At 52.9% G+C, this 60948-nt stretch overlaps 2 protein-coding genes across 6 annotated transcripts; both read left to right on the forward strand.

The window, feature by feature from the left end:
- Positions 1-33545: 33545 nt before the first annotated feature.
- On the forward strand, positions 33546-47173 carry PRELP (proline and arginine rich end leucine rich repeat protein). Of its 2 annotated transcripts, none has more exons than XM_058700402.1 (3): positions 33546-33704; positions 41095-42074; positions 44604-47173. In XM_058700402.1, exons 2-3 carry the CDS (start codon positions 41111-41113, stop codon positions 44777-44779), a joined length of 1140 nt encoding a protein of 379 aa, XP_058556385.1. In that variant the 5' UTR covers positions 33546-33704; positions 41095-41110; the 3' UTR covers positions 44780-47173. The 2 variants fall into 2 exon arrangements, with proteins under 2 accessions (XP_058556385.1, XP_058556384.1); XM_058700401.1 differs by having other exon boundaries at positions 33547-33714.
- Positions 47174-50198: 3025 nt separating this feature from the next.
- OPTC (opticin) lies at positions 50199-58206 on the forward strand. Of its 4 annotated transcripts, none has more exons than XM_058700734.1 (7): positions 50199-50335; positions 51763-51994; positions 52724-52862; positions 54373-54540; positions 55420-55622; positions 56790-56885; positions 57334-58003. In XM_058700734.1, the coding sequence occupies exons 2-7, from the start codon at positions 51770-51772 to the stop codon at positions 57502-57504; spliced, it is 1002 nt and encodes a 333-aa protein (XP_058556717.1). In that variant the 5' UTR covers positions 50199-50335; positions 51763-51769; the 3' UTR covers positions 57505-58003. The 4 variants fall into 4 exon arrangements, with proteins under 4 accessions (XP_058556717.1, XP_058556719.1, XP_058556718.1 ...); XM_058700733.1 differs by lacking the exon at positions 50199-50335 and having other exon boundaries at positions 57334-57531; positions 57889-58003; XM_058700736.1 differs by lacking the exon at positions 56790-56885 and having other exon boundaries at positions 57889-58206.
- The last annotated feature ends 2742 nt before the right edge of the window (positions 58207-60948 follow it).

Below are 60948 nucleotides of genomic sequence, written 5' to 3' on the forward strand. Positions count from 1 at the left end.
ACACAAATGCCCACGATCTTTCCACCAGGCTATTTCTTGGGAAAGGCAGCAGGAGGAGGCTGAGTGGCGGTCGAGGGAGAGAGCCTGCGGTCGTGGGGTGACCGCTGGTCCTCGAGGACCAAGGTCAAACGTGTGGATCTGACATGCAAAAAGGTGCCAGATGTCTCGTGACCTTGGAAAAATAATTTCCATCTTCTGGTCTCAGTTTCCAATCCTATAAGGTGAGGGCGTGGGCTAGGTGCTCTCTAAAGCCTTTTCCAACTCTAAGCTTATTCCGTTGGGAACCTGCTTCCCATTGACTGCCATAGTCTTCTCATTCTGACTTCTGGTAGTATGTTCTATTTTGCACATACACTCCAGGTGTGGGTACCCTGCCTGCAAGCCCATTCAAGACTGAGGGCCAAATATGTACCCCAATGCTTAGAGCAGCACTTTCAACAATAGCCAAATTATGGAAAGAGCCTAAATGTCCATCAACTGGTGAATGGATAAAGAAGACGTGGTTTATAGATACAATGGAATACTCCTTGGCGATGAGAAAGAATGAAATCTGGCCATTTACAGCAACATGGTTGGAACTGGAGGGTATTACGCTAAGTGAAATAAGTCAGTCAGAGAAGGACAGATACCATATATTTTCACTCATATGTGGGTCTTGAGATACTTAACAGAAGACCATGGGGGAAGGGAAGGGGGGAAAAAAGTTACAGACAGAGAGGGAGGGAGGCAAACCATGAGAGACTCTTAAATACAGAGAACAAACTGAGAGTTGATGGGGGTTTGGGGGGGAGGGGAAAGTGGGTGATGGGCATGGAGGAGGGCACTTGGGATGAGCACTGGGTGTTGTATGGAAACCAATTTGACAATAAATTATATTTAAAAAAAAAGATTGAGGGCCGAGACTGGACATTACAATGACCCCTTCTTTGAGAGGATGTGATCGGTTAATTAACCAAATAAATACCCAGTTATTTATTAAGTCCACTGTGTGACTGGCGTGGCAGTTAAGGAGCCATACACAGGACAGTGAGCCTTGACCTCCAGCTCCGGGGGGCTTACAGACTAACGGGGAATCCACATCCACAAAGGCAATGTTTGCCAAGCGTGATCAGAAATCGTTACCGCTTTATGGAAAAGCTTTGCAAGCCAAGGCCACTTCAGCTCAGCCTCCGCCACTTAGAGATGAGAAGGAAAGATCCACGTGAGCCGGGTCAAGGATGTTTGGGACACACGATCTCTGTTAGGGCGGCTGCACTTTGGGTCCCTGGATACCAGCTGCCTCAGACATTGGAGTCTGTGTTGCTAGAGTCCTAGTCCCACATCTCTGACCTTGGTTGGCAGTCGCTGGGGGAATATGGCAATGCGATCACGGCTGGGGGACCATGGTAAGTGTGAGCGTGGGGCAAGCAAGGGGCCATGTGGCCACACGAGGAGGCCTGACTGACCTGACTGGGAAGGGAAGACCCTGTGAGGGAGAGACCACCGATGTGGAGGCGGAGGGTGAGAGCCTTCCTGCCAGGGGGCATGAGAACGATTACAGATGAAAACTTGAGTCAGCTGGAAGGGAGAGACAGAGACACCGGTCAGAGACAGAGGTCAGAGACAGTACTAAAGTGCCTCAGGAAGCCAGCAAAAGGGCTTGGGGGAGATGCCACACTTTATCCTGAGAGTAACAGAGGCGACGTTCCTCTTGTCTTTTTCCAGAACCACCCTTCTGTGGACAGTCCCCTTTCCTGCCTTTCTTTACAAGGCCGCCTGGGATAACTGCCCTTCTGCTTGGCCTGGTCCAATCCTGCCCACCCTCGCAGGCACTATTTAGATTCCCTTTCCTCCAAGAAGCCTTCTTGGACCACCTTATTTCATTCATTCATTCACTCACTCATTCATTCGTTCAACCTTGAAATGTGCATTAATCTCCTCCAGTGGGCTCAGCACGGTGCTAGGCACTGGCCGAGACCAAGCAGCTACGGTTCCCACCCTCGTGCAGCCTGTGGCTTACAGAGGTTTAGAAGCTTCAGTGACAGCTCCTGTTTTGATCTCCTTTGAGGTGCCCGGCCAATGAGGCGTTCAAGGTCTCTCCCTCCCATAAGCACAGTGTCCTCCCTCTAGACAGACAGCCCCTCGGGGCAGAGGCCAGACCTCTTCGTGACTTTGTTCCGGGGCCGGTCAGCACTCGGAGGTGCTCAGCGCACATTTTCCAGCTATGTCTGGCTTTCCAACAACGGTCAACAAAGTGTGAAGTTCTAGCAGACACCCGTCCCTTTCCCTACTCTCCCCAATTCCAGCACAGACCCTCTGCAAGGAAGGAAGATGGAAACTCCAAGTGAACCTCCGGCTCCAGGATGCAGAGGGGAAAGCAGAGAAGGGAGGGGCTGGGAGGGAGGAGGCGCCTGGGCGAGACGCCAGCCCCCGGGTGTCTCAGGCCAGGCAGGGGTTCTTGGTCCTCTGCGTTTTGGAATGTGACAAGGGCTTGCCAGGCCGTCTTGGAGCGACTCCTCCCGGAGCCACTCACTCCTCACCCTGGACAGAGCCACGCTGGCAGCTCCTCCTGGGCCCTCCTCACGGTACACTGGTGCCCCACGGTGGACAGAAAGCAGGCCCTGATCTCACTCCCTCCCGAGGCTTTGGGTCCCACTGGTAGAGAGGGCTCCAGAAGCCTGAGTGTCCCTGCTGCCCGCACGCCGTTCCTGCCCTTGCAGGGGGCTCGGCCTGGGGCACGGCCCCTGCGCTCTCTCCGCCATGACCAACAAGCCCTTGCCTGGATTCTCGGGGCTTTGCCGGAGGGCACAGCACACTCATTATGAGGATGGGCTGACCCCAGCCCCGGTGTCATCCTTCAAACCAGACAGAGACCCCCTCCCCGCTGGTGGGCGTATCCCAATGCAATCTCTGAGACAGAAGTGGGCTGTTAGTCTAAATCCCTGCATGGGGGCGGGGGTACCCCGCGTAATCCTCCCACCTTTGGGGTGGGGGAGACGGCAGTGAAACCCAGGCTTCCGCCAGCCTGCAGCTCGCTGTCTCTCTAGGCAGAAGTAGGAGGGCACAGTTGGAGGGGAGGGTGACCGAGAAGCCATTGAGGCCGGGCAGGGGGTGGGGGGTGCGATGCATGGCTGGAGAAGGATGGAGTTGACCCGGGGCTGAGACAGAGCCCTGGAATGCTCTGGAATGCGGGAACATCCGGGTTTTTTCTATTTGATTTGAATTTTATTCCCCGCACTGCCCCCCTCCCCCATGTTAAGCTGTGTTCGGCTGCTAGAAGAAGGTGGGTGTTAACTCTCCAGAAGCCACCAAGTGAACAGCCCCATCCTTAGGGCTCATCTCTGGGTGCGGTGTTGGCCCCTTATATCCCAGGGTCACTGCCATAGGTCTACCAAGGGGGTTAAGCAGAGCTAGTGAGAAAAACGCTGCAGGAAGAGGGGCCAAGGAGGAGTAACTGAGCCTGGAAGATGTCAGGAGGAAACAAGGCCAGAGATAAGGAGGAAAGAGCAGGAAGGCAGCTTGGAGAATTTAAAGTGTAAGGAACGGTCAGATCAGCTGCCAGACGTGGGCAAAGACTGAGCTTATCCACCAAAGGGAAGGGAGAGCTCAGCACCCCTGAGACCCATGTGCTAGAGGCTGTGGCCGGGGGTTTGCAGACCCTTATTTCATTTGCCCCTCATTGCGGCAAAGCCCCGACTTCTTTTACAGGAGCCTGAAACGTATATAACTCTTCAAAGTAACTTGCTTTGGTCCCACGGCTAAAGTGGTGAATGTGGATTTGAACCCATGCCATCAGATTCCCAGTGCGTGCCTCACATCTGAGTGTTCACCTGAGAGAAGAGGCATGGTTGATCAGAGAGAACAAGGGGACTGAAACCCCACTTAACCCTACGGGTCCCTGGGGGGCTCAGTCGGTAGAGCATGCGACTTCAGCTCAGGTCATGATCTCACGAGCAGCGAGTTCGAGCCCCGCGTCGGGCTCCTCGCTGACATCTCGGAGCCTGGAGCCTGCTTCGGATTCTGTGTCTCCCTCTCTCTCTACCCCTCCTTTGCTCACGCTCTGTGTCTGTCTGTCAATAATAAATAAATGTCAAAGAAAAAAAATTTTTTAATAAATAAACATTTAAAAAAAGAAAAAAGAAACTGAACACTAAAATCAGGCCATCAGACAAGCACAGAGCCAGCCAACCCTTGTGCTTTGCTCCTTTCCCCTCCCCCTCCCTCCCCTCCCCCCTCCCCCTTCCTCCCCTCCCTTCCTCCCTCCTTCTACCCTTGTTTACTGAGCAATTACAACCTGTCAGGCATGGTGTTAGTTCTGAGGAACAAACTCAGATAAGAATCAGCCCTTGCTGGGAAAACTCACAGTCTCTTGGGAAATTCCAGAAAACTGAGGCAGCTCTTTACACACACACACACACACACACACACACACACACTGCTCACTCTCAAGACGGTTCTGTCCTCCCTGTCTTTACTTCTGAGCTCCTCACGGGGGCCCAGCAAACCTCACACTTCTCCCTCCAGCCCTGGCTCCCTCAGCTCTGAGCGATGGGGCAGCTCCGGCCAAGCCCGTCCCTCCCAGAGCAGCTCCAGGGGCTACGGCCAGAGTGGTCAGTGACGCCACAAACAGGCCCGTAAAAGCCCTGGGCCTTTGAGCTCTGCGCACACATCTGGACACGGCTGGGCCTGGGGCAGCCCGAATTCTCCAGGTCATAAGTCACGCTGGAACAAATGAACATTTCCTTGGCTTCCAGACTCTTCCCCTCATAGCCACCGACCCAACTGTCTCCGCCGCGAAGAACCGCTCACCACACCCCATTCCTCTCTGCTCTGAAATCTCTGCAGCCCTTGAGCCATCACCCACACGGCCTGCTCTCGTGGTGGTTGCCATCAAATCAGCTCAGTCTGGCAACCGATAAATGTTTCAAAATAACTCAAGCTGTTTGTGCAGATTCTCCAATACTACAAAGAGGACGCGGTGGCTCAGAACAATCTTCTCAAAATCCTGTTTTTCCTCTCCCATTTATTTCTCGGCATACCAGATTGGATCCTGTACCTCTCTTCCAGATTCTTACTTCCCAAAATCCTCTTCCAGCTGAAGCCACACACCCCTTCTCCTCCTTCTTGTCTCCCTTCTCCTGATCCGGCAACACAGAAGCCTACAGTCTGTCTACACGGACACAGACACTGTCTAAATAGTCTGGCAAAGTCGGGGGTGAAACAGATGACTGGGTAAAGCCCCTCTTTCCCAGGCACAAGAGAAGGCCAAAGGCTGGAAACATTCATGCGGTGATCATTTTCTTCCCCCCCTTCGCTGGAGCTGTCACCACAGATAGTCCTTCTAAGACCATGCCAAGTCCCAGCAGGGCAGAACTGTTTCTGGACAAAGTGACCGTACCGACTTGGCTATTCTGGTCAGCCATGATCTAAATATTTTGCTCCCATCCTGAGCTACAATGAGCCACCATTAGTCAATTGTCCCGATGTTGAGGTGGGAAAATATGGTCACCAGATCTCTGACCCACCCTTCCTCTTGGCAACCCTAGAAAACCCTGATGATATGAACTACTTTCAATATTGCTATCGACTGAATGTTTGTGTCCCCCTAAAAGTCATCTGTTGAAATCCTCATCCCCCAATGTGATAACATTTGGATGTGAGGCCTGTGGCAAGTGAACTGATGTCCCATTCTGCCCTCCTGAATGGATCAGGGCCTTTATATAAAAGAAACCCCAGGGAGTTGCTTTGTCCCTCCTGCTATGTGAGGATACAGTCGAGAAGAGGGCTATGAATCAGGAGGTGGTCTCTTAGCTAACACCAAAGCTGCTGGTAACTTGACATTGGACTTCCCAGCCTCCAGAACCATGAGAAGTAAATTTGCATTGTTTATAAGCCACCTAGTCTGTAGTATTCTGTAATAGCGGCCCAAACAAACTAAGACATATACTGCTACTGATTCCGTTAATGTCTGCTTGGTCACCTGGGGACTGTAGGTTCCTTAAAGTCCCGGACTATATTTATTCTTATTCTGCATTAAGCCTCATGAATAGGTCTGTACTAGTTAGCTAATGCTGCATGACAAATCATCTCAAATGTTAATGACTTAAAAAAACAATCATTATTTATTATCTCTTGGTGTTTCCGTGGATCGGGAATCTGAGAGTGGCTTGGCTGGGTAGTTCTGGTTCACCTCTCACATGGTTGTGGTCAAAAGGCCAGTCAAGGCTGCAGGAGCTAAAGTTCTGATTGAGCCTGGAGGATCCACTTCCAAAGGTTACCTATTCACAGGGCTGGCAAGTAAGTGCTGACTTTTGGTGGAAGGCCTTGCTCCCTCTTCCCCTGAACCTGTCCATGTGACCTGGGCTTCCTCAAAGCATGGTTGTTGGGCTCCAAAGACAAACCGTCTTGAAACAGAAGGAGGTAGGCAGAAGCTGAATCCTATTTTCTAACCTAAGCTTTGGAAGTCACATAGCATCACGTCTGTTGTGCTCTATTGGTCAGGGCAATCCCAAGCTCCCACCGATGCAAGGGGATGATTAAACCCCACGTCTCGGTGGGAGATCCAGCCACATTTCAAGAAGGAATGGGATAAAAATACAGGCGTGGCCACCTTTGGAGAAGACAGCCGCAGCATCCTTGTGAGCCCATAACAAATGCTCACTGGGGAACTTAGCATCTACTGGCACCTGGAACTGAAACACCTATATCACAGGGAGCCTGAGATAAAGAGGAAAATCTAGTTCATAGTCCTAATTCTTCACCCCTCCCAGTATCCATACTCTTGCCGTGAAATCTTAGCATGCCTTCCCTACCCCAACCATATGACTTGCCTTGACTGATACCTTGTTAGCAGATGTGGGTCAGGCAGAGGCTTTAAATGCATTTGCACATTTCTTCTGGGGTGCCTGCACTCCTGCCTTTGACCGGAAAATGAGGCGGGCCGGCCCGTTGGAAGGTACGAGAGAGGCGGAAAGGAGCCGATGTGCCTCAGTTGTACCACCTGAAGAGAGCCGACCCACAAATATGTGAACAAGACCAGGGAAGATGAGAAGAGCCACCCATCCCCAGCAGGCTTGTGAGCTATATGGACAGGTAGAGTTTTCAGGCCTTGGGTTTGGGGGTTGGTCAGTTACACTGCATTTTTTTTTTCAACGTTTTTTATTTATTTTTGGGACAGAGAGAGACAGAGCATGAACGGGGGAGGGGCAGAGAGAGAGGGAGACACAGAATCGGAAACAGGCTCCAGGCTCCGAGCCATCAGCCCAGAGCCTGACGCGGGGCTCGAACTCATGGACCGCGAGATCGTGACCTGGCTGAAGTCGGACGCTTAACCGACTGCGCCACCCAGGCGCCCCTACACTGCATTTTTGAAGCAATCCATAACTTATAGAGGCGTCTCCTCATGCTATCATGGAAAGCACCTCATGAGCTGGGAGCCTCTGTTCTAGGTCAGATCCAGTGTCTATAGTAGATGGACTAAAAGCCCCTCAATGTCCACACCCTAATTCCCAGAACCCGTGGATACATTCCTTTATGTGGCAAAAAGGGACCTTACAGATGGGATTATGGATCTTGAGATGGACTGACAAGCACCAGATCGAACAGGCTGTGAAGATGCTCTAGGACATTGATGCGGCCAAGGTCAACAACACCTTGATCAGGCCCGATGGAAAGAAGGTATGTGTCCCACTGGCTCCCGACTATGAGGCTTTGGATGTTGCCAACAAAATTCGGATCACCTAAACTGAGTCCAGCTGGCTAAATCTAAATATAAATTTTTTCACCATAAGAAAAAAAAAAAGGATCTTGAGATGCAGAAACTACCCAGCATTGTTCAGGTGGGTCCAGTCTAATCACAGGGGTCAAAGTCAGAGGGGAGATGTGAGGGCAGAGCAGAGGTTGGAGGATGAAGGGCAGGGCCAAGGAATGCAGGCAGCCTCTAGAAGCTGCCAAAGGCAAGAAGACAAATTCTCCTCTAGGGCCGCCAGAAGAAACACGGTCTGTTGAAACCTTGATTTTCACCTGTAAGACGCATTGCAGACTTCTGACTTCAGAACTATAAGAGAATAAATGTGTTGTTATAAGCCACTAAGTTTATGATAGTTTGTTACAGCAGCAATACAAAACTAACATATCTAAGAACTGTATGACCGAGAAGCAGTCAGGTACCACTATGGGCCTCACTTATTCCTTCTGGCAAATGGGGATGTGTGGTGGATTAAAGATGGCTACTACCCCCCCTTTTGAGATCTGGGTTGGTCTTAGTGGCTTGTTTGACTAAGAGAATGTGGCAGAAGTGATGTTCTGGAATTTTCCAAGCTTGTCATAAGAAAGCTGGCAGGAGCCAACTGGGTGGCTCAGTTTGTTGAGCATCCGACTCCTGACTTCGACTCAGGTCACAATCTCACGGTTTGTGAGATCGAGCCCCGCATCTGGCTCCACACTGACAGGGCACAGCCTGCTTGGGATTCTCTCTCCCTCTCTCTCTGCCCCTCCCCTGCTGGCACACATGCTCTAAATAAATAAATAAGCAAACAAACAAATAAGTAAATAAATAAACTTTATTTTGAAAACGAAAAGGAAGCCTGCAGCTTCCTGCCAGTTCTCTCGACACCCTGTGGAAGCCCAGCAGCCAGCCTCCGTTTTAAGCCAGGCCTGTCTCCCAGACAGCCGGTTACCCCCGCTCAATCTTTCACCAAAAATGTCTACCCCTCAGAGAGCTACTGACCACCCCTCCCACCCTGCCCCAGTCCTTTCAGACTCTTCAGGGAGACCCCAGGGACAAAACTTTGGACAGGTGCCCACAGATCGTCGGGACAGAGAATCCAGCTTCCCACCCAGTGATAGCTTGGCTCTCCTCCTCTCTGTATCATGCCTTCCGTTGGCTTCTGGAAGCAGGGCAGGCTTGGCAGCTTCCCTTGGAGCTGTCATCCCGGGCCATCCCCCCCTGCCATTTCCCTGGAAGCCAGAGGGTTAGGCCCGAAGTTAGGTGGCGTCGGACGGGGTGGGGAGTGTGGTTCCACGGAAGGCCTGGGAGTTAGCGGCCTGGAGTTGAGCGGGGGTGGGGGAGGAGCAAGCTGGGCCTTCACAGATACCCCGCTTTTCCAAAGTTCTCGGAGTGCCCCTCCGCTTTTGCGAAGGACCCACATTGGTACCCGTGTTTGCTAACCGAGAGAAATCCCAAGAGGATTTTCGCTTTCATGAACAAAGACGGCGAGCAAAAACAGGGAGTGGTGTTGGTTTTGCAGGGAGCCTTCGCACGCAGCGCGCCCCCCCCCCCCCCCCGAGAAGCAAGACCGCCCCCCGCCCCCAGCTCCTTCCCCGGAACAACCCTCAGCATCTCAGCGTCCAGCCGCCAGAGCTGTGAACTTCGTCTGTGAGCATCCGGGCTCTATCTCCACTCATTCTGTGTGTCCGATGGCAAGATGTGTCCTGAGGTATCAGAAAAGCCTAAGAGAGGTTATTTCGGGGGTCTGGGAATGCTCACAGTTTTTTTCCACGTAAATTAATGGTAAGTGCTTCTTTATACCATGTTTTCGGTTTTTGTTAGAGAGAGCGCACGCCCAAGAAGGGGAGGGGCAGAAGGAGAGAGAATCTTAAGCAGCCTCCACTCTCAGGGCAGAGCCCGACACGGGGCTCCATGCCCAACCCTGGGATCACGACCTGAGCTGAAATCAAGAGTTGGACGCAGACACTCAACCGACAGAACCACCCAGGCGCCCCGCCCCCTTACAAACGTTTTCACAGGAAGGCCCCACTCTCCAATATTGGGGGGAAACCTGTATTTGGAGGAAGTTGTTAGTGCATTCCAAACCTTCCAGCTCATTTACTCCAACTTCCCTTCTCCATAAGCTTTTAGCAGACACGGTCTCCACTTCTGTATTTGCCAAACAGGGACGGGTGACTGTTTTCAACAACAGAAGTTTCCACGTTGCCTCAAAGACACCGTCTATAGTTTTAAAATAGGCTTTCCACCTCTTCTCTTTTCCTGCACTTGTCTAGTTATCTCTCAGCTTTCTATATGTCACTCACCACTCCACATCCTTTCTAGAAAATGCTACAGCCTAGGAGTTACGATCCTGGGCTCTGGAGTCAGAGCGACCTGAGTTTAAACCCCAACCCACCTCTTAAAGTCCATGCAGCCATAGGTGAGTTACTTCGCCTCTGTGAGACTTGGCTTCCTCTGAAAGCCATTTTTCTATGAAAAATGGAGCCGATGAATGTCCCTACCTCCCAGAGGAATTAAATAGGACAGACTACATCAAGGGCCTGGCATAGAGCAAGTGCTGGAGAAAATGTTTAGACTCTCACTGCTTGGTTACCTCTGAATAACTCATTACACAACTGACTTCATCCCTGGGTCTTTATCTAGAGGACAAGATGCTGGCAAGGGGGGAGACAGGGGTGCATGGCCTTGACCCAAGCAAGGGGTTTCTGTTCTCCATCCCCACAATGGGCAAGGTCAGAGGGGTGGGGTAATGAATTCAGAAATATTCCTAAGTTTGACAAGAGACTCCGGGACAGGGTCAGGGGAGGGAGGGTAGACTGTTATCTTCTCTGTTCTGTCCATTTCTCTGCTCTAGTGACAGACCCACTTCCAGTTTCTGTCTCATTCCTGGAAGGCCCTTTAAAAAATGCAAAACTGAATGATGGCATTAAGTGAGGGAGTCGCCCCCTGTTTCCAGGCATTTTTTTAAAACTTTATTTAGTTTTGAAAGAGAGACAGACAGACAGACAGAGTGCGAGTGGGGGGCGGGGCGGAGAGAGAGGGAGATGCAGAATCCGAAGCAGGCTCCAGGCTCTGAGCTGTCAGCACAGAGTCTGATGCGGGGCTCGACCTCATCAACCGCGAGCTCAAGACCTGAGCCGAAGTCGGACACTTACCGACTGAGCCACCCAGGCGCCCCCTCCAGGCAACCTGACCCAACTCCCACCATCCCGGTTTCCCTGGGGACACGAACCTGTGCTTTTTGGTCCAGCTGATCTGGAAATGCTCCCTGATGTCTAACATGAGTCCCTGCCCCCTGCAGCCCTCCAAAGCCCTTTTCTCCCTCGTTAGGGGTCCCCGTCTTCTTCAACAAGAATATTTTCCAAGTGTGTGTTTGCAGCCCATCCCAGTGGGAAGCCACTGAAGGTTCCATGGCTCCACCTCACAGACTGGAGTGGGGGGGGGGGGGGAGGGAGGGGGCAGGGAGGGTGTGGAGAGTGCAGGACTCTCCAGGGTGCCCTTCACAGGAGTGGGTGAGGCCGCTGTTCCAGACATCAAGGCCGCCGGGACATTAAAGACATAAAGGTCAAAGGAGCCTGTGTCTGGACTCTCCTCCAGGCTCCCCTCACCAGCAGGCACTAAAACACACTGCGTTCATGACCCCATTACACCACCCGAGGTGGCGACAGCTACAAAATTGCAAAACCTTTTCCATCTCTAGCCCCTGTTCTGGTAACTTCACTGTTCATTGCGAATTCTTCCAGTTTTTCCATATTTGCCTAAGATGAATGAATGACTAGATTCAAGAGATTTTTTTTTTCAGTGAAATGTTTGGAAAATGGCTGCTAGCACTACAATGACCCTCTTTCTCCCTCTCTCTCTCTTTTTTTTTTCAAGGGAGAGGGGTTGGAATAATTTTTCCTGCTTCTTTTAAAAGGCACTTAAATAGCTACATTTGTGGTGAGCATAGCATAACCAGTAAAGAAGTTGAATGACTATGTTGTATACCTGAAATTAATGTAACATTGTGTCAGCTACAGTCAAATAAAAAAAAATGTAAGGCACTTACAGTACAGTGGTCACCCATCTTGTATCTTCCCAGAAAGTCCCAGTTTTTTAATTTTTTTATTAAAAAATGTTTTTAATCTTTACTTATTTTTGGGAGAGAGGGAGGGACAGAGTAGAAGCTGGGGAGGAACAGAGAGAGAGGGAGACACAAATCCGAAGCAGGCTCCAGGCTCTGAGCCGTCAGCACAGAGCCCGACGCGGGGCTCGAACTCACGAACCGCGAGTTCATGACCTGAGCCAAAGTCGGACGCTTAACCGACAGAGCCACCCAGGCGCCCAGAAAGTCCCAGTTTTTTTTAAAGGCAATTTGTTAAACCTGTATGTCAATATGATCTAAATTTTATGAATCGTTCACAAAGTCATGTGTGCAAGAGGTGTGACTCTTGTTTTCTTTCATTTCTGTTTTGACTTTTCATTCATGTGGACTGGCAGAATCTTCAAGAACCAACCCTCTTCCCAGAGTTGTGTCTAATGGATAGGGTAGAGTGGGTCCATGTCCCCATTCGCAGAAGCCTCCTTTGGGACCTCCACTATCCCACTGGTCTTGGTCAATGGACGTTTCAGGTTGTGGGTAGATGCCCCTTGTTCCTGCCCCATGATCCCTTCAGATTGATGGCTCTCTGTTAACTTCTCAGCCACTTGGCAGTGACTCCTGGAGCCCCACCTCATATGGAACACAGAGAAAATTCCATAAGACCTTCACCTGCCAAGATAGTCCATACAAGCCTTTTCTTCCCCGAGCTCATTACTACCTGGAACTGTCCCAGGATGTAAGGTCCAGACCCCTCATTCATAGATTCCTTGTAATTCCTGGTAATTCCCCTTCTCTGGGACTCAGCCTGGACACTGAGTGAAGAAATGGGTGTAGGGCCAGCTTCTCCAAAGCTCATCAATGTCTGCGCTCTGTCCCCCTCCTCGAATGCCATACATCTGAATTTTAACAAGTGTCACTCTGGACAAGGGGAGGAAGAGAGTCCTCTCCCAAATCTTTTATCTTATTCCTATCATCTAGTCCAGGAGACAAAGCCAGGCGGAGAGTGATTTTGTTCGGCTGATACAACCCTGTCCTGAGGCGATGAACAGAGAAAGGCCTGATTTTGGACGGAAAGGGCAGAAGAGAAGGAAACAATGTGAGAACATGAGTTACTATTTCCAAAAATTTTCCTGCCCAGCCTAAAGGCTTTTAATATGGTGCCCACATGTTCGCTATTTTCTGTGCTTGCCCCCAGTTTGGTTAATTTTATTCTTTAAAAGGAGACCCTCTGTTGAATCTGTAGCTAAACTTGCTTAAAGTTGCCTCCTTTGGCAGGACTTTTCCTGTAGCTATATTCACGGGTGCAAGTGGGGAGAGGGTGGGAGGACCCTGGGGTCAGCCTCGGTTCCCTCGTGTGTGGGATGCTTTACGGCAAAGCGGGTGCCACCAGTCAGCAAGTCCCTTTGTGCTACCCGGAATGGAATAAGGCATTTCTCAGAAACCCCTCCAGAAAAAAAGGGGGGAGGTCCCTGAATATTTACAGCTCTTGAGGGACCATGAGTGTGATCCCTGGTTCCCCAGCCTGCCAGGGCAGCTACCCCCTCATCCAGAGAACTGGGGCATCCCATCTGCAAGGACCCTACCAACATGACCTCACAAGCTGGTCCCACCTGAACTTGGAGTAGTGACAATGACATCTTTCACTCCCCACTCATTTTGTCCTTGCTCTTGTCCCTTATCTCCAAGGGGAGCATCCCTGACTTTCCTAGTATGTTAGCAGTTGACCGTCAGGGTTTCCTTTGCAGAGCGTGGTGTTCCGTAAAGGCGAGTCTCGTGTGTAGAAGTGACACCTGAGCCCAATTCTTCCCGCATTACTCCCCCCAACCCCCACTCACTGCCTCTGGGTCATCCCAGCTACTCCCAGGACTTCAGCCAGCACCGGGCTGCAAATGACTCTTGGAGTTTCCAGGAAATGCCGTCAATGTGATGTAGCTGGTCCTTCTACCTGAGGGGAGTTGCCCGCCCTCTTTGCCGGCAACCTTCAGGCAGTACCTGCCTGCCCTGGGAAGCCTCCCCTGCCTGTCCCCGGCAGACCTGATCCCCCCGTGCTCAGTGGCCTTCTCCACTTCTACGTGACACCCACCACGCTGTAGGGCAGCCTCTTATACCTGTGCACCTTTAATCAAATACAGATGCTCCGGTTCTGCCTCCTCTCTGGTGAATCGGGGGGTTCTGAGCCTCACCCTGCATGGGGAACTTTCTGCAGGAAAGGAACCCTGCAGGGCCTTTCTTTGTGTTCCTATTGCTTGGATGCACCAGACTATGAGCTCCTTGAGAGCAGGACAGGGCACGCAGAGCAGTGCCCGTACCCAATAGCGTGAGCGAGCACTGCCGCCGTCCTGGAGGCTTTCCATGCACTAGCCCATTCAGTACCTCATAGTTTCCCCGTGAGATACTTTATTAATCCCATTTATAGATGAGGACATAGTTAATGAATGAATGAGTGAATGAGTGAATCATACTTTCTAGAGAGCTGATTGGTTTAGAGAAATCTAAGCCAATGATCCATTGGTTTATTTATAAACCGTATTCATTTTACAAACATGACGTTTTCGGGGACGAGAAGTGTCTCACTCTGTTCTGATCACGTCTAGGGAGGGGAGGAGAGGATCCAGGAACAGACGTGATTATTTTCTGGGAAAGAGAACTACTCGTGTGGTGGCAGACGAGGGCTTCCAGAAACCCACCCGTGAAGCCCCAGGACAGTCCAGCCTGAGCCAGCCTCCCCCCAAAGATGAGAGGGCTCGGCACAGGACAGACCCCGAGAGTGACAGGATCGGAGTGAAGAGCACTCTTGTTTCCCACCTCCTTCTTCTCACGGCCACTAGCCCCGAGACGCAGCCTCTAGATGGCACTTGCTCTCTTGGGCGGAAAGTGACCAGAGGACTAGTTTATATCATCAAGTTATTACAAAGACGCAGGCCACTCACCATGCCCATTCATAGCTCCTGGCAAGCTGAACAAGGTCGTTGAGACTCCAGAATCCTGCCCCTTACCACAGAATGAATCGTGGGACACTCCCCGCCGGAGGTTTGTCAGGAAGGGCAAGAAGGATTCAGAAAACAGTGCAGAAAAGTCAGTGAGCAGGTCCCCAAGTCACGGCACAACCGTGACACCTGCGTGGCCCCCATTGTCACCGGCTTCCCATTTTTCAACGTCCCTATCCTTCAGGGACCACGTCTTCCAGAAGCCTTCCTGGAAATGGCATATGGCTGTCCTCTTGCGCGTTCGCGCGCGACTCCACAGCAGGGATGTTTCTCGTGCCGATCCTTCTTTCTCCCCAGTTGGAGGCTATGGGCCTCCGCGTGCAAACCTCTCCCCGGGGGACTCCTGGGCACGCAAACTTCCCTGCCAGTGCTGCTACCCCACGATGCTCGAGAGACTCGGACAGCCTGTCTGTTCCACTTCCAGACAGACTGAACAACTTGCCTTGCACTTCAGTGTCGACTTTAGGGTCGTCTCAGCACTATTTTCTAGAAAAAAAGGTACAGCAAGAGCTTAAAAGGGTCCTGAACGCTAGACCCCCGACTTCTTGGTTTCCAATCCCGCTCTGCCACTCACTCAACGTAAATTCACAGGCAAGTTCCGTAACCTTGCTGTGCCTCAGGTTCCTCATCCGTGACGTGGGGTCAACGGCACCTACGTCGTGGGGCTCGTGAGTGAGCGTGTGCAAAGTGCTTGCAACGGGGTCTTCCACACAGCAGGAGCTCATAGTGTGATCGTCTCGCCAGTTAAACGGATGTGATTCAACCCGAGTTTCGTGTGATTCTCCCAACTGGAAAGCAGGTAATGATGCGTCCTCTTCGCAGAGGAGGAAACCAGGCACGAAGAAGCTCAATGACTGGCCTCAGGCAGCACAGCTGGTAAGTGACCACACGGTTCCTCAAAGCCAGGATTCTGAGCCCCACAGACGTGGCAGTTGGGAGCCGTGAACTCTGGCGGCGTCCCTACCGTTGCTGCCTCCCCCCTCCTGTGGCATTCCTGTGGCTTCCCGGCATGTTCTTGAAGCCTCCCAGTTAACGGCCTTCCCACCCCAAACCCACCGTAGGCCCGGGGAATGGTGTCCCCCTCACCACATTCCTGCCTTTCTGGTCACGGGCAGGGAGCCCTGCAGGAACCACACTGGGCTCCAGAGGCAGTGCTGGCGGACGCTGTGGGGCAGGCAGCCTCTCCCAGGACCCGGGCTGCGCAGGATCCTATAGATGATCTCCTGGCATCCACCTGTCAGGCGTGGCCGGCCCAGCTGCCCAGGACCTGGTACGGTGGAGCCTTGGGTGGTGGGGACGCCACCGACCCTACGACTCTGCCACCGAGACAGCCTGGCAGAGCAGATGTGCCGGGAAGGGGGCTGAGTAAGGGTCCCGGGACAGGCTGGGGACCTGCTCTGTCGGGAGCCAGATGTCATCGCAGTGGCAGATGATGTTGCGTAGAATATGCGGGTGGGACCCTCGGACGGGACCGGCCTGGACAGCGGCGTGCTGGAAGCCCCTTATGAAGTGCTTACGTGAATTGCTGTGAGGGGGCATGCGGGTCCCTTCGGAATATTCTAGGCTTTGCAACCCCCACAGCCCATTCACAGATGCCGTCTCATAACCGCCTTCTGAGTGGGTATTGACACTATCTCCATTTACAGGTGAGGAACTAACACTCAGGGCCTCTGCCTCCAGTTCAGAGGGCTTATCACGAACCTTACCTTTGGACAGTAGTAAACCTAAGCCGGAGACCAGGCAGGTCCCAGACTCATGAGTGAGCAAAGCGGGCAGGGAGCAGGGTGGGGACAGGATAGTGGGCGCTGCCCGCTGCCTGCTGATTATTGCCAGGTGGGAATGCAGCCTCAGGATTGCGAGATCTTTGGATTTTTCCAGAGAAGCTGAAAATCTGGATTTTTTAAATGTGAAATTTCCCCAGTTTTTCATGTCGGAAACTGATTTAATTTATCTTAGAATGTCTAGTGGGCTAAACAAAACACATTCTTGAGCTGGACTTGACTCAAGGCTGCCAGTTTGCCGACTTGGGCCCACACATTCGCCTCCAAGATGCCAGCAAAGCTGGGATTAGCCCCCACCCTCCCCATCTGAATTCAAACATTCAAGTGCCCCGGCAGCAGCGGGGGAGGGGGTCGTCACACATGAACGTCAGATTTCGTTTTGGAGGTTATGGATATAACTTGACAAAAACACTCATGTGAAGCTTATATTATTCTAATTTTTTTAACGTTTATTTATTTTTGAGAGACAGAGAGAGACAAAGCAAGAGCGGGGGAGGGGCAGAGAGAGAGGGAGACACAGAATCCAAAGCAGGTTCCAGGCTCCGAGCTGTCACCACAGAGCCCGACGCAGGGCTCGAACTCGCTCACGGACCTCGAGGTCATGACCTGAGCCAAAGTTGGGCACTTAACCAACTGGGCCACCCAGGAACCCCGAAGCTTATACTATTCTAAGTGGAGAAACATAACGTGAAGATAAATTTGTAAAAAGTTTTAATGTGTTAATAACCACTAAGGAGAAAGTTAGCAGGAAAGTTTTCTGCAGGAATTTCAGTTACAGATAAGGTGGCCAGAGATAGCCTCACTGAGGAGAGGAAAAGTGATAAAGACCTGAATGAGAGGAGAAGGGGGGATAGTGCACTCATCTGCAGGAGGAACATCCAGAAAGAAGAAACAGCAAGTACAAAGGTCCTGAGGCCCAAGGAGAGTACTGGAGTGGCAAAAAGGAAGGGGCAAGAGGGGCGGGAAAGGGGGGTATATGGTAGAGTTAGAGGTCAGAGAGGTAAGAAGGTAAGGGAGGAGGAAGCCAAAGTACGTGGGGCCTTGGGTTTTACTCTGAAGGAGATTGGAAACCATTGGGGGAACGGGATCATTCTTGTGGCTGTGTTGAGACTAGAATGAAGAGAAGCAAAGAATGAAGCCAAAAGAGCCTTCACGAGGCCATTGTGATAATCCGGGGGGAGGAAATGATGGTGGCTGGGGCCAGGGTGGCGACTGTGAAGGTTGGCGAGGAGTGACCCAATTCTGGACATACCTGGTAGACAAATGCAATGGTGTGGCAGTAAAGGCTTACCAACCAGGTCTTTGGGGACGCAGCTAGTTCCCGTGGTGTAAATATTCCTGACATGGCTGGTTTCGAGCTACCCACAGGATGTCAACTGGCTCACAGGATTCCTAACAATTTTGCAATTGGCCCTTGCAAGCCAATACAGGCAGGGTCCACACACCACTGGGCAGAACTAACAGCACTTGCCGGTGGATTGGGCGGGAGGGGTAAGAGAAGGAGACACAGAGAACTCTAAAATTCAGGCAATTGATAAAATGGAGTTGCCACTTGTTTAGATGGGGAGGAATTTGATGGGATCAGGCTTGGGGGAAACGTCAGAGGTCTCAGTTGGGACATTACAAGTCTGAGAAACCCATTATATCTTCTCGTTTGAAACCTCACAAGACATTATTGTTACCGTTTCACATAGTGAACGTCCATTTAGATTTACCCACATATTTGCCACTTTATTTGCCTTCATTCTTTCTCGCCTCTCAGACCTTCCATTCGGGCTCATTTTCCTTCTGCCTAAAGATCAGGATTTCCCATAGTGAGAATCAGCTCAGAGCAAATGCCCTGTTTTGTTTTTTACTTTCTCATCTGAAAGCATCTGTATTTCACCCTCATTCTTGAAATGTATTTGAAATGAAATTCTTGAAATGAAAAAAAATAATTTTAGTGGGGCAGCTATTTTATTTCAGGATACCAAAACAATTTTTTTTTTCAAATGGGTATTAATTTTTGAAGGAGAGAGAGAGAGTGTGAGTGGAGGAGGGACAGAGAGAGAGAGGGAGACACAGAATCAGAAGCAGGCTCCAGGCTCCGAGCTGTCAGCAGAGAGCCCAATGCAGGGCTCGAACTCATGAACCGTGAGATTATGACCGAGCTGAAGTCAGAAGCTTAACCAACTGAGCCACCCAGGCACCCCTGAAGCAAATTTTTAAGATAATATGTGTTTCATGTTTTTCTTTGTGTTTTGATCTACTAAAGTTCCATGATGATATGTCTGGTTGTGGATATCTGTTTGTCATGCTGGAGATTCATTTGCTTTCTTGAATTTGTGATTTGTTGTTGTGTTTCATCAATTCTGGAGCATTGTCCGCTCTTATTCATTTACCTTACTGTCTTTGAGACAACTTCTCTCTCTTTTGTTTCTGGGACTCCGATTACACGTATGTTGGTTCCTCTCCCTCCGTCCCTCTACAGATCTTAACTTTTCCTGAATAGTCTCCATCTTTTTATTCCTCTGGGTTAAATTTTGGTTAATTTTTCTATCTTCTAGTTTATTAGTTCTCTCCAATTGCATCCTTTGGGCTTTCATTCATAATAATGAATAATAATAAATTCATTATTTATATAAATTCATTTTATTTATATTCATTATATTTATATTCATTATAATATTCATTATATGTATATATTTATATTCATATAAATTCACTATAAATTCATTATTGTGAATTTATTATTTCTGGAAGTTTGATTTGGTCTTTTCCCAGATAGAAGTTGTTGTAGTTTCTTATTAACTACAAGTACACTCAAGCACATCTTTTATTTATCTAAACGTTGTAATCATACTTGTTCTATAATCTGTGTCTGATAAATATAAAATCTGACATTTTTGCCATTTGGTTTCTCTTGTCTGTTGTATCTGTCCTTTCTTCTTTATGGTGCCCATTCTCTGGTATATTTGATTATTTTGTGTTTGCTGTTCATAATACTTGAAAAATGATTTGTTGAGATAGATGGAGGGGATAAGAGTGCCTTCCTCCAGAAAAGCGTTATTGTTTCGTTTTGGTTTTTGCTTTGGGCAGGCACTTGTGGGTGTTTTTGAGGTTCTCTGAACCAGACATTGATAGGAACTCTGTGAAATTTTTGCCAAGCTAGTTTAACCTTGGTTTATCTTCCCCCTCAGGGTGTGGTCCTTTGGGGTCCTTGCTTATGGAGAAGAATATCTTCCTGGCTTCTTCAAGACCCACGCTGTGATTTGCATCCCCCTGGCCCTTGCAGGTATCAAGACAAAAGTTCAAATGTACTGGGATCAGCAACACCCTCGGGCCAAACCTTTACTTTCTGTCTCTGGCTTTTCCATTTTTCCTCTTCAGTTTGGCCTGGTTGTGCATTCTCCATTACTTACTTTCTTGTCCGCTCTTGTTTTTTAGGGGGAAAAATTTAATATCTGGCTTATCAGTTTTGCTTTTTTTCAGTGGTAGAGTTGCTTCAAATAATTTAGCCCACCATCACTGGAGATTGGAAATCCCACTGGATGATTGGGGCGTAGTGGTGACACGATGGAGTTTTTCAGGGTAACGGAAACATTTTACATCCGTTGGGGTGAAGGTTACCCCAATGAGTATGTACATTTGCCAAAGGTCATCCAACGGCACGCTTAAACTGGGTACATTTTACTCTATGCAAACCGTAACTTAAAAAAGAAAGTTGGTTTAAAAGTAAGAAAAAATACCTCTTGTTCTTGATGAAGAATGGATTACAGAGTAGTAAGAGGCCCTGTACAGGACCCTTAAGAGAGAGTAAAGACTAGGCACCATTCACTGTCCTAGCCATCTGTGAGTCTAGAGTCTGATTATAGGTGGAGAGTGAAATTCCCCCATTTATAAATGCAGTGCTAATGAGCGTGTATGGCTGTTAAGATGGGTCAGTAGGTAACACATGGGGTTGGGCTATTTACCAAAATAAATCCAGAGCTGAGTGGGAATGGGTCTGGAGGAACTGAGGAGCTTGAGATGGGCAGGATGAACCCAGAGATGCCTCTTGGAGAAGGCAGCCTTGTCTTACAAGAAGAGAAGGGCCCAGAACGCCTTATCCCTACCTCCCTTATGGGCAGACCTTCGCGGAAGGGAGGGTAGGTAGAGAGACATAGAAGCAAAGACGGTGGAGTGTTCTGGGACATGAGTGTCAAGGCCTGGAGAACACGGTGGGCCTTCCTGTGCTTCTGACAGTGCTTCCTCAGGTGCAGAGAGGTGTGTGAAGGCACCGAGGCAGGAGACCTCCAAGTAGTAGATCCAGCAGGAGCCTGGGACAGAGCTATCCTTCCAGGTCTGTCCGTCCCCATCTGCTTGGTTTCCCAGCAAGTTTTGGGGAATCCTGGGGGCCCCTGCCCATGGGGTGATGAAGAAATGTAAGACACAGATCTACAGGTGCTAGCTGTGTGGCTTTTGACAAGTTATTTAATCCGAGCCTCGGTTTGCCTATGTTTGAAATGGGGATAAAAATTTAGATGAGGCAATATATCAAGGTTCTCAACATTCGCCTGGCACAGAGTAGCCATTTAACACATGAAAATTATGATGATTATGATTAATGAGACAAGACTAACACAAGGCAAACAAATGAGAGACTAATTTAGGATGCGATATAATTAAGGATATTTTTAAGCGGTATAGACCAGACAGCCTTCAGGCTTGGAAGCAAGTAGGGGCAAGAAATAGGTTTAAAGAAATTGTAGTTAATTCATCATTCATGCCTATGTATTGGGCAGCTCCTATGTATCCTTTCTCTCCAGAGCACTACCTATGACATGGTGATTTGAGATATTTTTACGTTTATTTTTTGGTTCTGTCGACATAGGACTGAAAATAATTGTACAGATTTAGGTTTTACACTGTGATCCTTTTTTGTTTTTTTTAAGTAGGCTCCACGCCCAACATGGGGCTTGAACTCGTGGCCCAGAGGTCAAGACTGGCATGCTCTGTAGGCCATGCCAGCCAGGCACCCCTATGCTGTGATCATTCTAAAGGTGTTTTATTTTCTGTTTCTCCCACTAGACTAGCCCTGCAGGAGGGCAGGGGACAAGTCTGCTTTGGCATCTTCAGAGCCTAACGTGGTGCCAGGCACCCAGTAGGTGCCCAGTAAGCCTCCGTGAACGGATGCCAGGCCCGTGCGGGGCACCGGGCCACACTGTGAGCCTCACACAGCTGTGAGTCGAAAGGGGAAGCCTGACTGATTTCACTTAAATAATCCCTCTGAAGGCAGCGTCAAGATCTTTCTGAGAGCGGAAGGTATCAGGCGAGAAGCCTCAGGCGGTGAGATGACAGGGCTGGCACCGGAGCCCTGACAGGGAGGCAGCAGGGGGACCAGATGATGGGCTTGGGACTCACGGCAATGGCGGGCTAGGTGGCCAGAGAAAAAAGGCCCAGCGCTGGGCTTAGAAGACCGCGTGGCACCCGAAGGGTGGGGGAAGACCCCAGGAGGGATGCTGAGAAGTGAGCAGCTAAGCTTGGAGGCCCCTGGCCCTCATTGCTGGGGGTGGGGGAAGGGACCTGGCTCTGGCGTGGCCCAGGGCCTGGGGGGCAGTGGGCACGGGAGCTGAGCTGAAGCCGGGCAGTCCTGGCGGGCCTGCAGGGTGCGGAGGCTGTTGGGCCCGATGGGAGGGGAGGAGAGCACTGCTGGAGAGCCGCGGCCCATGACTTAATCCCGCGGCAATGTGGCCGCTAATGAATTTCATACCCCTCCCGAGCTCTCCCCGAGTGGGAAGAGAGAGGAGGAGGCCAGGAGCAAAGCAGCAGCAGCAGCGGAGGAGGAGGAGAGGAGGCCGGAAGCACAGGTGAAGGGGGCCAAGGGGGCAGAGAAGGCAGGAGACGGTCGGGAGGAAAAGGGTCTCCAGGCCCCGGAGTCAGAGTGTGACAGCCTCATGGGCCAGCTCGCCCACATCACACCCGCCCCGCCTCAGCCCTGCCACCAGCGAGATCCTGGAGGTGGCCGGCTCCCCTCTGCCTGGCCTCCCGCACCCCCGTCTCCAGAACAGACAGGAGGGAGCAGTGGCCGCCTGCCGGAGAGCTACTGAGTTCAGAAGGGCCTAAGGATGAGTAACACTAATGCTAGAGCAGGGCCAATGACAACGCCGCCGGTTACCCGGCACCTGTCTCCAAGGAGCCCGAAGCTCCGCAAATCCAAGTTCCGCTTTAGGCAGGAGGGGGCCTCCCTGTTTCCCAATAAGGTTCTACATACAAGAAAGGAGCCTGAAATCCAGCAGGAGAGAGGCAAGGTCGGCGAGAGGAAGAATTTCCCGACAAGAACATTTCAGGCTGAAGTGCCAGGCCACCGAAGACTGGGGGAAGGAAGCGCGGTGGGGTGAACGGCCTTCCTTCCTGGGGGTCTCTAGGGAAAGCAGAGCCACCACTGTCCTGCTGTCTTCCCCAGCCCCCACAGCACTTTGCCAAGCCCACAGCCTCTCGTCGAGCCCTGGCCCACGGAGCAGACAGATGGGGCTGCCAACCACCTTCCAAAACATGTTTTGCCTTTTTGCCTTCGTTCTGTGGCTTGGCTCAGTGGGGCCCGAAAATTCCCCACACCTGAGGTGGGCCAAGATGGGCCGCTCCATGGCTAACATCACTGTTTCCAGCCCGAAAGCCCTGCTCTGTCCTTAGAACCGCCTTATGGGATGGGACAGCGGGTCTGAGGCCCTCAGATTAGCAAAGAGCAACTTCCAGGGCCGTGTGACGGGGGGCGAGGCATGGGTGGGGGGGCATCACAGGAGGCCACGACTCGGAGCCTGGGTTGGGGGTGGGGGTTCTTGCTGCACAATCCCTTGTCCCATTCCCAGAATGCCTCCCAAAAAAGGGCATCCAGGATGGTTGTCTAAGACCTGGCCAGAGTGGCCACATGAGCTCACTACAGAGGTGACTGGATCGATGGGGCAACAGCTGTGCCCAGTAAATGACTTCCCAGCTCCCGGCCTTCAGGCTGGAGCTCCCTTGGCTAAATCCTCTGTTGATGGATGCCAAGGCCAGCGTAAACACACGAAGGAAACACAGTGTCTCTTGGCGAAGACACTTCATAACAATGCTCTGGATCCTTCCATAATACTGTTTTCTGAGCCACGGCCATAAAAAAGTATCCTTTACTGTGTATCTTTGGGGTCAGACAGCCGTTATGGGTCTTGATGTACCTTGGTATCCTGTCTGTCTATGTGTGTATTGCCCGTTTTAGACTGTGAGTCAGCTCTCAGAGTAGAAGAGAGCAAGTCTCCTCGCTTGCCCCATGGAGCCCTTTGAATGGACCCCAAGGTCCCCTGCCACCCTCGCAGGGTACCGACTGCGGGGAGGGAGAACAAGGAGGTAGCCAAGCATGGCTGCTCTTAGCTCTTTCCCACGCCATCACCCGAGAAAATCCCTTCTCACACTGCTTTCGGAAGTGCCAGTCTGATGGGGGAGACGCGGCCTCTGTCTGGGGACACGGTCAAGCTGATAGCCTAAGGGCCGAGCAATGCCACAGGAAGAGTGGACATAGGAGACCCAAGAACAAACCACAGGCAGATGAATGTGGGTGGAAGGCAGGGTGAGTGTAGGAGCAGAGGGCCTGCTCAGGGGGCCCCTTTCCTTGGCGAAGGGATGCTGCTTACTTGCACACAAGCTGGGTGGTGGCTTCACTCTCTGGAGAATCAAGCCAGGGCACAGGCAAGACAGCTACACAGGGGCAGGGCTCCCCCTCCTTTCTGCTTCAGCCTACTGCTGTGTGTCACCAGCCCCAGGAGGCTACAGAAGCCCCGGGGCAGTGGGTGGGATTTCATTTGCACATGGCTTGAGACATCCTCCGGAGCACTTCTGACCCAGCAGGCTGAGAAAGCAGGAAGCTGGGGGCCGGAGAACATTCTGGCCTCCATCTTTGCCTCTGGCTGGGTCCTTTCCCTTCACACGGCCCGGGCCCGGAGTCAGGAGGCTCAGGGACTCAGAAGGGAGCCCGGGTTGGGCAGCCTTGTGGCTCAGCCCCTGAATAAGGCTGTGATTTGCCTCTGAATAAGGCCAGGGCTGTGCATCAAAGGTGGAAGGAGGGGGCCCAGGGGGCCAGGGGGGAGATGGGACATGCTCCTCGAGCCGCAGGCCAACCAGTCATTTTTCTCAGACTTTGCAAAACAGAATAAAGGAGACATAAGAAGAAAGAAGGCTGAGGCTTGTGCGGCAATGGAAGAGGTGGGCGAGCGTCCGTGTCACCTGCTAGAGAAGAGATGGGAGTTCTGTTATTTCAGTAAAAACCACAGACCAGGCCTCCAGAGACCAGGGCTCCAACCTAGTTTGACACCAGGAATGGCGTGGGCAGAAACTGAGTCATATCATGTTTTATTAACTAATACCACCCCCCCCACCACACACACACACATACACACACACACACACACACACACACACACACTGCGGATTACCATTCATTCTGTGAGTACTGTCAGTATAGTGTAGACAGCAAGGACCTTGGAGCCAGGCTGCCTGGGTTCAAATCCTGGCTTCAACATTTAGTGACTGTATAATCTTCTGTAAAGGGATGATAGTACCCATTCCTGGGGTGGTTATGTGGATTTCACAAGCCAATGCAAAGTGCATGCCTGGTGCATAGCAAGCTCTTGGTAAGCGTTAGCTGTTCTGATCCTTATATATCTGTCAGGTCCTTTGCCAGGATCTGGTTTTCTTTTCTTTTCTTTTTTTTTTTTTAATTTTTTTTTTATGTTTATTTTTGACAGAGACAGACAGAATGCAGGTGGGTTAGAGGCAGAGAGAGAGGGACGCACAGACTCCGAAGCGGGCTCCAGGCTCCGAGCCGTCAGCACAGAGCCCGACGCGGGGCTCGAACTCACGAGCCGTGAGATCACGACCTGAGCCGAAGTCGGATGCTCAACCGACTGAGCCACCCAGGCGCCCCATCAGGATCTAGTTTTCTGCCTTGGAGACCCTCAGTCCCACAGAGGGGGTAGACAGGGAAGTGAGCGGTAACTGCAGGAACAGAGTAAGCACAGTACCAGAGCTGTGGCTTGGGGGAGCACTGGTGGGAGCATTCTGCCTGTAGGGATCAGGGAGAGTGCCATATAGAAGGCAGTATATGATCTGGGCCTTGCAGGGTGAATAGGAGTTCCCCAAATGGAGAATAAGGGAAGAAGGACAGCTGAAGCCAGGCTGAGCAAAGGCCTAGAGACTCAACCAGGAAAACCTGATCTCACCAATCTGGTTCTCAGGTGCTAGAAGAACTATGGAAGGAAATGAAAATGGCAAGAAAGCGGGATCAGATGACGGGGGCCCCAAGTGTCATGCTAAAACGTTTGAATTCCATCCTGTAAACAGGCGACAGACACTGCAGACACCTAAGCAAGGGAATTGCATGATCAGGTCTGTGTTTTGGGAAATAACACGCCTCGTGGGTCCCGGAAAATAGATTAGGAAGTCAGAAGGCTGCAGAAACACGCAGGAGGGCTTTGCAATGACTCAGCAAACACAGAGGAGGAGAAAGTATTCTTAGTGCTTCCAGGCGCACTGCCGGATCACACTGGGGCCAGGGCACAGGACACTGGAGACCTGCCGTGTGTCAGAACGCTACCAGGTCCTGGGGCTCCAAGAAGGGATCCGGTCAGGCACAGGTGCCTGGGGAGCTGGTAAACCAGGCAGAGAGGAGAAGAGAGGAGGCCGGGGAAGTGGTGCAGGTCCTGGGAAGGACACATACTAGGGGACAGCTGCAGCACATGGACAGAGTGGTCATCCCTACACACGGTGGGAGAGGAAAGCACTGTCAGGAGAGGATTCTAGAAGGTGGAACACCTGGGGAAAGGGGTGGTTCCTAGACAGAAGGAGCGGTGAGCAAGGAGGTGTAGGTATGAAATAGCTTGGCGTATTCCGGGCGCTGTGACACAGCCTCAGAGTTTGAGAAATGGGGCTGGGGAAGTAAGCAGAGGTCAGAGCATGGAGACGGGGCTGCATCCTGTGTGCCTGTAACTGTCAGCCAAGGGCGTGGGCCTCGATCACTCATGGTGACAGCCTTTAAAAATACAGATCAGCCTGAATCAGAGGCTGGGGCCTTTAGGCATTTTTAAGAGCCCTCAGGTGACTCTGACATGCACTATGGGGGTCCGAACCGTGGCTGTGGAGACAGGGAGCCACTGAAGGGTGACCTGGTGAGATCTGTGCTTAGCAGGAGCCAGGAGGGAGGGGCAAGACAGGGAGACCCGGAAGGAAACTCCAATAGTGGTCCAGGCACATGGCAGGAAAAGTGGGGGTGGGGGGGTGGGGGGTGGGCGTAAAAGCTATTAAAGAGGGGCACCTGGGGGGCTCAGTCGGTTAAGCATTTGACTCCTGATTTTTTTTTTTTTTAATTTTTTTTTTTCAACGTTTTTAATTTATTTTTGGGACAGAGAGAGACAGAGCATGAACGGGGGAGGGGCAGAGAGAGAGGGAGACACAGAATCGGAAACAGGCTCCAGGCTCCGAGCCATCGGCCCAGAGCCTGACGCGGGGCTCGAACTCACGGACCGCGAGATCGTGACCTGGCTGAAGTCGGACGCTTAACCGACTGCGCCACCCAGGCGCCCCTGACTCTTGATTTCAAGAGGTCTCATGGTTGGTGGGACTGAGCCCCCCATCGGGCTCTGCTCTGAGAACGTGGAGCCTGCATGGGATTCTCTCTCTCTTTCTCTCTCTCCCTCTCTCTTTCTCTGCCTCTCCCCTGCTCGCACACACTCTCTCCCTCTCAAAATAAATAAACTTTAAAAACAAAAGCCATTAAGGAAATAGACTTGATCTTGGGGAGCCCATATGGAGGGTAAGAAAGACAGGAATTGAGACTGTTTTAGAAATGAGAAACTGAGTCCTAGATCAGTGGCTCTCAACAGTTTCAAGTGTGAGGATTTCTTTTCAACATCAAAAACAAAAACAAAAATATCTGAGGATAGTTAAACTTCTATGAATAGAAAACACTTAATGACACCAAGCTGCATAGATCTGGAGATGATTTTTTTTTTAATTTTTTTTATATTTATTTATTTTTGAGAGACAGAGACAGAGCACAAGTGGGGGAGGGTCAGAGAGAGAGGGAGACACAGAATCCAAAGCAGGCTCCAGGCTCCGAGCTGTCAGCACAGAGCCTGACGCGGGGCTCGAACTCATGAACCGTGAGATCATGACCTGAGCCGAAGTCGGACATTTAACTGACTGAGCCACCCAGGTGCCCCGGATCTGGGGATGATTTGAAAGGATTTGCATTTTTATCTTTCACAACAGCACAAATGTACACAAACAAGAACGTTGGAGGCAGAACAACCTGGGTTCAAATCCTTCCTCTGTCATTACTAGATGTGTGACCTTGGGCACTGTAGCGCCTCAGTCTCTCACCTGTAAAATGGGCAAGACAGCAGTACCTGACTCATGGAGCCGAATGAGGACCAGAGTTGTACGTATAAAAGGACGCCCGGCACCTGTAAGCCTCCACAAGCTTTAGATATTACTTTCACTATTATTCAGTTTATTTTTTAATGTTTATTTATTTTTGAGAGAGAGAGAGTGCCAGCAGGGGAGGGGCAGAAAGAGAGGGAGAGAGAGGATCCAAAGCAGGCTCCGTGCCATTTCAGAGAGCCCGATGTGGGGCTAGAACCCACAAACCACAAGATCAAGCTGGTCGCTTAACCAACGGAGCCACCCAGGTGCCCCGCTGTTATTCAGTTTAAAGATGATGTTTGGTGCCCACGTGGATGTGAGGACCCCCGAGGTCATGTAGGGTGGCTGCCTTGCTCCTGCCCTCCTAGATCTCGTGACACGAGGCATAACTGACCATGCAGGTCCGTAGGCTGGTCATTGTCACATGGCTGCAGCACGGCCGTGCCCCCGCGAGGCAGTGTCATTAACAGTCTGTGACATGGAGCAGGGTTGCACTAGCAACTTCTCAGATTATACCCGGAAGCTGAAAGTCAGATCCAGGTGCTGCAACTTGTGAAACGCAATGTTTACAACATAAAATTAAGTTAGACCAGAGCTCCAGGATGGTGCGATCGCAGGACAAAAGAGGCATCCCGGAATCTGGGCGACGTCACCTTGGAAGGCAGAACGCGATCACCACTCCCTTGAGCCTGGCTCCTCCAGCACCCGAGGGGCTCCAGAAGCAATGCTGACCGAGCGTCCCCAGGTCAGCGCGTGCTGTCACACCAGCTGACGGTGTACCGGGACTGCTCAGCTGGCCCACAAGCCGACACCCATGGACAGGATCGTGGACATCGAGTGGAAAGGGATTTCAGGGTCCACCTGTCTCAGTACGCTCACCACGTGGCCGACAGACAATCCGTTTCTTCCTTCCCTGCCTTTGCACCCCACCCCCCCTTCCCTCTGGTTAAAACAAGGAGACCAGCTCTGTGCTCCCTGCCTCAGGGCACCCAGGAGACAGAAGCAGCCTACAAGGGTCACTGGCTTCATTTTCCACAAGCCTGCGCCCTTGGGGTTTTCTGAGCATAGATATAGTGTCTTGCCTAGAAGTAAGGGGGACAAGGAAGCTTCCTCCCCCAGAGAAGAAATGGCCCCCGGTCGGGGCCAGGTGGGGGGAGAATGTGGGGCTCTGTGGAGTGTAAGGCCCTGGTAGAGAGCCAGGCAGCCAGCACGTCTCCAGGAGGAAATGGCAGTCCCAGAGAAGGTTTCTGTCCTCTCTGTACACAGCCTCAGAAGGTGGCAGAGGGCTGCCTGCCCGGGGGCCTCGGTGATGAAGAACGTGCATCCCGGGTGGAACGTCAGCAGGGAACCGTGGGCACGCCCCACCCGGACACCCTCCCACCCAGGCCCTGGCGCCCCACAAACTCACCCCAGCTACTGTATATTCCCAGGGGGAGGGCCACGACAAAGGACCGAGAGTTTTCCACCGGGCCACTGAAATGAGCGCTCAGATTCAGAAGTAAAGTCCAATTGTAGAAGGAAGTTAAATTACAGGATCGTTTCGCTGCTGAGTCGATGTACTGCCATGGATACCTGTCCCAGAGAAGCCGAGAACAGGGAGGCTTGGAGAGGACCAACGAGTAGCTCCAGGCCACCCAGGCCACATGGAGAGGAGGCAGAGCCAGGAGGGGACCCAAGCTTGTAAGGCTCCAGGCTCAGCACTGCCTACCTTACACATGAGGCAGGAGGACCCAACAGCTATCAGGAAGGACTGGTCAGAAAGATACGGGCCAGAGAGAAAGAGAGAGAGAGCCGTGTGCCCCACTATGGAGTGATCATCAAAATACACCACTAAGGAAAAATAAAATGCACGCTTGCTTGTACTTTCTGCCTGTGTGCGCGTTAAATAAACCCGGCAAGACCCAAGAAACTGGTACGCTGATTGTCTCTTGGAGGAGACTGGATGATGGGGAGACAGGCAGGGGAAGAAGCCTGGTCCTTGTTCACCCTCGTGTATCTTTTGGATTTCGAATCAAGAGACTGTATTACCCATTCATGTTCAAAAACAAACTTTTTTTTTTTTTTAAGTGAGTGACAGAGAATCTCCTTGTTCAACCCTCTTAAATGTGATGAGACAGACTCCTACTGAGCACCCGGCGTGGGCCAAGCCCCTGGTGGGGGCTGTGGGTTTATGCCGTGATACACGGGATGCTGCCTCCAACCGCCAGGAGCCCACTTACCCCAGGCAACCCCGGCCCCCCAGGCTGGAGGGGGGGGTGGGGTAAGTGGCCACAGGATGCCCACAGCTTCTCCCTGTGGCTCACTTGCCCAGACCCCCAGCCACCCTACGCTGTGAGCCGCGGCTGGCGAGGCGTGAGGGTCCGTCCCAGGGCCAGCCTCTGTGCGCCTGGTGACCACGGGGCAGTCTGAGCCAAAGCTCCTCCAGGCCACACTGCTCCTTCCCAGCAGGGGTTGGGGCAGGGCAGTGGGGAGGTGGGGAGCCTGAGCGGCCTCCCTTCTGTATTTCTATGGAAAGGATCATACACAGTCATGCCCTTTCTCCCTGGGCTGCAAGCGTTCCCTGTGTGGGTCAAATAAGCAGTGAGCCTCCGAGATAGAGTTTCAACCCGGGTGGGAAGAGCGAGAGGGACCTGGTGTAGTCCACCACATGGGAGAGCTGCCTCCCTCCCCTGCCTCTCCCCCCGCATTTTCTGCCCCACATCATCCCCCAGCCCCATCCTAGGAGGAAGCAAGCGGGAGCCAGCATCTCCGGACTTTCCACCGCTCTCCCCAGCATTGACCTCACGTTGTCCTTAACACACCGGGGAGAAGCTGAACCAACCGGGGTTCCCCAGGACTCCGGGATAGGAAGCTCTTTCTGGAGGAGCCACATCTTTCTAGAGGAGTCTCAAGGTCTGGCCGTACGAAGCCAGTGAACCACAACATGCTCTCCCAGCTGATGTTTCCAATGAGCCCCGAGTTATCCCGGGTGTGGCCTGGGCAGGACGTGGGTTATTGCCTTAGACGAAGATATGTTCAAGACCTGCTCTCCAAGTAGCTAGAGTAGCGGAACTGAGATGTTAGCCCAGGGTCCTGACCCCAGATCTCAGGCTCTCTTCACACTCGCTGGAGGAGAACGCTTAGCACAACCTTAGTACAACCTCACATTTCCAAAGGATGAACTGAGGCCAGAGAGGGAGAGAGACATCTCTAAGGTCACACAGCGAATGAGAGGCAAAGCCTGTTCTCGAGAACCTAGCCCCCTGTCTGCCGCTGTGGAGGCGGATATGTCCTCCATCAAGGGGATGAGAAAGGCAGGTTGGTTGAGGTGACCTTCTCCCTTATAGCATCCCTGATTTGTCCCAACTCACCTCATTTCTCAGTCGCTGCCCCTAGACCACTGCTTGTGGACGAAAAGGTCTTGGAGAGCAGGCAGGTAAGGAACTGAACGGGGCCATCGAGCCCATCCAGTCTAAGACGAGATGGCACAAAGGGTGCTGATTATGTTGCACGGGGAAGTGCTTTCTCTCCCTAAAAGCTTCAAATCCAGTTTTAAAAAAATATTACTGCTTAAAAGCCTTCCAGTGAGGGGGGCACGTGGGTGGTTCAGTCAGTTCAGTATCAGACTGCAGCTCAGGTCACGATCTCTCAGTTTATGGGTTCGGGCCTCGCGTCGGGCTCTGTGCTGACAGCTCAGAGCCTGGAGCCTGCTTCCGATTCTGTGTCTCTCTTTCTCTCTCTGCCCCTCCCCTGCTCACACTCTGTCTGTCTGTCTGTCTCACAAAAATAAACTTTTTTAAAAAATTTAAAAAATCATATTCCAGTGGGGTTTGGGGGAGAGGGGAACACGGAGGGAACAAGGTGGGCTGCGAGTTGGTGAGTGTTGAAGCTGGGTGCTGGACCTATCGGGTTATTAATACTATACTGCATAAATGTGTATAGTTTTAACTTTGCCACGAGAAACAGGTTTTTGCCAAGAGAAACGCAAAAAACACGTTGGGTCCTCAAGCCACGTTAGATCCATGGGCCACCCGTGAGCAAACTCTAGACGCTCCTGAATATCCTCCTGGCCGCCTGTATGCTTCACCCCAATTCTCTCTGCTGAGCCCAGGGTAAGGCAGACGAAGGAGGGAGCGGGGGAGACGCACGGGCTTGTCATGGCTTGGGGTTGGTCACCATCAGGGAGCAAAGACTCTGGGATTGGATGGACCCCCATGAAAAATGGATACAAGTCACAACCCTGCCCCATATCCTGTCTAAGCCCTCCTCCCACCCCCCTGCCCATCCTTCCTGTGCCTCATGTGTCTTGCTCGTCTTTCTGGGACTCGACGTACCACCCGCCACAAGCAAGGGAAACGAGCAAGTCTAGGGTCTGCTGCGCTCAGCCTGCAGGAGGGGACATACGCCACCTGGGTGAAAAATAAAAAGGCACACGTGGCCTGGCACGTCCAGGGTTAAGGTGAACCTAGAGTTCTGCTGGCTTCCAGCAACACCTCCCCAGCAGGGCGTGGAAGGCACAAGGTTTAGGGTGGAAAGGGGGTGGGGAAAGAAGGAGTGGGTTTCATTTCCCTCCTCCACGGCTTAGGCTGACCACCAGGCATCGTAATCTCGCTCCTAAACGCGAACATCTTCCCAGTTTATCAAGTGCCCTCACATCCGTGATTTCATTTAATCCTCCCAACCCCATGAGGCAGGTATTGTCCCCACTGCACAGATGAGGAAACTGAGGCTCCACGTGAAACTGAGGGACTTGCCCGCCATAGCACAGCTCGCGAGTGGCAGAGCCCAGGGCTGCTGATCCTAATGTCAGCGTTCCTCCCTCTACCCCCCGATGGGAGGTGGGTGGAGGGAGTTCCTTGTCACTAGGCGCCACGGCTCTCTCTACTGTGATAGAAAAAGTAAACCAGGAGCAAGGGACCGTGACTTTAGGTCTTACATCAAATCTTACTTCTGCCCGCCTTTGCTGTGTGACCCCAGGCCGGACTTTGCCCTCTCTGGTCCTCAGAGCATCCCTCCAGCAGGCAAACCGAGGCCATCTTCCTGCCAGCTCACTGTATGGCAAGACCCCACTCCCTTCGCAACCCTCCTAGAGAAGGTGGGAAAGGGCAGGATGACCGCTGCTCGCGCTGCTCGCTGCTGCTCGGAGGAAACACCCCACGCCCCTCACTGGTTCGGGAATTTAACACCGGGGAAGCAACGGGCAGCAGAGGCAGGGCGATTGTTCAGAGGAGGCATGAAACAGGCTGGGGCTGGACCCAGCTATGCAGCTGTGGCCTGCACAGAGGTTGCTTTTCATGCCTGTTTCCCCTGTTCATTTGGCTTGTTTTCCAAACATGGGTCAAACAATCTCCCCCCCAGAAGCAGCAGCAACAGAAGGAAATGTTATTAAAAACGAGTCCGTTAGTGGGCATGGTGTGTGGATGAAGTCTTTGGGAGTTTTGGCTGCCAAATAAAGACTTTATTGTTGTCATTCCTCCTTTCCCAAGCTCCCTCCCTCCCTCCCTCCTTCCTCCTCCCTCCCTCCCCTCCCTCCTCCTTCTCCTCCCTCCCTGCAATCTGCCCATCCCTCCCCCTAACCTAACCTCCCCACCCCACTAGGATCCGGTAGAAGCAAAGTCAGGCAAACACAAGCGGGCAGGCACCACCGGGAGATCAGAACTTCTAGCTGGCTCTCAGCTGCCACAGCTCCACCGAAGGGTGGGGGAGGAAGAGGGGGAGCCTTGCCTGGGGAATAAACCCACAGCTCAGAGGAGAGGCAGGTGTGTGCAGGTAAGCCCAGTGGGGAGATGCGGGGGGGAAAGACCCCTTCCTCCAGCAGGTTTCTTCCTGCTCTGTCCAGCTGATGTTACTGATCTGGTCTCTACGTCCTCCTTGCCTCCTTCCTTCCTCCCACCTTTTTGCCTTTCAAATGAGCTCCAGTTAGCCTTCCCCATTTCTTCTGCGCCCTCCTCCACTACCTTCTCTCCCTCATTCCGTGCCTACGTATTTGCCTGATGCAAAAGTCACACCTTCTGGGCGCCGATGTTTGCCGTCGCACAGGGAGTTAGGCTGCACACAGTGTTCCTACACCTCAGGTGTTTCTATGGAAACCCGACTCTAGAACCCATTTCTTTGCACCTTTCGCATGCTGTCACAGGCCATCACAGGCGCACACACGTCCCAGGGAGACCGCACTTTCCCTGCACACTCACGTAAATACACACACAATATGAAGGTGTCCTGTCTGTCCCCTCTCTGACTGCATCCGACGTGCAGAGCTAAACCACATAGTGACTGGCTGCCAGCGCGCACACACACACACACACACACACACACACTCAGTCTCTGTCTCTCTCGGTCTCTCCGTCTTGTCTCTCACCCTCTCACATGCCTCCCCAGCTGTACGAGCAAAGAGAAAGTGGGTCTCCCACTGAGATAGCAGAGCCAAAAGAAAATCATGTGTCCTGAGTGAGGCCGAGCAGGGAGGAGATGAACCAGGGCAGGCGCTGGAAGGGTTTCTTCGTTCTTTAGAAATTAATTGGGTAGGAGGGAGAAAAAAAAGTGCCTTTCCAACTTGCACAGTGTCTTCCCAGTAGCTCTGAATTTCCCTCTCTGGTCCAAACCACTTGGCTTTTGGAAAGAAAGGGAAGAAAGCAACCCAGCTTCTAAGCCTTGGAGGTCCTACTTCCCAGCTCTGGGGACAGTTCATTGATTTTTTTCCCCCACTGTGGGCAGCCAAAGAAGATTTCTCTTTAAAGCAATTTCAAAATCATCCCAGGTTGGCGAGGGGTCCTTGTGGCAGAGGGCAAAAAGACGGTAATTCCTCCATCAGTCAGGGAGGGGGAGGCTGAAGTGGATAATTCAATGGGTCTCATTTCCTAGTAGGCTGGACCCCCTCCTCCACAACCTCCCCCCCCCCCCCCACCTTATGCCTCTACAAAAGCAGAGAGAGTGCTGTCCCAGGACAGGTAGCGGTGGGCAGATCAGGGTTGCCAAATGTGGTCGGTCTTCAAAATTACCTGTGGGGGAGGGGGAGCCTACTAAAAATATAGACCTATGGGATGGAACCCAGGAATCTACTGTTGTTTAATACTCGAGGGGATCCTGATGGTCAGCTAGGGTTTGAGCACCTGAATGAGGGGCCTGAGAGAGACCCATGCCTGGGCAGTGTTAGCTGGGCAGAAGGGCTGTGTGGTTTCCTGGATAAGGACCACCGGTGGAGGACTCCAGGGTGTCCTGAATGGGCCACCCTCTTCCGGGGAGTGGGAACATGCACCTGAAGGGACAGGGAAGATCTTCTGTGGGCCTCTTCCTTGCAAGCACCGGCAACCATATCATAGGGAACTTTCCAGAAAGAGCGTTCCCCCCCAAAATAGCTCCAAAGAGCTTATGTGTCCTCTCACTTACTAATCTGCTTGAGCACTGCACTGGGCCCTTCCCCATCCCTTCTAGATCCCCTCTCCTCCTGCCCAACAGCTGTCTGTTCCGATGTGCTCAGAGGATGGGCTGAACACCAAGCTCTGCACTCCTCCTTCACCTCCCCGGTGGGCAGCCCCACTTATGGGGCATGTGAAGGAAGCACATCCAGGCTGGAAGAGGCCAAAAAAAGCCAGGTGCAAGAGGTTGGGAGGGGAAGTCATGGATCACAGGGGGCTCCAGGGCCTGCTGAAGAAGTGAGCCTGTGCCTTACCTGGCCAGCATCCCTTCACCTGCTCTAGAAAGACTTCAGGTGGGGTTAGTGAATTGGAAAGACAAAGTGAACCTTCCCCCGGGCGGCTGGGGAGCTTCTACGGTCTCCAAATAGTTGATTCTAAGGCCCAAGTGTGGTCTCACAGGCCCCAAGGGAGGAGGTTGCTGGGTGTATAAGAGCTGGGGGAAAGCCACCAGCCAGTACCCACCTGGGAGAATCCCTACCTTTGGGTAGAGGGCAGGGTTGCCCTCTGGCCAAGTTAAAGAGACCCCATTGCTTTGAAAAAATGTCAACAACAGCTTAACATTCACTGAGCACTCACTTTAAACACATTTACTTATTTAACCCTCAAAGCAATCTGCTAAGAAGGAGTTAATGTGCCCACGTTACAGATGAGGACACTGAAGCTTAGTAGAGGTGGGAGGTTTGCCCACAGTAACCAGCTGAGCAACCGAAGAGTTGCAGGGTTGAGACCCAGATCTAGATAGAAGTGCTGAAGGCATCAGACAGATTCTTCTAGGCTTTCTTCAGGGGGTGGAGATACCGGGAGAGGGAGGCAGAACGAAGGATACGGGGAGGCGACAGGCTGTCAGAGGAGGACCGTCATCCCGTCCCATTTTGTCCTTAGTCCCTTGGAATGGAAAACTTGCTCTTCTGGACTAGTGGCCTCAGACCAAAACAACTTCATTCTGTTTACACTTTGCCTTGTGGTAGACGCTGGGGAGACAGATGGTCTCTCCATAATAGTGTTATATTTATTTTTAGTATTTGTTGATCTGTGGTTCATTTTAAAGTCGCTTATCACACTTGTTTCTGACAATAGCTGAGTGAGGAATAGAGGGTTAGGGAAGACTTGTTATCCCCATTTTATAGATAGGGAAACTGAGGCTGAGGACAGGGCCGCGTAACTAAGTAGCAGAAGATGGGCTGAGAATTCACAAATCTCCCTCCCCAGCGCCCCAGCCAGGCTCCCCTGTATTCTGATTCACCCCCAGCTGCATCAATAGTGTGTTGAATTCATCATGCCTCCACAGCCCTTTCCTTACCTGACGACCACACAAGTCCATACAGCCCTACTTGGAGGCCTTAAAAGGGGTACAGGCAACCTGAGGCTCTCTCACTCGTCTGTTCACAAATGATCACCTGATTCTCTTGACTTCGTCCTTCTGGGCTTCGGAAAGAGAAAAGGGGAGCAGGATAGCTTTCAAATGTCTGAGTTTAGAATGGAAAGAAGGAAGCGAAGAAAGAGGGTCATCCCAATGGGCACAGCCCTGGGTCAGGGAGCACCCCCATTCTCCACGGCAGGGATGCTGGCTGGGTTAAGCCATGGAGGCTTAGAGGTGACCAGCTAGGCAGGAAATCTGACAAGAAAAAAAAACTACCAATGAGTACAGTTGACCCTTAGAAAAACTCAAGGTTAGGGGTGCCAGTCTCTCCCCCGCCGCTGCACAGTTGAAAATCGGCATATAGCTTTTGATTCCCCCAAAACTTAACTACTGATAGCCTACTGTTGACCAGGAACTTCACCGATAACATCAACCAACAGTGGATAAACACATGCTTTGTATGCTGTATGTATTATATGCTGCATTCCAACGATGAAGTAAGCTAGAGAAAAGACCATGCTATTTTAAAACATCAGAAGGAAGAGAAAATACATTTACAGGGCTGTACATATATATATTGAAAAACATCTGTGCATCAGCAGACCCACGCAATCCAAACCGGTGTTGCTCAAGGGTCGACCGTAGCGTGGAGTAAACCTTCTTCTGTCAGGCCAACCTGACTTCCAGGCTGACCCCAGTCCCACACTCTCCACGCAAAGCCAACTACCCTTAAACTTGCTCTTACTGACTTGGCAAACCCACGCGAACCTCAACCCAGCCCTGCCCTGCGTCTCAACATTAGTCCTGGGTTTCAAGCCTTAAATGAATGAATTCAGGAGCTAGGTAGGGATGCGGGCTATCTCACTTTAAAAATCAGAGTTTCCCTAGAGAACCTGCTCTTTTATAAGCAAACAGATGAATACGTGAAACCCCTGCCACTTGTAGAGACTTTAGTGTTCTACGACATGCCTGCGTGTGTGTGATTTCATTTCATCCCCACACACATGAGGAGCCTGGGGAGGAGGGTCCGAGCCAGGAGTCAAGCCCAGATCTCCAATACTTGGAACTGAAATTCCAGATGAGAACTCTCGTAGGAAATGTTCTTAACTGGAGACGGTGAATGTTGGGCTGGGCTTTGCCCCCGTGAAGCAGCAGGTCTCTGAGAGCCCGTGGCCAGAACAGCGGGAGGTTAGTGCTTACAGCTGGTTAACAGGCGCCCATTGACTAAGCAGTGAACACAGCCCAGCAGACCGCTGTGAGACGCCCAGAACACTGGGGCGGTGTGCTTGCAAAAGCATACGAAATTTAAAAATCACGCACACTTGTGACCCACCCTAAGGGAGTTTTTGATTGGACAGAAGGCTCTGGAAGGCAGGAACATAAGAAAGTGTGACTTCGGGCTTTGTTGGGGGTTGGGGGGGGCGGGTTATGACTCTCTTGGAGTCCGGGGACCTCCACCTTGTCACACAGATTCTGCTTTGGGGGACGTAGGACATCGCTGTGTATTGCCGGGGCAATGGCTGAGCCGTCGGGACCTCCCCTCTGGACAGTTAGGCTCCAGCAGGAAGAGGCGTTGCCTAAAGAGAAAAGCCTTAGAAATGAGCTCTGTTTTCTCAAGAAAGAAGCATGGGCGCGTGCGCGCGCGCGCACACACACACACACACACGCACGCACACGCACACATACACACACACACACACAGAGTGGTTGAGCCGTGGGGCTAAGAGAAGGGTTGCTGAACAGATCCAGTGTTTCTCCACGGAACAGGCACAGAGAACTTTTCCTCTAAAACCTCCTAATGGCTCTGAGAAGAGCGATCTTTGCTGGAAGCTCTGGACCAGCTTTATTTGCATGACTCGGGGCCCAGTACCTGGTAGACGCTTTGGGTGACAAGGGCAAGGAGGGGAAATAGGGAGCCCCACGCCGCCAGTGCTGGGAAGCCTTTTGCTCATTTCCAGCTTCCAGGTAATTGGAAAATAAAGACGTTTCAAAACAAAAAGGGTCACAAAATTGGGGGCTTTAAAAAATGTTTGTTTTTAGCATACGGACCCTTGAACCACCCCCTTGAAATACATATGACTGTGCTATTTTCAAGAAAAGCACAGGGCTAGTAAACTGTTAATTCATAAATCATCAGTCAATAAGGGGTACGGACCCCGGCAGCAAGACTCAAGTTCAGTTTACAATGAATGTCTTCTCTTTCCAGTCCTTTGGGGACTGCCGGATCCTCAGCTGGAGCTAACGTCAAGAATCTAACTGTGGGGTTCTTTGTGGTAGGAGGCCCGGGGAAATGGCCCCCGTGGACCCCCTTGGAGGAGCCCGCCTGGGGAGAGACCCCTCTGGACGGAGGTGGAGGGCAACAGAGGCTGCAGGGCAATCTCTTGCCTCCTTCCTGCTCATCTGTCTTCCCTCCCTCCCTCATTCCCTTCCTGTCCTCCTTCCTTCCCCCTCCCTTTACCCCCCTCCCATTCTCAGTGTACTATGTAAGGACACGCGCGCACGCACATGGCATGTGAACCACACACATAGGTGTATGGTGCAGAGAGGGGAGCGTGTGTGTGTGTGCGTGTGCGTGTGTGCATGAGAGAGAGAGCAGACTAGGTGTCCTGTGTGTGTGTGTGAAAGGTGAAGGGAGACAGCCTCCACCCCTCAGGGTTGAGCTCTGCCCTCTCTCCCTCTCTCCTATTTCTTGTCACACTCGGTGCCTCCTGAGCACCTGGCCCAGGACGAAGCAGCTGGTGCCAGGCTTCTATCATCTTCCTTTGAGCAAAGCCAGCAAGAAGCATGCAAGGGAGGAGTCCAAGCTGATGTGGGCTCAGAGGAAAGACAGCAAGAGGCCTGGAACAGATGCAGGGATCCCAGGGTCCAGATGCAGCTGGGGACACTCTGCGGCCCGCTCTAGCTCAGAGGACCCCAGCAAGCCTGTCCCCCGTGCCCCAGACCCCCAGAGGGGAGGGACAGACCACCACGTTGTGAGGAATCAGCAAGGAGGGCCTGGGGAAGCAGTGTGGGAACCGGGACCCTGGCTGCAGACCAGAGGGGAGTGTCCTACGGCTGATGGCCCTGTGGAGGGGAGGGAACAGGAAACCCCTCCCTGCCCGCTTCCCAGCCAGGGGAGGGGAGGAAGCCCGTGGGAGCTGCCACTTTCTGTCTGCAGCCCAGGTCCATTGCTTTTTCTCCAGCTTAATTCAACTCAAACCACGTGACTCCCTCTGAAGGGTCATCAGAGCCACTGGGAGCACAACCCCCAAATATCCTTCAGTGACCTACTCCGCTATGTCACAGAGGCTAGCGGGAAGTTCTTCTTCATACCCTGTCTCAAAACCACCAACTCCAGTGGATATGGGGGCAGCAGTATCATGTCCGAAGAAATGAAAGTGATTTCCCCACAGCTTTTGATCCCTTCCCTGTTTATTTTCATAGGAGCCTCCACATCTGGGGAGAAATTCTTGGTATGCCTCCTGCTGGCAAAGACCAGCGCTGAGCACAGGGGTAAGGAGTGAGCAGGGGCAGACACAAGAGACAAGCGTGTCTACAGCACTTTCCTTCCTTTCCAGGACCTCCACGAGCCCTGCTCTGGAAGGCAGGAGACCTGGGTCTTTGTCCTGGGCTTGCTGTTAAACAGCTTCCTGCCCTTGCTTGGCAAGCCGCTTCTTCCCTCCAGTGCTTAATTTTTGTAAACAGTGGAGTCTGGGCTTGATTGGTGGATTTCAAACCATTTTTAGCAACGCCACTCTTCTTTCAAATACGCGCTTTGGCCAGTCCTCTATACATAACAGATTTGAAAACAAAGGGACTGCTCGGGTTGGCACGGGGGTGAGGTGGGGTGCCTCAGATCCGCCCACTCGGTCTCCCTCCCTTGGGGGTGCTCCACAGAAATAGAGGCACAGTTTGAACACCACTGGATTACGGGATCTCTAAGGACCCTTCCAGATGGAACACTTAGGACTCTGTTTCCTAACATCCCTCTTACAGGAACAAGGATGATTTTCTCCTGCTGCTGATAGGGAGACCGAGTGCTAGAGAGGTTAGGGTTAGGGTTAAGGTTAGGGGTTAGGGGTAGGTTAGGGTTAGGGTCTTCTCCAGCAAGCCCCAGAGCTCCCGATTCACAGCCAACGTGCTTTCTGTAAGGATGGCTCACCCTTGCCAGAGCAGGCTTAACACACTGAGCAGCTCGGCCTCTGGGCCGGGGGCCTGGACCCTCAAGCCCTTGTTATTTTCCCATCTGCTGGATACGGGCAAATGAAGAGTGCTTCTACAGGTCCCTCCCACAGCCCTCCTGGGACCCATCCTGGCCAACTCTAGCCACCAACACAGGGCCCCTGACTATGGAGGCCCAGATGGCTAATGATCTCGTGTGTCTCCTCCCTGCAGGTACATCACCTGGATCATGAGGTCATCCCTCTGCTGGATCCTCCCACTGCTCCTCATCTTGGCCTCAGTGGCCCAAGGCCAGCTGACAAGACGCCCAAGACCTAGGCCCAGGCCCAGGCCCAGACCCAGGCCCACACCCGGCTTTGTTCAGCCCCATGAGCCATCAGAGCCTACAGACCTGCCCCCTCCCCTCCCACCAGGCCCTCCATCTATCTTCCCTGACTGCCCCCGGGAATGCTACTGCCCCTCTGACTTCCCTTCTGCCCTCTACTGTGACAGCCGCAACCTTCGAAAGGTCCCCGTCATCCCACCCCGCATCCATTACCTCTATCTCCAGAACAACTTCATAACTGAGCTCCCAGTGGAGTCCTTCCAGAACGCCACGGGCCTGAGGTGGATCAACCTGGATAACAACCGAATTCGCAAGATAGACCAGAAGGTACTGGAGAAACTACCCAGTCTGGTTTTCCTCTACATGGAGAAGAACCAGCTCGAAGAGGTGCCGTCAGCCCTGCCCCGGAACCTGGAGCAGCTGAGGCTGAGCCAGAACCAGATCTCCAGAATCCCACCCGGCGTCTTCAGCAAGCTAGAGAGCCTGCTGCTCCTGGATCTCCAACACAACAAGCTGAGTGATGGCGTCTTCAAGCCCGACACCTTCCAGGGCCTCAAGAACCTCATGCAACTCAACCTGGCCCACAACATCCTGAGAAAGATGCCACCCAAGGTCCCCGCGGCCATCCACCAGCTCTACCTGGACAGCAACAGGATCGAGACCATCCCTAATGGATACTTCAAGGGCTTCCCCAACCTCGCCTTCATTCGCCTTAACTACAACAGGCTGTCAGACAGAGGGCTGCCCAAGAACTCCTTCAACATCTCCAATCTGCTCGTGCTCCACCTGTCCCACAACAAGATCAGCAGCGTGCCCGCCATCAGCAACAACCTGGAGCACCTGTACCTCAACAACAACAGCATAGAGAGTGAGTGGGGGTGGGGCAGGGCCGCGGCCACGGCCACAGCCAGGGAAGGGGAGGTTCTTATTTCCTCAACCCTTTCTTGGGAGCACTGGGGGGAGGAGGTGGAGCCAAAAAGCACCCGACTTGGCACTGGACTTCAAATCTTGACCGTGTCACTTACTATCTGTATGACCTTGAAGAGAGAGGTCAGCTCTACAGACGTTTTCTCATCTGTAAAGTGAGAATGGGAATTCCCATTCTTCCGTCACAAAGTCGATATGAGGATTTGGTAGGTTAACATCACGTGCCTAGAGTTCCACGCTCGGAGGGTAACAGCGTGTCTTCCTCTGTCCCTTCTCGTTAGCCCCAGCTCCTCTGCCCTCCGGATCTACAGGTGGTAGGGTTGACACGGAATAGAGTCATGGACATTCTCATGAAAGCGGAACGGTGACATTTAAATGCCTGCCCTGAAATGTCCTGGGCCTGTCTGCCGCAGAAGCTGTGATAGCAAGACTGAAACGAGGTTTAGAAGAATCTCTTGAAGATGTACACAGACTGGCAGCTGCATACTCAGGATAGGCAGCTGGCAAAAAAAAAAAAGTGGCAGCCAGAGAAACATGTCAGTGTGAAGGCTCTTTCTGAATCTATCTGGAAGGCTAGACTATTTAGTCATATAAGGTAGTACATTTCAGGCAGAATTTGCCTCAGCTGCACTTCTAGGATCCTGGGCTTTGGATAAAAATCACAGCCCAGAAGAAGAGGCTGGAAGTCCCAGTTTTGCTTCGATCAAAAATGTCAGGTCTGAGTAGAGCCACCAACAGAAAGCTTTAAGAACAAGGGAGAATCCCATCTGGTCCTTGAATAAAACCAGGCTACATCCATACCAGGAACGCAGCCGCTATAGGATGAAGGGGACCGAGGGAAAAGGGACGTAGCCCCGAAATCATAACAGCAATCCTTAGTTTCCGAGCCAAAGAATGAGAGGGAGATTGTTGAATTTCGACAATCTTGAAACAAATGAATGGGAGACCAGTCTCGTTGACTCATCTGGAATAATTACCGAAAGTGGGGGAGGGCTTTCTTTTTTAAGTTTATTTATTTTGAGAGAGAAAGAGAGTGAACACAAGTGAGGGAGAGGCAGAGCGAGGGGGAGAGAGAGAATCCCAGGCAGGCTCATGAACCATGAGGTCACGGCCTGAGCCGAAGTCTGCCGCTCACCCGTCTGAGCCACCCAGGTACCGCTAGGGGAGGGCTTTTTCAAAGCTTGCAAAAAAACAAATTCAGGAAAAGGGGAAACTCTAATTTTATCCTGCAGGTTAAGTAAGCTGATGGCATGCATTACCCCCAGAAAGCTAGATGGGTCGGGAAAACAGGCAGAAAGCATACTTCAATAAAGGGCTCACAGGTTTCGATCGGGTTACGGAAGAGCAGGCTGCTAGCAGGTAACCAGCCTTTTGAGGCTGAAGTCCGAAAAATCACACCCCCTCCACAGGTACCCCTTACCCCCAGCCTGTCTCCCGTGTCGCTGACAGACAGAAGGGGCGGAGTGAGCCCTGGGTCAGGGTGATAACCGCGTTCTCAGCAATGATCTTAATGCTGCCACCTGCCCCGTCCTTTCCAGTTTGCAAAATGCCTTCGCCGACATTCTCTCATCGGAGGTGAGGGGCAGGTGCCACTGTCCCCATTTCGCGGATTTGAACGAAATGTCAGGGTGGTGAGGTGACAGGCCAAAGTCACAGCGGTCATAGGAAGAAAACCCACCTCTGTCGGGGCTCTTTCTGCTACTCTGATGAGGAATTGAGAGGAAGAAGGAAACCAACATCAGCAACAATGATGCTGACCCCACAGAAGATGATGAAAGAGGCAAGGTTTAGGGAGAATAAGAAATTCATTTGGAAGGTGACCTATCCGATGTCATCTGAGCAGAGGTGGAATCTCGTTTTCCATTGGAAAGCCGACCACAGCGTGGCCACTGCTTACCTGCCCAGCTTATCGCCCTGGTGCATCTCATCGTGCTATTTACTACTCCCGGATGTCAGATGTCGCCGTGAGCTTTGCGGCCTCTGCAACTCAATCAGAATAGGTCACTGTCTCAGAACACCATCCCCCAGGTCTCCACCTGCGGTGGTCCCACCCACGTGTGACGGTCCAGCTCGCAGCTTACTTCCTCCAGGACGCTGCAGAGTGAATTTCCGCTAACAGTGGTTGATCGATTCTGACTTAGTTCGTTCTGCAAATGAATAGAGCAAACCCATGCACCCAAGGTCACGGCTCCCCAAGGTCGGCCAATCCCAGAGAAGAGAACTCAATTTCTTTTTTATTTCTTTTATTTTATTCTTTTTATTTTTGAGAGTGGGGGGAGGGGGTGGAGAGGGAGGGGCGGGGAGAGATGGACAGATCTGAAGCAGACTCCCCACGCTGACAGCGGCCAGCCCGGGTTCTTATCCTCAGCCGTCCTTCCCCTCTTCCTTCCTCGTGTTTGCCTCCAGCCCCGTGTGTCCCGACCCCCCCCCCCCCACCTCGCTGGCTGACTTCTCCCTTCTTCCTCCACAGAGATCAATGGGACCCAGATTTGCCCCAACAATCTAGTCGCCTTCCATGACTTCTCCTCGGATCTGGAGAACGTGCCCCACCTGCGCTACCTGAGGCTGGACGGGAACCACCTGAAGCCGCCCATCCCACTGGACCTCATGATGTGCTTCCGCCTGCTGCAATCCGTGGTCATTTAGGCCTCACGCTGCCCCTGGGTCTCCTCTGAGCGCACTTGAATGCTAGTGGCCCACGTGCCGGTGCCCACCATTCGTTTTCTCTGTCTTTGTTTCTTGCTCCCAGCTTTGCCTTTCTCGTCCCACCTTCCTGAGGCAGGGCCTAGCCACACACGCCGCCGCGCCCGCGGCTTCTAGAGCAAGACGTCTAAGGGCTAGATGGGGTTCACCCCGCTCACAGACACCCACAGCACACCCAAACCTCTAGCCCCAGGAGCTAAAGACTTCACATCCTCTTCTGTCCTCCTCCTCCTCCTCCTCCCTGTCACTGCTGGGTAAGTCCGGGCCACGGACTGACGTCGGAACTTGGTCCTGACCAAAGCAAGCCGAAGACGGTCGGGAGGAGCCCAGAGGTGAGGTTCGGCAAGTCCTGCTGGAGACGCCGCCATGATGGACAGCTCCGGCCCCAGAAGGCCCCTTAGCCAAGGATCCCGCCTTCTAACACTGCCACCCCACCTCCCTGCCCACTGGCACCACACACATCGTGCTGGCTCTTTACCGCCTGTGTTCTCCAGCAAGGAAATGCAAGGGAATGGCCGAAGGAGGGCAGAGGGTCGGGGTTCCTGCAAGGATTCGCATCTGGCAGTCTCTTCACAGGGATAGCTGGGGCTCTCCTCAGCACACACCCTTCTGGCTGGGCCTCGCTCTTTCCAGAGGAAGGACAGGGAGGAACAGCCCAGGAAAGTAGCTTTAAGAACTAGGTATCGGCCAGCGGGCGAGGGGAGGGAGTCAAGAGCCCCGGGGTTGGGCCCTTGTGGGTGCAGATGGTCCCACAGCCCCTTGCCCGTCTAGACGAGAGGCTAGGCCTCGGGCAACACGGTGTCCACAGGGAAGGGTGCAGAGCCACTAGCCCTGCCCCGCCATCTGTTCTCGATCAGTGTGGACGGCCCAAGCCTCTCCAAAGCCCGGAAGCAGTTCACGAGAAAGTGTTCTGGAAGAGGCGGAGCACCTGGAAATCTCCCAGAAGCCTCCTCCACCAGTTCAGATTGGCTTCCCCCTCTAAGGCAGACGCATCAGTGACACCTGGTGGCTGCTACAGGTCACAGCTGGCTCCCGTCTTCCCCCTCGCCTCCCTCTGGGGTATATTCACGAAGTCAAGGAGCCGGCCTCAGGTTCCAACTTGAAGAGCCAGGGGGGAAGTACACAGTCTCCCTCTCCTCTGGGATGCAAAGGGCGCGAAGGTACAGAGGCCTTGAGGCCAGGGGCTGATTCCTATCGTGGGTGAGCACAAGTGGGAACCTTCAGGAACGCAGGTGAGGATATGGCTCGTTCCTGTTTGCTGTCTGACCTCGCCGGCCCCTTCTGCCCTCGGTCCCCACATCTGTGCGCCGGGGCCTCTCCAGCATTCATGCTCTAGTCTGCAGCTCCACTCTTTAAACCATGCTCTAATTATCTAATATTATCCCTTTCCCTTGCAGTAATTTATTCCCTACCTGGACTGTCTCTCCCCTCACAGTTCCCCACCCTCCCTGCCTGGGCCAAGTGAGGAGCTTGACAGGCCTCCGAGCAGAGCCTGGGCCCCACAGGACCTGCTCCCATCCCCTGTCCCTTCCGCCCTCCAGGGGACGCGGCCCCTCTACAGCTCCCTAGTGTGTATGTTGGTGGAGGTGAATGTTCTAGAAATAAGGAAGACACCGTGCCCACCCTCGTTAGGTGGAGAAAAGTTCCAGAGATGCTTCAGAAATTGGATCAAGCCGGGTCCTTAACTTCAAGAAATTCCCATTGTACTTGAGCTCGTCTTTCTCTCTTGCTCATTTACGGAAAACGGGGCCCGTTTCATCATAGCCTCCCCCCGCCGTGCCCCCCACCCCTGCTGTGCTGCCATGTAACTGCCTCATTCTTCGTAGCTGCAGCTGGTTTCTCCAAGGCTCCTGCTTAAAGTCAGTATATCACTGTGGCTATAAGCAAGCTGGTGCTAAGCCTGGATAAGCCCCCCTTCTGCACCTTACCCACACCTTGCAAACCTCAGCCCCTCACATGGGGCCCTCAGGGGGAGCACAGCTCCTGTGGTTCCCCTGAGGGCAGGGGTCATTTCTGGTCCTGCAAACCTAAACTGTTTCGCTCCAGCAGCAACACAATCAGCATCATCCCATCGGCCCGTCTAGATTGTCTGCTTCCTCCGTTGCTCCCTGCAGCTGTAAGCCAGAGGGGATTTCCCTAGGATTTGAGGAAGCCCCTCCTCCACGCACAAGTTCATTCTTTCAGTGCCATTGACATCTACGCGTCCAGGTGTGTAAGTAGGTGTGTAGGTTACTCTACATAGATCTGTTCTTTCTTCAAAACCATGTTAACTTTGTGAAACAACTTCCACATTCCAACACGCTTCACAGCAGAGGAAATAAAGTGATATGAAAAATATCCTGCTTGAACTTGACAGTGTGAACAAGTCAAGAGCGCCTTGGAGCTATCTTGCCACCCTTCTCCTCCCACCGCCCACCTCTTACCTGCTCTAAGGAGATGATGGGTGGAGAAAGGATCCGATTCCTAAGAAACTCTAAGAAAACCATTCCAACGCCTTTCCTCGGCAAATTTCTCCCAAACTCACAACGGTCATAAAAAACTATTCCTAAAGTCAGATCGGCAATCTGAGAGTTACATTTGAAGCCCAAAGGCTTGGATTCTTTCAACCCACAGATATCAAATTGTTGGGGGTCTCCCACAGGCTCATTACTGAGCCAGATACCGAAAGACACAAAACAGTCACCGTTCCTGACCAAGGAAAACGTACGGTTTAGTTGCGGAGATGTAGTTAACAAACACGAAAGAGTGGCAAAGCTATGTCAAGGGCCGAGAAGAGAGATTCTGCAGGCCTCGCAGAAGGGCAAGAACCGGGTGCCCGGAAATCTGCCTTCAGACAGAAGGTTGATTTCAGAAGTGGGTTCGGGACCCCCCCGGCCTACACCATTTTCTTTAGGCCGAAAACTGCCAGATACTGCCACACCCTCTAATACCTGCCTTAGTTCAGTGGACATCGACTATGTGCAAGGTTCCCAGCTCAGAATTAAGGGGAGGCCACATCCTTGTCCATGCCCTTGAGGAATTCTTAGCTTGGTAAAGGGGAAAACCCTTGGAGTAATTCCATGTCCTAAGTGTTCGTAGCAAGGCAGAGTACAAAGAGCATGGTGGGGAGGGCCTCTACCCCTGTGGAGGGACGCCAGAAGGACTCCTATCTTTTGAGCTGGATCTTAAGGGATGAATCAGATTTTGCGTGGTGGGGGAAAGGACGGGGGGGGGGGGGGGGGAATCACATAACCAGGAGAGAAAAGCCAAAAGGTAGGAAGGCATGGAGTATATAAAACCTGCAGAGTGTGTGTGGGTGTGTGTGTGTGTGTGTGTGCACGCCCGAGAAAGGAAGAGGAATGTGTTTAGGGTCACAGAGTGGCCTGCCTCAGCAGGGAGTATATACCCATTGTCCAAAAAAGCAGGAGGGTTCCTGACATTTCCACCCCCGCCCATGCAAGGGGCAGCAACGGGGTCAACTGGCCAGACTCCTGTCCCCACTGCCTGCCACCTCCTTTCCATCAACATGCCTTGTGCTTCTCCTAATGAGACATGGGGATTAGAAGGGCCTCTGCACTGCCCTCCCCGTGTGCCACAACCGCATGATGGTGAGCGGGCTCCCACAGATCACACACATGCACGGAAACTAGAGCGTATGGAGGGAGAGCTTGTAAAAGCGGGAGTAGAAGCTGGGACGGGGTCTAGGATGGGACTCCTGAGTCCGAAGGGCGCTCTTTGCCGGGATGTGGGGGAGCCTGCGCATGCACCCTAGGAGACTGGCTCAGGCTGCGGGCCTCGCCGCCGCCTCCTCCTCCTCCGAGTTGGCAGAGCGTGTGGGAGGAACAGTCGCGGGCCAGAGTCGTCATGGAGAAAGTGGGGAGGGAGAGTGGGAGCAGGCGGCAAGGGGAATGAATGAACATTCGCATTTGCCTTGCTTGCAGGGAATTAATGGCGTGGGATGGGGGGGGCGGGGCAGAGCCCAGCCTGACTGGGGTCCGGGGTGGGGGAGGGTTAGTCTCCGCCTGCAAAGCTGTGGAGAGAAAGTGGGGGAGGACAGCATGCCAAATGTGCCATCTGCTTCCTGGGCACCCTGCTGGCTCCAGGGCTATCTCTCCCTCCACCGGCAGAGCCCCCGTTGCTGACTGTCTCCAGATGGTGGGCTACCAGGGCCACAGGAACATGCGTATCTTCGGTGACCGGGTCCTCGGGCTGGGGGATGCCTCCTCCACACCAGCTGGTGCCCGGGAACATTGCAGGCCAAGCACTGGCCCTTGGGCCAGGCTCTTCGATCTGCCCCTTCACCTGGTATGCCAGGGCAGAGATGCGTCCTGCCAAGGCCATCTGTTCTGAGGGCATCGAGGCACATGATCTCAGAACTGGGGTGGGGGATGGGGGATGAGGTGAAAAGAGGCAGGGTCATATGAACAAACGACAACTCTCTGGCCTGAGAGTCAGAAATCTAAGCCCTGGTCCTGGCTCGGTGTGACCTTGTGTAAGTCACTGCACCTAGCTGGACCTCGGTTTCTTATCTGTTGGGTAAGTGGTTTGGACTAGATGATCGTCGGGGAGCTTCACAGCCAGGAGTCAGTATGTGGTCGGTGGGAGGGAGTAGGGAGCAAGGGGCAGCAAGGAAGAACCCCCCACCCCCAGGCAAGCACGCAGGCTGGCAGAATACGGGGGAACCCCTTAGCCTGAGGCACCAAGGAAAAGAGCATCTCTCCTGATACATACATCTTTGGTGGGGGGTGGGGGGTGGGGGGAGAGGATTCTTCTCGGCCCCCTGAGGACCCCACACAATGCCTCCTGGTGTTCATGATCAGGAATTCCTTTCTAGGGTCCACCCTCAGTGGACTGAGAGAATTCCTTGTGTCCTCCTTGCCGTCATCATCATCATCATCATCACTGGAGAACTTGAAGCCGGGTCTTCAAATCCTGCCCCAACCCCGTTCACCTTCTCTTTGAACTGCCTCCCTCTGGTGACTTTTGGGCAGTTATGGCCCCATGTTGGGGCTCCAGGTGGTGGGTGGTGGTGTGGTCAGAGTGCCTTAACTCAGCCTCTTTGAATCTTCGGGTTCCATCTGGAAAAAAGCAAGAAAGTCAAGCCCCATCCTTCTGAATGCTCCCCCCACCTGCTGTCTGTTCCCTTAGGGAGTCGGAACTGCCAGCCCCCTCAGAGCGGCCTGGAAAGGAGAAAAGCAGCAGACAGAGAAAGAGGAGAGAAGAGAGTGGGAGGTGGGGGGGGGGGGGCGGTACATGTGGGGGTGGCAGTGGAGGAGGTAGAGGGAGAGAGAGAAATTCCCAGCCACCGAGCAAAGGAATAGGATGGGGGACCCGCTGAGCAAAGAGAAGGGGGAACAGCTGGAGACCAGCAAGAAGAGAAGTCTGATTGGCCACACACTGGCCTCAGCCAGCGCCCCGCTGTCTACCCTGGCCCACTGCAGACGACCTTTCCAGCAGAGTCCCTACTTCTCGGGAGGCTGGCTGCGAGGCTCTGTTCCTTCGGAAACAGCATTGTGTGGGGTAAGGTTCAAGGTGTGAGGTGAGATTGGTATGCAAATGAGGGGCTGTGGTGCAGGCTGGGAGGGACTGGGGGGGGGGGCAGGGGGATGGAGGGAGTTTCAGCCTCTGGGCAGGGGAAGTTGGAAGGGGCTGCTGGGCGTTGGGGTTCGGTGGGGGGGGGGGCAAAAGCTCTGATGAAAAAATCATTCTTGCCACTGCAGAGGGCTTACCCTGGGCCCAGCTGAAATGAACAAAGGAGACGAACGTGCTAGATACTTCTGCAGCTGCACTATCAGAAACACGCCCGCTCCCTCACACCCGCACCACACACATTCCCTGACCCGTCTGTGCCTCTGTGCAGGAACTCGCGCAGACGCTTCTGCTTACGTGCTCATCACGCACGCACGTAATCACTGGTGCACACACGCAGACATCTAGGGAACTCTCTAGATGTGTACATGCCCCCCCAGCTACATGCAAGGAACACTTTCTGTTCCCGTGATCATTTGTTTCTAAAAAGCTGTATTTAGGGGTGCCCCCGGGGAGGCTCAGTCGGTTGAGCTTCCGACTTCGACTTCGGCTCAGGTCGTGATCTCACAGTTCTTGAGGTCGAGCTCACTGCTGTCAGCGGGGAGCCTGCTTCGGGTCCCCTGGCCCCCTTTCTCTCTGCTCCGCCACCACTTAAGTTCTCTCTCTTTCTCTCCAAACAAGTAAACGTTTTTCTTTTTTAAAGCTGCATTAAAAAAAAAAAAAAAAAAAAAGCTGCATTTAGGAAGTATATTTTATAACTAACGTTCTTTTTACATTGTATGTCAGTTTTTAAAAGCATGAACTCTGAGCGTGCTAGGTGTGCCTTAGTTATCTCTGCACCTCCAGAGAGGAGTCCAGTGCCCGGAACATAACAGACACCCCATAAATGTTTGTTGAGCAAATGTGTGATGGATGCATAATCTTTTAAAAAGCCGCAAGGCTCCTTGATGATGAGATTTCTCTAAACCTAGCTTGGTGACTAATGATGGTACTCTGCGCGTGTGGTCGTTAGGACATTTGTATAAACGCACGAGTGTATGCCTAATTAGTAGGGAGGTGTGCAGACAGGGAGCCTTGCATGAGATGAGTAAACGAGCCTTTGCCAGGTGTCTACACGTGCCTGTGTGAGCGAAACTCAGCGTGTGTGAGAGCCCACTGGCACTGAAGTTGGGTGGCGGTGGGAGGGGCTGGCAGGAGAAGCCCCCTAGACAGAGCCCCAGCCGTTAGGGGGCTTGCACACGCAATAGAGGCACTGAGTGTATAACGACATGGAGTCGGCAGGTGTGGGGGTGGGAAGTGAGTCGTTCCCGAGAGAACCCTGCCTCTTCGGCGGCTGCCCCTCCTCCTGCCCGTCCCCCCAGGACTGGCCTCCGACGTGATTTAACCTCCTCCTCATTTCTGCTGCCACTGCCTCCCAGGGTCCCCATGAAGCTCCTGGCTTTCCTGAGCCTGCTGGCCCTGGTGCTGCTAGAAGCAGGGACAGCTTCTCCCCCAAAGGGGAGGAAGAGGAGAGACCCGACGAACGAGGAAGGAGATTCTTACGCGGTCCTGAATCTGGGGAACTACGTCCCTGACCTGGACAACTACGATGAGGTCATTGACCTGAGCGACTATGAAGGGCTCATGGACTATGAGGACCAGCTCCCTGAGGTAAGGAGCACACAGCAGACCAACTGTGTTCCCTGTAAGATCTGGGTGTCAGGGGCCCGGCCCCTCTCCAGCTGCCCGCAGTGCAGGCATCTCAAGCCTCCACGTCTTTCTCCAGGAGGTGGAAATTCTTGTCCCTCCATAGGAACTTATCACGTAGATAATGCTAAGAAAGAGGACAGCAAAAGTTCAATTTCTTCGTCGGCTTCTAGTAAACCTGACGGGATCCCCCATAGAAGTCATACATCCGTAGCCTGCCGTCACATAAGACCATAAGCCATGTCTCACTGGGTGGGAGTCAGCGATGCCTTCATATTCTCGCTAGAAAAAGAAGCTCCAAACCCCATCTGCTCTGTCTTCTAGTCTGAAGTTCTTTCTCAGCACTTCCTGGCCTCTGCAGGGGCTGATCTGAAGCCCGCACCCGTTGGCTGCGTGAGCTCAGTCAGTGCTGAGCAAGAGGAAGCATGGCGGCCTGGGCGATCCAGAGACACGGATTCCAGCTCTGGACAGCTTGGCCACCAGCTGCCTCCTTGATCCCTGGTGCTCTCCTCTCTGGGCCCATTTCCTCCTCCATGTAAGGAAGATACTGGACCAGATGCTCTTCAAGAAGTTCCCTTCCTCCCTCCCCCTTTTCTCCACAGTGACTCTTTGTAAGTTTGAAATCGGGCACTGAGGTCCGTAGAGTCCAAAGTCAATAACTGGCCTACTGTGTGCTACGTGCTATGTCTCCAGGTCAAAGCAGGATCCAGCCTGGATCCTCCAACCAGGATCGGTTCCACTCAGAGCACGGTGAATCCAAGGACACTCTCGTCAAAGCCCACCATGGCCAAGCCTACTATGCTGGGCCTCCCAGGCTCCCCAAGCAGCCACGGTGAGTTCACGGTCACAGGTCTCAGTACGCATAGGTCACAGGCCATGTAGCCATGACCCAGCCCTGGGGCTACGACAGTAAAGTGTGGTTGGGGTAGGGAGGGAAGGGTCGGGAGCTAACCTTTACTGTAAGGGAGAGTTAAAAGCTAACCTTTACTGTAACCTTTACTGTAAGCTGTCCCTACTGCTTTTTGCTGGATAGGAGGCCAAAAAAAAAAAAGAAAAAGAAAAAAGAAAAGCAAGAACTGCACTCTTCGTAGCAAAGCCACCCTACCTTAATTAACAGCATCACTAGGGGAGCGGGTTGAGTGGTAATTAGATTAGAGACAATTGAAAGCCTGTAGAGGAGAATAAATACCTTTGTGGCTGTCACTTGGCATGGGGGCAGATGAAGCAGTCATACTGCTTTTCGGCTCTAAATTCCCCCTTAGCAGCTCTCTTCCCCTCCCTGATGCCCTCCTGGAGACTGGGACACCGGCACATCTGACAATAAGGGGTTGGCACTCTTTGGGGATCAAACCGAAGCAGGGGAGGGATGCAGTTAATTCCTGACTTGCTTGTCCCTGGTCCCTGTTCTCCTGAGATATTTGCCTTGGATGGATCTAGCGTATCCGGGCATCAGTAGGAACCCATGACCTCTCGGAGCTGTAGCATCCCGGGCTTAAAAAGACCGTAAAAGCCCTCAGCTTGATCTGCCATTCAAGGCCTTGGGCTAAGAAGGGCCCTGAGGTCCTCTCTGCTCCACCCATAGTGGTCACTGCCTGCAAAGAGAAGCTGCCTCTTAATCTTGGGGCTGTGTCCCTGCTAACAGATTTCGCCCTTGAGTTGGATGAGCGGTGGTCTCCCGTAATCTCTTGTAGTGGCGAGTAACGGAAACTACCTGCACCAGTCGGTTGTATGAGCCAGCAAAGCCGTCCCAACTTTTCAAAGCCAGTTTGGGCTTGAAGGCCTGACTTATGTCTAATGACCACCGGTCATGGCATGAGAACAGGAGAGAGCTATTTCCTGGGATGCTGACATCATAAGAACGGGAAATGAATCCTAGGCAAGCACTGTCCACTCCGTCGTGGCTTCATTCTGCTTCTCGGAGCCAGACAGAACGTGTCTAACTCCTCGCCCACAAGGCAGATGGCGGGACCAGCAACCATTAGCCATTTCGCCTAGTTCTGCCTTTAGTTTATCTTCATTGTGCCTTTGGGGACCAGAGAGGAGCCCCTATGGAAAAAAGACCAATGGATGTCCTAGAAACACCCACACAGGCCCGGGAAAACCTGCATCGGATTGGGGCCTGATAAGAGGACCAGTGGGCCGAGACTGGGTGACAACGGGGTGAGGATCTGCTCCTCTTAGGTTGGGGGCTGAGGGGCGGGCCGGGGGCAGCCCACGGCACTGCCTCAGCGCATTGCGACATTGAGTTCTAGCCGTGGCTCAGACACTCCCTGGGGCAAGGGCCACTGGTCCCGGAGGCTGAAGGCAGTCTGAGAAGGGTCTCCCTGTGTTCTGCCTTGCAGCTGAGCCAGGCCTGCCTACCTGTCTGGTATGCGTGTGCCTTGGTTCCTCCGTGTACTGCGACGATGCTGACCTGGAGAGCATCCCGCCTCTCCCCAAGACAACCACTTACCTGTACGCCCGCTTCAACCGCATCAGCCGGATCCGAGCTGGAGACTTCAAAGGGCTGAGTATGTAATGCTCTGGCACAGGAGGAGGGCAGGACTGGCGGAGGGAACCCCACGGGCCCTCCGCCTGGGCACCAGCCACAGGAGCTGTCACACAGCGTCCCACCTGTGTTAGCCTTTCCCTGTTAGTTTTCAGTCTCCCCAGCTACCAAATGGAAATAGCCCCAAGTCTCTCTGATTCCTTTCCTTGAAGATGTTGGATAACAGAAGTGACCCGCCCACCTTTGTTCTCCCCAAAGCTCTGGAAAGCGGGGAAGGGGAAGATAGGATCAGGCCTCCATTTTCAGGATTCCCAGCCACTACAGCTCTGTGCCCTCCTGGCCTCTGGACAAGACCAGGCTACGTCGATTCTTCACAGCACTGACGCCATTTATCCATTTTTTGTTTGTCGTGTTTTCCTTATGCCTTATACTTATTCTTATTCCTATTCCTAACATTCCTAAAGCATGTTATTCCTATGCCTTATACCCTGCCTCAGATAGGAAACCTGGGCTCAAATCCAGATGCTACCACTAAATCCCATAGCCTTCTGGGCCATGGCGTCCTTTTGCGTCAACTAATGGTGAAGAGTGGGGGTGGGATGGGTCTAAGGATTGGTGGGCCTATTGGGTCTTGCCCTACAAAGGTTTCTACCAAACCCATATCCATGGGCAGCCACCACACAGGACAGAACTCCATGAGAAAGTATGGCCGAATCTGAGGGCTTTCCCAGGAGGCCCTGGTTTATCACGTCATTTCTTCTGGCTTGGACCTCACACGGGTGGAGAACTGGCTGGCATTGCCTATCTTTAAAAGGATGGGGCAGGATACAGGTAGGTCCAGCAAGGGCCAGGAAGGATAGCGCGTCTCGTGACTTTCTGTATCCTCCCCCATACCCCATAGCAAAACTGAAGAAGATCGACCTTTCCAGCAATTCCATCTCCTCCATTGATGATGATGCCCTCCGCCTGCTGCCTGCCCTGCGGGACCTGATCCTCCCAGAGAACCAGCTGGTGGCTCTGCCCATGCTGCCCGCTGGCATCGAGGTCCTGGACGTCCGCCTGAACCGGCTCCAGAGCTCCGGAATACAGCCCGAAGCCTTCAGGGTGAGCCAGGGCCTAAAGTCCTCCATTTACCACTTGCCACGCATGCCCACAACCACACACACACACACACACACACACACACACACAGACCCTTGCCCTCATGGGATGTCCCTGCTCCAACACTATCCTGGGTATGAAAATCGAACCCCATTTTCTTCATCTGTTCCCATTTATTAAACTTTTTTTTTTTTTGGTTTCAAGAAACTGATTCTGACTCCAGAAGAGGGTGTCTTACAACACGCCATCCCAAGAACTTCCAGGAAAAGGAAATGCAAGCCTCATGGGCTTGTTACTGGAAATGGGGTAGGGGGGGTGGCACCAGAAATGAGAGTCAGCAGCTCTCCCTCCGCCTCTTCTGGCACATGGCCTCTCGGCACGTCTGTCCCATTCACCTCTCGGCACCCGCAGCACCTGCGCCCCTAAAACCTAGGCTGTGCTGTGGCTTGAGATCGTGCTGGCTCCAACCCTAACCCCACCTAAAATTTGGAAAAAAGTGGGCTTTGGAAAAAAGCCCACTACTAACTGATTTTCTCTGACCAAGTGCTTGCGAGAGACCATCTGATGGATCTCTGGCTGGCCACTCGTGCTGGGAAAGGCTAAACCCGAGGCATAAACGTGGCCCCTGCGACTGCCCCCTCGACGGGGCTCTGAGAGCTCCAGGAGAGGTGCCAGGGAGGCCGCGAGGAGGGGCTCACGCCCAGCTCTGCCACACGCACCCGCTCAGCCTGCCTCACGTGTGCTTGCGGCTCTCACTCTGCCGCTCCAGACGTTTCCAGAACATTCTCTTCACAGCCACTCCAGGACCAGATTTGGAGACTTCTCATTTGGGAAAAGTTGAGGCTGAACTGGGATGGCCCCTTGTCCTCCCTCCCACCCCGTCCGCACCCCCTCTCCCCCGCCTACCCCTCGCTGCTCCCCATTACCAGCTCCGGCAGGCTCCCCCAGCTGCCAGACCTCAATGACAGCAGTTCTCCTGCTGCCCCTGGTGAGAGTTAGTGCCTGTGAGGCCCCGAGAGACTGGGCATCCCGTGCAGCACCCAGGCCCGAGCCTGACACGTGGCTGAGGCTCAGGAGGCCCTCAGTGAACACTGGGGCCCCGCTGGGCACCTGTCACTGCCAGGTCCCACGACCCCTGCCAGCCTCCCATGCCCTCTGCCTCCTCCCCAGGGGCTAGAGAAGCTGCAGTTCCTCTACCTGGCTGACAACTTGCTGGACTCCATCCCCGGGCCCCTGCCCCCCAGCCTGCGCTCACTGCACCTGCAGGTAAGCAGCCTCCCCAAGACCAAGAGCATTGCAGAGAGCCCAGGGGCATGCTGAGAATGCGGTGGGGTCTCCTTCCCAGGGAGCTTACTGGAGGCTTGGAGCAGAGGTCTTGCCCAGGCCATCGCCCACAGCCTCGGAGCGACTGCCTTCCTTTCCTTCCGAAGATGCTTCCTGTCCCTCAGCATCCTTCACCCCTCCTCGCCAGCGGCTGGTTCCTTCCTCTGTCTCCTCCTCCTCCTCCTCCTCCTCCCTCCCTGCTCTCCACATCCATCCTCCACAGGCCTTCTCTCCTCACCCCTTGCTGCGTGGCCTCGGCCTCATGTGCCTCGGTTTCTCCACTCCCAAGAGGGGAGCTGGTGGGGAGAGCGGATTGATCTGTGCCTTCGGTGCTGCCTGGGGGCAGACTCTCCAGGGGGAGGCTTGGCAGCTGTCAATGTGTTCTTTCCAGAATAACATGATAGAGACCATGCAGAAAGATGCCTTCTGTGACACTGAGGAGCACAAACACAGCCGGAGGCAGCTGGAGGACATCCGCCTAGACGGCAATCCCATCAACCTGGGCTTCTTCCCCAGCGCTTACTTCTGCCTACCTCGCCTCCCCACCGGCCGCTGCTGCTAGCTCGCCGCTCCCCGTGCGGCGGGAAGGGTGCGGGCCTCGCCTCCACGCGGTGGTCTGTCATCCAGGCCGGAATCGGCCCCCTGGTCCAGTTGCAAAACTCACCCTCGCCCCCTGCCCCCACGGGCTGCACACGCGCACGCACACACACATGCACACACACACACATGCATGCACACATAGATACACAGACACACATACAACAGATACACAGACACACACACACACACACACACACAGACATATAGACGCGCACGCGGAAACATAGACATACACACAGACACACGGACACATACGCGGGCACACGGACACAGACACGCACACAGACACACACGCGAAAGCGTCCCACAGTAGCCAAATTTGCATTTTCTCATTCTCTTTCCTTAGCACCTTATGGCTCCTGACTCAGAAAATAGCAGCGTCTGGAGCAAAGCTCACTCCCATATTCGCCATCCGTCCTACCCACACAGAATGCCGGGAAGTCATGTACGAGGAAGAGGAGGAGGAGGAGAAAAAGAAGGGGGAAGTGGGAGAAGCAATGGCATGCGGGAGCCAGCTCTTACTACGAGGCTTACAGAACCAATTATTACACTTCCCAGACTTTTGTAAGCCAGTGGCCGAACAGAGCTTTTATTCAGGATTACATTATAAGCTCGCATTTAGATATATGATGTTGAAAGCACATGTAATAAATACTCAAACTCATGACTTCCCAATTATTTTACTAGTAAACAATAAGTTCTTGAACTTACTCGCATCCGTGATGTAGTATCCAGTGACGGGCCCCTTAGTGCTTGTTTTTCCCGACAACACTTCCAAGTGACATCACATCGGTAGTTTGAAATCGGCCATGGTGAGAGAAGTTCTACCATGGAAATCAGTCAACGCTACTCATCGGGATTCTCTGAGAGAGAGAGAGAGAGAGAGAGAGATGGTTGTTAAACATTTGGCAGCTCACCACTGAGGACAGAATAGCTGTGTCGCTCACCAGGGTAGGGTGGGGTTTCTATGAGGCTTTCTTTATTTTCTTGCTCTTCCTAGGCCAAGGGCTTCCTGTTAGATTTGGAGGGGGACATTCATAAGGATGGAGACTAGGGGCGCCTGGGTGGCTCAGTCGGTGGAGTGTCCGACGTCGGCTCAGGTCATGATCTCACGGTTCGTGAGTTCGAGCCCCGCGTCGGGCTCTGTGCTGACGGCTCAGAACCTGGAGCCTCTTTGGATTCTGTGTCTCCCTCTCTCTCTGCCCCTCCCCTCCTCATGCTCTGTCTCTCTCTGTCTCAAAAATAAATAAAACATTAAAAAATGTTTAATAAAAAAAATAAGGACGGAGACTGACAAGAATCTTCACCTGGATGCCCTCCTTGTAACGCTTACCTGTTCCTGGCACACTGGGGACCCTCTGAGCCCGGCTCAGCCGGGGCGGTTCAATCCTTCCCGTGCTCGCTTCCGTGTTTAACCACCAGAGGGCAGCCTTGCGCAAGGATAAATAAATAAATAACTAGCAATTACTTACCTGCAGCCTTGGGTTCTGGGCGAGGTCTGCTGTGATGGGAGATGGGAAGAAGGCCAACTATGATCTAGCTGGCTTGTTCCTTGAATCATGAAGACAGGAGAGATGTCGCCCTTCTCCTTATAAGGAGATGTTGGGCAAGAGGGACGTAATAGATGGGCGCTTGGCAGCAGGTGTTGACTGAAGGATAAAAGGGGGTCGAGGCAGGCAATTGACTCCTTCATCCAGCAAGGATTTTATCGGGCACCTACCTGCCCGGTGCCAGGCACTGTGTTACATGCTGGTGATCTGATGATGTGCAACAGACGTACTCCTTTTCCTCCTGGAGCTTAGAGTCTGGCACCGAAGATACATGCTAAACGGTCACACAACCACACTATGCAACTCCTGACACACGTGATAAGAGGATTCTGCAGAATGCTATGAGAGCTTACAGGAGGGAGACCCAGTCTGAGGCCCGAAGACATTTAAGAAACAACATCTAAGCTGAAACTAGACCAAGGAGCGGGAGTTAGCCGGGCACTCAGTTGCCACGGCAATCACTCGAGGTGGCGGTGGGGGGACGGTCCCCGAGTCCGGCTGGGCAGGTATGTATCTGTGGCCTACGTGGAAGGGAACCCGCTCAAAGTTCTCCAAGTTCTTTGGGTCCTCAGGACAGTCCCGTACACAGACAAGTCAGGGGTTATTAGTCACATTCTTCAGATGAAGAAATCAAGAACTCGAGAAGGTAAAGTGCTTACTCGAGCTCACGTGGCTAGCTGAGGCCTGAACCAAGACTCGATACATCTCACGGGCTGCAAATGGAGTGGGAAGTTGTTTGCTTTTTTTTAACGTATATTTTGTATTGTATTTTTGACAGAGAGAGAGAGATAGAGCACGAGTGGGGGAAGGGGCAGAGAGAGAGAGAGAGAGAGAGAGAGAGAGAGGGAGACACAGAGTCCGAAGCAGGCTCCAGGCTCAGAGCTGTCAGCCCAGAGCCCGACGCGGGGCTCGAACTCGTGAACCACGAGATCACAGCCCGCGCCGAAGACGGAGGCTTAACGGACGGAGCCACCCAGGCGCCCCTTGGAGTGGGAAGTCTTAAAGGTGAGAGGGTGCCCTCGTGCTTCCTGTGCTGCCGGCTCCCACCTCTCCTAGAGATCCAGGGATTCCGGCACAACTGAGGCTGGGGAAACAGCCAATCGCTCCCTGCCTTTCAAAACGGTAGAGAACAGCGGAATTTCAGAACAGTGAAGTCTGGCTCTTCCTCTTCCGTCTTCTAAGGAGCTCGATACAGTGGGAGGGCTCTCTCTCTCTCATCCATCAGTTCTATCCTCTTCCATGTCCTTCTCTGTTTGGTTACAACAAGGCCTAGGCATACCACACCTGAAAGCTTCAAGACCCCAAATGCAAGAAACCCTGTGTGGAAAAAAAAACACCAAAAAAAAAAAAAAAAAAAAACCAAAGAGAACTTTCCAGAACTGGGGCCCCTCTGTGCTAGAAGCCACATCATACCACATGCCCCAAGGTTAATCTGTGCTGAGTACAGAAAGTCATCTGACCCCCGCTCTGTGGCAGAGAAGGGGCCTAGTAGTCCCCGCGCTCCGGAATTGGCCAGATGCTGTAATAGAAGCTATTAGGCACATCACTGAACCCCAGCAACAACCCTAGAGAGTAGGGATGTTTATCTCCACACTGGGGACAGGGCAACAGGCGGTGGCCCAAATGAACAGAGCAGCACGTGGCAGGGCCGGGATTCAAAACCGCGTCCCTCCCGACACGGGGTCCCAAGTCCCGCTCTTGTACCTCCCTTCGGCACAGGCACCTCTCTCCAGGCCAAAGGAGGCGGCGGCTCCCGAGGGTTTCTTTCCTGAGGCTGTGTTACTACCCTGGGCAGGAAGGATCTCCCCAGGGACCTGCTGCCTGTGCAGCTGTCCCCCAGCTCATCTCCCATTTTG

This window comes from Neofelis nebulosa, chromosome 15 (assembly GCF_028018385.1).
Source record: "Neofelis nebulosa isolate mNeoNeb1 chromosome 15, mNeoNeb1.pri, whole genome shotgun sequence".
Lineage (NCBI taxonomy): Eukaryota > Metazoa > Chordata > Mammalia > Carnivora > Felidae > Neofelis > Neofelis nebulosa.

Coding starts and splice junctions, on each gene's coding strand:
- PRELP (XM_058700402.1), top strand. CDS start 41,111: ATGAGGTCATCCCTCTGCTGGATCCTCCCACTGCTCCTCATCTTGGCC. Junction 42,075..44,603: donor CAACAACAACAGCATAGAGA/GTGAGTGGGGGT, acceptor CTTCCTCCACAG/AGATCAATGGGACCCAGATT.
- OPTC (XM_058700734.1), top strand. CDS start 51,770: ATGAAGCTCCTGGCTTTCCTGAGCCTGCTGGCCCTGGTGCTGCTAGAA. Junction 51,995..52,723: donor ATGAGGACCAGCTCCCTGAG/GTAAGGAGCACA, acceptor CTATGTCTCCAG/GTCAAAGCAGGATCCAGCCT. Junction 54,541..55,419: donor TGGAGACTTCAAAGGGCTGA/GTATGTAATGCT, acceptor CATACCCCATAG/CAAAACTGAAGAAGATCGAC.